Below are 72,089 nucleotides of genomic sequence, written 5' to 3'. Positions count from 1 at the left end.
AGACCGCGTGGTACAATTCATTTCCTGATTAGCTCCCCGGAAGAGTATTCTTCCAAATTTTCTCAACCATTTTCTTGCTCACCAGCATATTTATGTGAAAGTCTTAGATGCGGAAACTTGTGATCAATTTTTCAAATTTAAAAATTTACGGCAATTTTTAAAAAAACCTCCAGTCTTAGTTTATGCTGTTCCCGCTTCTTTGTTTATAAAATTTTCATATCTAGATTCTTCGCACAGAAATCAGCCACCTGACCGTTGCAAATGGTACTATAACGGATATTAGTCACACTCATGTATCAGTAAGCACATTCCTCCTAGATTTTCTTTAAACAGTTTGTGGAATTAGCTTAGTTTGTCTCAATGTTCTTACTCAGTCATGTCTAAAAGAGTCCTGGATATTCCTTTTGCTATGTCAATCCTAAGGTTTCTTTATCCAAGCGATTACGGCTTCCTTGGAACGAACCTTCTTCTGAGGTGTCTAATCTCTCTCATGCAGCTATGGCGAATTTACAAAGATGAATTCATGACATCATTTTCGGTTATGTAATTCTCTCATGATTTTGTAATTTTTTTATTGATTTATTAATCCTACCTACATGGACTGGCTGTCACGATATTGATTTGTGATCTTTATATTCGTCAAGGTTCAATCTCATGCAGCTTTTCATACAAAACGAACGTAGCATTAGAATCAGGAAAATGATTGTGGCTCTTGAGGTGATATGTCTGATTCACCTTTTTCAGTATTCCCCTTGACACGATAATGCTATTTGTTTCTTATATTCTTCTTCACATGCTTCGTTTTGTCTTCTTTCTTCCATGTCTCTGTAGTCTCCTAGATTTAACAATGGAACTATACTGAGCCAGATCCCGCAATATCGTATATTTGGTCAGAAAAGAGCCTTAATAATGATCACCCTCAAGCTATACTACAGGTCATTGCTTGATTATGTTCGATTCATCTTTTATGTAACATGCTATTCTTAAGGCATTTCTGAACGACAATATTTCTGTAGCAAAGCTCATAAAGGACTTGCTTTCTTGTTTTATTTTCAGATACTCACTGCAAAGGACTATGCGTTGATCTTAGGAATGCCTGGAACAGGAAAAACCTCCACAATGGTCCATGCTGTGAAAGCTTTGTTGATCAGAGGTTCATCTATTCTGCTTGCATCTTACACAAACTCTGCAGTTGCTAATCTACTCATCGAATTAAAACGCAGGTCCTTTATTCCTCTAGGCAACCTTATTATTTTTCTGGATTATGACTCTTTCATTCATCTCTAAAATATTTTATAATTATGTTGACATTCTATAGTTAGATTGTACATATAGAATGTTACTCTCTTTAGCGAGAAGGGAAAGAAGCTAGGTACAGTTATACAAGGAAATAAATGACAATTAGTTAAAGGAAGACAGTAAGAAGAGTATGTCAACTCTTTAAAATGAGTTTTTAGTTTACTGAACAAGATTGGAGAAGTCAACAAAGAAGTGGTGCTGGGTTGCACGTTGAAGTCATCTTGTCCTCATTCTTTTTCTTTTGGCTACCAATTTTATGTTATATGATTTTCTCAATATCTCTATATGAAATGTCATATTTTTCTTCTTTTTCTTTAAATTCATGATGCAGAAAAACCTGAAGGGTCAAAAGGTATTACTGTATTATTATTACATATGGACGTTAAGGAAGAATTTATGGGAATATCAGCTAATAAACTGCATGATTTTTTTTTCTTACGAGAGATGAAGAACGTTTTTCTTTGCGTAAGTGCCTACTTTTAGACATGTAGGACACTTTAATACGTCTGATATATTTTGAATCCACTTGCAGGGAATTGAGTTTTTACGTATTGGAAGAGACGAGGCTGTACACGAAGAAGTTCGAGAAAGTTGCTTTTCAGGTATTAATATATTTTTCCAACTATTATAGCTTCGGAGTCTTCTCAATGTAGTTGAGACTTATCTTTGTAGCAGCTATGGGTATGTGCAGTTGCTGGAACTAAATGTAGGAGATTGGATAAATTTGCATTACATATCAACAGTACCACTTTAACATGGACCAAAGATTGTCCCTCTGGACATGGTAAGGCCTTATGAGATTTGTTGTAATTCACTTTTAGCAACATTTGATTTACTTTGAGACTTATAAACTTCAAATTTTACTATCGTGATGGTAAGATTTGGATTTTTATTTTATAATTAGTATGTACACAGAGACACTTGAAGCTAAATTCTAAAATTGGATGTACTGATTCGAGTTTATATAAGATGACATACCAAAACACCAATCAATATTATTATGTAATATAAAACTTTAACAGAAGAAAAATCCGCGCGTGGGCGCGGGTATTCACCTAGTCTACCAAAAACATAAAGAAATCGACCACATTCAATAACAAATCTACCAAAAATGAAAGATAGTCTAGAAAACGTACCATGACTAGTACGATCATTTAAACCAAACCAACAAACATAAATAAATCTACCTAACCTAATATTTTCCAAACAAATCTACCATGATCCCAAACAAATCTACCATTTAACAAATTAAATCTACCATTTTACAACAACTCTATAAAAAGTCTACCATACACTTTTTTGAACTCAACCATTACGAAAAAAGATTACTCACCAGAAATCGTATGCTCCCACCAAAAATCGTTTCGGAATGACAGAAACCACCGAAACCAAAAATTTCCTGCAAAAATTAAGATTAGGGTTACAATTTCGGAGGAAACAAAAAGAAATTACGGATTTTTGCTTCCGCCGTCAGCCGCAATACAGCCGAAATCGCCTCACACATGGCGGTAGTCTTCTGGGCCAAAAATTACCTGGATTTGACCTGGAATCAATGAAAACCGATGAAAAAATGAGAAAACAATGTGAATCGATGAAAACCGATGAAAAAACGAGAAAATCGATGAGATCTGATTATTCCGATAGAGAGAAAAAAACGACTGATTCGAAACGGTGAGAGAGTCAAGATCTGGATGGTTCTGTGAAAAGAGAGAAGCTGCAAAGAGATAAAAGGAAGAAGGAGAAGCTGGGGCGCAAAATCGCCTCTCCAACAAAAAAATTAGGGTTTTGTTTTTTAATCTGCAAATTATATTTTTTTGTGCTTTAAAGATATATGTATATTTGTTTGATTTTAATTATATTCGAATTTTTTTTTTTAAACTAAAATGGGATTTTTGTAATAATATTCATCATCTGGACAAAATGGTATAAGACCAACTTTTTAAGGTTAGTTTAGTAAACTCTTCAATATGTTAGGTTAGATTTGTCATTTCATCAACCTTAAAGGCTAGTCTGAGGAATTTTCACTATTTTTTTCTATATGTGAAAGACGGTTGAAGAAGTCTTCTACTGACGTACCAACCACCAATTTATGATGTGTCTTGTGAAACCTATGGAGAGTCTCAGCCAATTTTGAGAAGTTTGGAACAACAAATCCTCAAATCCAAGATTATTCAGGCATGACATAGCCTCTAAGACAAGGTTGCAACTTTAGCCTTTGGACTAAATAAGTGGGTGAATGCTAACACTAGAAATTAACTCGCACACAGAATGGAGTAATTTTTTATTATGTTTTTAATTGATTTAAAATTTATTTTTTACTTAATTGTTTTAGTTTTAAGTTTTTAGTTAAGTTAAAATTGGTTAGCAATAGATTATAAAAGTTACACGACCAATATTATGTATATATATATATATATATTTATATATATATCTATTGAATAGGTATTTGAGTTAATTTTGTTGTGCAGTTAAAAATATAAATATTTTTTTTTAAAATATAAGAGTGATGTAATGGTAATATGTACATACTTATATACATACTAACATGGATTGTGAATATTTTTTATTTGAGATTAGATTATCACTTTTGGTTAATAATTTCTATAATATATTTTACAATAATCAAAGCGCACCAACTAGTCTACTTAATCTGTTTTGTAATGGACTAAAATGTTTTTTGACCAACCTCTAAAGAACTACAATTTTAAATATTGAAAACATATCTTAATTATTAAAAAAATGATTGAGTTGATTTTCAAATATAATATAAATTAATTAAAAAATACAAATGAAAATATTGCAAAATTTTAAATAGTTTTTTTGGACTATATATGGATTGATTATTACTTTAAATAATATAATATATTTTAATATCCTTATAAGATTAATAAGTAAAGACATTAAATACACTTTTGATTTATATACATATTCTTTTCAATAATTTCAAAAGACATTTATATGTTCTTATTTCATTTAATTATTTTTATTTGTAATAGCATTTCATGTAATATCTTATAAAATAAAGTTCATATCTTAAAAAAATTCCTTAAATAATAGTATAGAGCTGTCCTAATATTTTCTAGTTTTATAGGCCGCTCTCTAGCTCGTGTTGGATGCTCTGCGGTAGTGAAGATTCCTTAGTCATCTGGGCTTTCATCTTCTCCACTGAATCCTTGTGAAGATTCCTCTGGTACTCAACCCATTCAGCCCGGGAGTCCCTAAGCCTGGCCTTCTCGGATTTCAGCAAGTCCTCTACCTTGTTCTTTTCTAAAGCAGTGTGAGTAAGGGACACTTCTGCTTGAGCGATCTTGGCTGACAGCCTTTCAATCTCTAGGTTGCGCTCCACGACCGCCTTTTCCAAACTGGAGGATTTGGCTTGCTCAGCAGCGAGGTCTTGCTTCACTTTCTCGAATTTCCCGACGTCAAAGATATCAGTTTTAAGATGACGATCGTAGACCCAAATGATGTTATTAGTCCGGCCTTCAACCTAGAGAAACGATCAAAGTTAGCAACAGAGCCAAAAGGCAAAAGATTGCCAAAATCTAAATGCATTACCTGAAACTTGGCACGCACAATTTCCTTATACTTGTCGACTAGGATGAGATCCTTTATCTCTGAATTGCCAAAATAGAACGGCACAAGCCTCTGCATCGTTGCACAGCGGAGTATCTTTCTTGTAAGTGAAGCAGAATTCACCAGGATTCAACCTGCAACGCTTAGTCCAGTGTCCGGTTTTGGTACCTTGGACCACAACATGGAGGTCGTCTACAGCTGGAGGGACCTCCTCTCTTGAAGAAATCCCAACATTAGGGAACCGGGACGTTGGTCGCTTCAGGGACAAAGTTCTCATCTCAGCTTTGGGAACTGTCTGTGCTGTTTTTTTGCGGGAGAATTGATGTGATGTGAGTGCGAAAACAATTTTTACCCTAATAGAATCAACTAAAACCACAAGTGCACAGCTAATTGATTGTAAAAATTAGGGATCAAATCTACAGGGAAGGAGAATCTTTTCTGCAAAAACTTTTGAAAGAGATTAAAGCAAGAAACTCTAGAACTAATCGGTATTCAAAATAGATTTTGGGGGTCACTAAAATGCAAATCCTAAACTAAACTGGAAAGGAAGAAACGATTAAAATTAAAAATGACCTAATATAAAAACTCTAAGAAAATCGGCTGGAAAAATAAAGAAGACTTAATGTAAAAAGCTTGAATAAAAATAGATGTAAACTTATAAAAACGAGACACAGGGTTTTCAGTGAAATTATCTCCACTCATATGGCAGAATTGCTCTTCTCAAACTAGATTTGGACCCTAATAAAAACTTTCGCAACACTACAAACCTAAATCAGATTATAGTTCATAATGCTACTCTCATGCATTAAAAATAAGTTTAGAAGAAAAAATTCTAGGATTCGGTTTTAGTAGCTAATGGAATCCTCATCAAACATATATAATCCCCATCGAAAATTCTCGTAGACTCAACAAGTAAATTACTCAAACATGATTAAAGAAAGCAAAAAAAATTGTATTGAAATACTGAATAGAAACGATATTGAAAAGAAACAAAGAGGATTCAAGAGATATATCTCTATCATCCTAAACCTAAAAACAAGCTACAAGTATAAGAAACAACTAAAACATATGGCACACGGCCTAGGGTTCCTAAAAACAAGTATTTATAGTGCTTAAGTCATTTTTGGACGTCATTTAGGGTTTCTCCAAATGAAAATATCGAATGGGCTTGGAAATGGGCTTCTTCGATCTGAACGTTGATTCTGCGCAGTCAGGAAGTGGGCGACCGTGGGAAACCAAGTGTTGGCCGCAGTCCGGAAGGCTGGCCGGCTGATTAACTGGAAATATTTCTCTTTGCGTAACGTTTGATTGAACCGTTGGATTGTCCTGATGTCAAGTGTGCTGGAAAGCTAGCTTCTCCACTTCAAGATCTCCAAATTTGAGCTGGATCAGATGGTGAGAAGGTCTTCATTTGAGGGTAAACTTCTGATGGTTTGACTCTGAGCTAAAAATCTGGTTTTCTATCCATTTTGCAAAGTTTTTGCCTAAGTTTCCTGAAATGAGTCTTGAAACTACAAATAATAGAAAATCATAATAAAAACACTTAAAAGAAATAAAAAAACATTGAAAAAGTATTTACAATTGATCCATAAAAGTGGTCAAAATACGGTGTTATCAAGAATCTTCTACGAATTGCCTCTGTGGCGGCTCTCTTTGTCTCTTCCAACCCTGCGTTCACAGGTGCAAGGTCAGCCTCAGACAGCATGTTGCCGGTCTGAGAAGGAACTACTTCTGCCGAGATCTTGGCAGATACTTTCTCAGGAGGTAGCGATTCATTAGCTATAGGCTCCCCGACTTCACTGGCCGCATCAAGTACGCGAGCCGCTTTCTTCAGCTACCGCCGGCCTATTTTCGCTTGGCTCGGAGCCTTCCACCGGGTTGACCGGAACGATATTCTCATCCTGGAGGACGACCAAGTAGTCAGGGACCGCAAGATGATTTCTTCTGGCCATATTCCTCTTACTTGGTTTCAGATTGGCCTTCTTCTTTCTTTGGTTCGGATTGGACTCTTGGTCTGCAAGAACGAATTGTCAGCGACCTCTCAGACCTCAGTAATAATGACAAAGGAAAAGGATACATCTGTGTTTACAGAGCAACCGTTTGTTTATCCGGTCTTCCTGGACATCCAGCCAATGAGCTTTTTCTAGTGTCAAAAGCCTATCGGTGTTGTCCAACCACTCCTTCTTCAGATGCTAGTACAATGGATTCCGAACTGCTAAAAGAAACAACTTGAAATAAGGAAAATGCGAGCAGTGTGCAATCAGAACTATCAAAAAGCTACCAATATTCACATTCCATTCAGTCTGGTAAGACGCCGCCTCCGACCTCAATATTGAAAACGAGTTAACTTTGTAAAAGATGTACTTCGTCTCCCAGTTTCTCACTTTACTGGCCTTTGGACTAGTAATGATGTCGTAGCCGGGTTTCATGTTGGCCGAGAAGTACCATGGCCTCGCCTTCTCAACATTGACCGAGGTAAGCAACTCATAGTTGCAAACATGAATGGGGAACCCCAGTTCCTCACCCATGGAAGGTGAACAACCATATTCACTATAGTGGCCAACATCAGCTGTGAAATAGCAGCCCAACTCTTGTTGCAGAATCTAAAGAAAAGGTCTGGGATGGGAAATCGAAAAGCCATTGTGGCTGACCCAATATATATAAATACATAAGTATCCCTCTGGAGTAGTCTAGAGTACGATCTGCATACCGGCTTCAATACAGAAAAGTCATCTGGGGCGTCGAACTCATGGAGCAAGAGCACGATTTCTTCCTTAGAAAAAATGTTGGGCCCGACATAGGCAAATCAAATTGGCTGAAAAATAAGTGGAAGACGCAAAGGGCCCTCGATGTTACCATAATTAGAAGTCGTGGTTGGCACATTCTGACCAACCTCCTCGAGAACATCACCCCCTAGTAGCCAGATTCTCAGGGATCTCAGGGTTCCCATCTTCAGGAACTTAAATAGTGGTGGCGACATCAGCCATAGTGTCGATCTCCCCGTTAGCAGTGGCCATTTCCTCGCCGAAACAAGCTTGAGCGTGTATTTCACGATTGTCCCTAACTTGAAGAGTTGGGACCTCAATAACCACACAACGAGAACTAATACCAACTTCACTTGTCGAGAATTCTTGCAAGTAAGAGATTGGCAACCTATGGAAACACTTTTGGAAGTTTTGGCATCAGTATAAACTAATTCCCTTAGAATTATCCAACCTTCCGAGCCGACAGATCGATAGCTAACCGATTCAGTTGATGAACTCGATTCCATATAGGGTTTGGAGTTCTGGCAAAGAAAATAAGTGAAGAGCTGATGAAGAACATATGAAAATTCACAAAGAATAAGTTGAAGATCGCCCAAAAACTTCAAATTAGATTGGAATAATGTGGCGGATTGATCGGAAAAACTCAAAAGTATGCGGAAGAACTAATTTAAGTGAGAGAAAGAAGAGAGAAGTGAGATTGATACCTTTTTTGCAAAAATCACAAGTGGAAAAATGAAGGTGAAGGGGAGGATTTTATTGTGGAAAAGGTAACGATAACTTCCTCGATTTTTCGATAGGTCAAAAGCCGCATGTAAACACAACCAAAATGCACTTGGCGACCACATCAGCAGTCTGAGTGAAATTATCCAACCAACCACCGTCAACGCCGATCTGAGAGTGTTTCTTCTAGGAATACAAAACGACAAGCATAGAAACGATCTCAATTCATACCAAGTCAAAAATACTCAATAGGATACGCTGAACTCCTGCAAACAATCATTTGCTTAACATATTGTTGGTGGTGTGCCCCACACCTCCAGTTTAACTCGGTATGAACTGAGACTGGTCCAATTGATCTGGGTTAACGATGGTTCATATCGAGGTAAATGGGCCAAACTCGGCCTGTTTTTTGACCATTGAGCCCGGCTTGGATTAAGTCGGTATCACCCGCCAATGTTTAAAAAAATTCTCCTAAAAATCTCGGAGGTAAGTTTCCTTTTTCCAAGTCCGGAAAGAAAAAAAAAATTACATTAAATCAACAGGGAATCATTATAAATAGAGGGCGACTCTTCATAAATCATTCATTCGAATTCCAGAGACAGACAACCCAAGAATTAAGAGCTCCCAAGAAATACCCTTACTCTCTTGTTTTCTCTACTTATTTAGCTGACTTCATTTTAATTCAACACTTACATTAATAAACACTTTTCGAACTAAAGATCAATCTTTTCCCTTGTGTGATTTCATACAATTCAACAATAACCTAGCTCTTTATGAAAAATGTTATTTTTATATCTCTTTCTGTTGGAGGTGAAAACCGCACCTCCGGTTTTCTCCGGTACAAACCGAGAACGGCACGACGTAAGCCCGGTTTACGAAGGAAATGTACCGAGAATATTGGGCCGAATGAGTTCTTGGGCCGGACGTAGCCCAACAAGCCGAAGTCGGTCAGAAACTTCTCAAAGGAACCGAGAAGTTCTCTGAGTTCGGAGGAAAATAGAAAGTTTCCGAGTAGGAAAAGGAAACTGACGAGAAGAAAGGAAATTACCATGAGAAAAAGAAAAGGACCGAGAGAAAAGGAAAGTCTTATTGGTCCCATATTGCAGAGAAGACTCACGAAAACCGACTTAGAAGACATATATAAAGGAAGAGGAATCGACACCAGAAGACACAAGAAATTCCCGAAGAGACTTAGAGATTGAGAGCTCAAGGCATTTATTAGCTTCTTAATTTCCTAAGTCTTAATTCGTTTATCATTTACATAGACGAACTCAGTTGTATTCTCGACCGATTTAATAAAATCCAAATTTTCGATCTAAGTTACTATTTTGTCTCTTGTCGATATACACATATCAACACTTTCTATGAATATATAACACAAAATCATATATGCATGTTTATTGTTAATTTGCAATGAAAAATGAGAGTTATATTGGTAATAGCAATGTTCATAGTTTGCATGTAACCTATCGGCAGCCACAACTGTGAAAATAAAGATATTGAACATCCAACACTTCGTTGTAGTGTTGTAAGATGTCGTGAGAGCCAATAATTAATCCCAAAGAATCCATATAGACGAGAATGTGATAGAGCGTAAAATGTCATCATGGTGTTGTCCAATCTTTGATGAAGTGACTATACCGTAGTTTTATTTAAAAATATTGCAAGACATTTTCTTTAAATTTTTATCATAATTTTTTTTCATTTATCATATTATGTGGATGAATGACATTATATCTATCCTGTCACTCTCTTTTGGATTTATGTTTTTGTTTTTATAAGAATTAATTTTAATTTATACAATTTGAACAAAAAAAAATCAAAGCACAAATTTTTGTTTATATATTTAATTGTTCTGAAACAAATATAAATATATTATATACATATATATATATATATATTGTTCTTCTTATCAATATGTGGTTTAGTATCTTCATTTGAAAAACTTAGACATTGAATCCTTCTAGGGTTTAACCAACATGGCTTATCTTCTCCCAAAAATTGAACATTTGATCTAGAGTTTCCACTCGCGGATTGTCTTTCCACTTAGCTTTCAGGTGCATTTCTCTTGTTCAGGATTGTGGATTGTACAATGTTCACACAGCTAAAATTCCACTTTTTATCAATATATATATATATATATATATTCCATTTTCTTCAGTTTCTTTTCTTGGTGAGTTTGGGATCTTTTTTGTTAGATTTGGAATCAAAGGCAGGTGTTTGCCATCTTTGTTGAATATGAAGTTCGACTTCTTCGTGATATGGTTCAATACTATCTGAAAACTACATAGAGGCAGCCAATCTTGAAGAAATTTGGCATATTTAGTAATTTTTTGAAGTTGTTGATGATAATAGCCAACTTGATTGCTTGTTCAAGGTTTACTAGGATGATGATTCTACAAAAACAGAAGTCTCTGTGTTTCTTTTAGAGTATTCTCAAGCTGAACTCACTTTCACTTATTCAACGTATGTTCCACCAAATATCGACATCTCAACCAAATAAAAATCAGGTTGTCTTGTGAGGTTTATAGAAAACAATGGAATTTGTTGGGGATATCCAAAACTTTAGGATAATCACCAAAGAGATCCAAAAGCTATGCATCTTCGGCATTTTTGAATAGATTTGTGTGGATGAATGACTTTGTATGGATTTATATCAATATTGTTTAGGATACATACTTTGTATTAATAAAACTTAATTTTTATATAATAAATTATGTAAAAAAATCAAATCCCAAAATATTTTTATTTACGTTTAACTATTTTCCAACAAATTTATAATATTCCTCTAGTTTTTGGTCAATTATACAATTACGTTTCTATATTTCTAAATCTGTGTATTGTTTAAAGGCTAACTTTAAAAAAAAAAAAAAAACCCAAAACTCAAAACTTAAGGTTTAACTTTTATTCCCAGTTTTAAAAGTCTTGTTATATGTCGCACGTAGACTAATGAAATTCTAAATATATGCGAAATCAACAAATATTCTATCAATTTATACTTAGATATTTATAGTAAAAATAATCATCATCTGTCATTTATAAACCATCGTTAATATAATGAACCACTACCAAAATTTACAACCTGGCCTTGATAAAAAGTAGTGCTTTATCTCTCTCTCTATAAATATATCAACACAAGATACTTAAAAACATGAATTTTCGTGACTAATTTGCAAACAAAAATGAGAGTTATGTTGGTAATAACAATTTTTATAGTTTGCATGTTTTTTATTAGCAACAACAATGTGAAAGAAAAATATTGGACATCCAACACTTTGTCGTGGTGTTGCTAGAGGTTTTAATACTGCATAGCCTTTGACGTGCAACCCAAATATCCTGAAGAATCAGTTTAGATAAGGATATGGTAAAAGTACAAAATGTTATGGTGGTGTTCTTCAGTCTCGGGTGAAAGTTAAAATCCATAATTTTATTTTAAAAACATTTTTGGGTGTATTTCATTAGAATTTTTTTAGTAGATTTTTCTTTAAATCAAAACAATTTCAGATCAGCTTTGATGTTTGTGTTGTTTTAAATTCATCAAAATAATACCATAGTTTTGTCTAAAGAAAGTTATGATTCTCAAATTTACAAGAAAATATTAAGAGATTATAATGGATTCTAATACAAAACAAGTATCTCTTCATACTTCATCTTAATTAATCACAATGCCTTAGGGATTCTACATAAGTTTAAAAATTAAAATACCATAACTATTATTATTATTATTATTTTTGTTAAAACGTCTTTGGATTTTTTGATTTTTTTTTAAAAAAATTAAAATTAAAAATATACTTAAAATTAAATCTAAATGCCCAGAAGGAGAAACTAAAAAACCTGGAAAAAATCCCAAACCGCAAATCCTCATAAAGCCCAGTTAAGAATTAAACCAAAAACCAAAGATTGCCAAATCGGTTAAACCGGGAGACACAAAGAACCCTAATCGCAAAAACCATGCGACCATCAGAGTCGCCGCCACCGCTTCCGCAAACGAAAATCCGAACCTCCACACCGTAACCTCCTAGAATGGCTGTCTCCAAGTTTTGGACATCATCAAATGCATCAGAATCTTCCTCATCGTTTTGACTAGTGTCTTCGTGATCGTTAGGATCAGTCGAGGTTTCATTGTCTTCTTTAGCATCAGAATCTTTAGAGGAGTCTTGGGAATTTGCGTCACTCTGGGTCTAGCTGTCTTCATGACCTGTTACTGCTTCTGTGTCCCTTTCCTGATTTATCTTGATCAATGTCCATATCTGTTTTACCATTGTCAGGTTCTTCTCCGGATTGTGGAGTAGCTTCTGTTCTCTTAGGAAGTTTGAGATTTTCAAGGAGATATCGCAGGTTGGAAGCAAGATCAGAGTGAGAGGTAGTCAAGTCCTTCAGCATGTCCCAGTCATTTTCTTCATAGAAGCCTTTGTCTTCATCAAATTTGACATATCGAGACACAAAGGTTATAGCACTTGTAACCTTTCTGAGTTGTGGAGTACCCAATGAATATGCACTCTACAATATTAGGCTGAAACTTGTTCCTTTGGTCATCTGGAACATGGACATAGAAAACACACTCAAATACTTTTAGAAAATCTAAAGGTGGTTTAGTTTTGTTGAGTACCTCATAAGGTAATATGTTCTTACGACATTTGGTTGGAAGTTGGTTGATTAGATAGCAGGCGACTGAAACAGCATCACCCCAGAAGTGTTTTGGAACATTTTTGTGGAACACAATAGTTCTTGCAACTTCCATAAGGTGACGGTTCTTGTGCTTAGCTACACTATTTTGTTGGGGAGTGTAAGGACAAGATATCTGGTGTACAATCCCATGCATAGATGTGAAGGCTTTAAACTCATTGCTGGTGTATTCACTTCCATTGTCAGTCTGCAAGCTCTTGATTTTAGCATTGTATTGAGTTGAGATGAAGCTGTAAAAATTTGAGAAAGACTCAAAAACACGGCCTTTGGAAGGTAAAAGTGTTAGCCAGGTGTATTTGGACTTTTCATCAATAAAGGTGACAAAATACTTGAATTGATTTCTTGTAGCACAAGGAGCAGTCCACACATCAGAATGAATAAAATCAAAGCAATTCTCATAAGAGTTTAGAAAAACAGTTTTACAATGCTTTCATAGGATACAAGCTTCACACTTATCATTCTCAAAAGAAATACTAGGAAGTAGAATCTTAAGAGCTTTAATGTGAGGATGTCCAAGTCTAGCATGCCAAACTGAATTATTAGCAAAACCAGAAACAGAGGCAAAGTTAAGATCTTCAAGAACATATAGACCATTCTATGTAGTTCCTTCTCCAATATTTTTTCCTGACTTAATATCTTAAAACCAAATATCAATAGGACTGAAAATAGCTAAACAATCAAGATTTTTAGTTGCCTTTTGAACAGTTAATAAATTTGAATTAAATTCAGGCATATAGAACGCTTTAGAATCTTTGCTAAACAGTTTCAAATTTTCTTACTCCCTTTACAGGAACACGGTGACCATTAGCAACAACAACATCTCCAATTGCAAGTTTAATATTGTTAATTAGATTTTTATCACTAATATTGTTAATTAGATTTTTATCACAAATCATATGATGAGATGCGCCAGAATCAACAGTAATAGTTTTAGGAGTTTAAGTGAAAGTAATGCAATACCAGATTTCTTGAGGGATGCAATGCTTTTGAGAAAGGATTCGTGATCAGACTTTCTCACTACGTCATCTTCAGCAGCTGATGCAGACAAAGCCTTGCCTGAGTTCTGCATCTTTGAAGGCTTCAGATGTGGATTGAGAATCCAACATTTATCTTTCGTATGTCCCTTTCTTTTGCAATGTTCACACAGAATCTTGCTACGATCATTCTTTTGATAGATACCTTTGTTGACACTGACTAAATCATTCGTTTGGCCAAACAAACCCACTGATCCTTCCTCCTTTTGGATCTGAATACACACGTCATTTAGGCTTGGGAGTTTGTTAGATCTGAGAATATCACAAATGAGACCATTGAATGAGCTGTTGAGAGTGAAGGGAAGCCCAAACACTTGTTCTTGCTCACGCCGTTCATTGAGAGTTACTGGATCTGTTGTAGGAGGACGAAGGGTTTCAAGTTTTGACCAGAGAGCCCTGTCTTCACCGAAGTGTTGCTTGAAAGGCTTCTCATCTCGTTGGAGAGAATTCAGAGCCTTCTTAACTTCAAATATATTACTGAGATTTATAATGTGTCCATAGACACCTTTAAGGGTGTCCCATAATTCCTTTGCTGTTTCAGAGAATGAGTAAGCAGCAAGGATTGACTCCTCAAAAAAGCTCTGCAGAATAGAAAGCACCATATTGAAACCATTTCGATTCTTCTGGGTTTGTAGCTTCGATGATGACAGAATCTGACCCTTCATCTTCTACCACATTTTTTTCCTTGTCTTGGCTCTTTGAAGATTCAGTTTGGTTGCCAGTGATGTGATTCCATAGACCACGACTGCAGAGAATTGTTTTAGTGACTCTAGACCACAACAGGTAGTTATCACATTTGAGAATAACAGGGTGAGTGATTTGTTTTGAGTTTTCCATCTGAGATCTGTATATAATGAAAAAAGATGAACAAAATAAGAGAATTAGAAACACAGATCTAAAGCTCTGATACCATGTAGAAATCTATGCAGAAAAATATAAGTGAGAAGAGAGTTGTAGAACTCAGAGAATAGAGAGAAACTGTATATTTTTTCTCTTAATCTGATTTGTACAAGAAGATATAAATATATAGAAAATAAACTAGCTGTTACAATAATAAATGATAAGTGTTGCATGATGAGAGAATAAGACTTTGAATTTTGTTCTTATGCAATGTAGGAGAACAATGATAAGTGTTGAGTGATTTTTGTTGAGTTTTCCATCTGAGATCTGTATATAATGAAAAGAGATGAACAAAATAAGAGAATTAGAAACACAGATCTAAAGCTCTGATACCATGTAGAAATCTATGCAGAAGAATATAAGTGAGAAGAGAGTTGTAGAACACAGAGAATAGAGAGAAACTGTATATTTTTTTCTCTTAATCTGATTTGTACAAGAAGATATAAATATATAGAAAATAAACTAGCTGTTACAATAATAAATGATAAGTGTTGCATGATGAGAGAATAAGACTTTGAATTTTGTTCTTATGCATGTAGGAGAGAGAGGAGCCTATTCAATTTAATTCTGGACGGCAGAATAAATGCAGAGTTGAATGGATATAAGATGTTGCCTCATTAAAAACTTTACCAGAAAATCCGAATGAAAAAAACCATGGTTAAAGGAAAAAGAGTGCAACAGTCACATTCCAACAAGAACTATTAGATCCTTATTTTTCTTTCCCCTTGTTTTTATTTCCGGTTTCAGGTGTTTCAACATCCTCGTCTGTTTCAAATACATCATCATCTTCATCCATTGGATCCTTACATCGCAAGTAGCCATCTATCAATGAATAAAGAAAATCAAAGACACTATACAATAAAGGAAAATGGAAATTGAAAGTGAATAATAGATTACAGAAAAATAGATGAACTGATCAAAAGAATTGAACAGATGAAGAATTAAATTATTGGATCCCAAATAAGATCAGTTAGAGATTCGACAACCGACACATACCTCTGACCTAATTCTCGGCGAGGCTGATGACGGCGATGGCAAAACGGATTCGGAACAGTTGTTCTTGTTAGTGGATTCCAGTTTTGTATTTGGGGATTTAGAAATTGTAAAGGAGAAGAAGAGAAATGAAATTGAAATCTGTCGGGGAATGGAATCGACAATTCCTAAATCGGAGAATATAACCCTATGTTATTAACTATATACTATATAAGTATATACTATATACTATATAAGTATTAACTATTAAGTATATAGAGAATTCAATATTCGGATAATTTGATCGGTTTTCGGTTCTTACCCGGAACCAGATTATATCCACAGTTCTGAAAAAAATTTATCCATTGGGTAAAATGGCCTGATTCGAATCCCGATCCGAACCAGTTATTTCGAGTCAGTTTTGGTTCAGTTTTTTTGATCCAGGTTTATGCCCAGCCCTAGTTTTTAAGTTGCCAAATTCAAACTCTTAATTTACAATTGTAGTCAGTTTTATTGAAGAGAAAAGTTTTTTTTTTTGAACGAATAAATTTGGTAATGTGCCAAGAAAGTAAATATTTAGGTTCTACAGCGCCTTCTCAAGGATAACCACTTCAAATCCTTAAGACTATCGCACTCCTTTATAAGGACTTTAGCAAGGTGTGCCATAGACAAATATTTGTGTCTATACGGCATTCTAGATAGACACCATCATGGTAATCTTATAATATTAAAGGAAAAGTACATTTAGGAAATTGATTTCGGTGTTACGTGGTATATTACAATGAATGTCATTGTATAAAAATGTATCCCGCAAACAAAAAAAAAACTCAAACCAAAGAGGATCCGCGTTTTTTAAAAATGACCCGTTTAAAAGACGCGGATCCTAAAAGTTGACCCGGTTTTAAAACACGCGAATCCCTTTTAAAAATCTGTGCATGACCCGTTTTCAAAAACACACGCGGATCCCTTAAAATCTGTGATCCTTTTTTAATATCCATTTATGAGATACTGCCTTAAATAAACGATTTTATTTAAACATGATAGCAACTATGGAAACAATCTTTCGAAATATATGAACTACCATAACAACTAAAAATAATTTAAACAAAAATTTAAGTAATTAATAATAAATTCCTTGATTATCTCCGAGATCTTTTCTTTTTCCTTTTTATTAGATAAACAATTGACAGGATTTCTTTAAATGCATTTGATAGTTATTAATATTCCCAAAAATTTCGTAAGAAGTGAAAATATCTAAACAACATCTAAACAATTGTTTCCAAATCGTCACTGTGTAAATGCTTTTTTAATGCTTTCTATTTGTAACTAACTCTATATTTAAATTTGAAAGATACAAAAAGATATTGTTATTAATTTTAGATTTTTTAAAAGAAAAAAGTCATTCACGTCGGCTCATATAAAGTCTTATATATACCTTCTCATAAACCAAATCCAACTACTGAAATCTTTAGATAATTTTTTCCGTTTTTATTCTTTTGCTCTCCAGACTAATCACGTTCAAGTGACTTCATAAACACATAAACACATTGTAGAAGACGAAATATAAAATTCTGTTTTTTACATGTTGTTGTCATTGTTGTTAGGCTATATATACTGATCATTCGGGGTTTGTAATTATACCGATGGTCTGTTTACTGATTTTGCTTCTCTGGTAATTTGTCTATCTAGAGTTGGACTGGAAAACTTTGGTGGAGCTGATATGGAAGCTCAGGAGATTGAGTTCGAGATCGCTAGGCTTCGAGGAAAGTACGTGAATAAATTGTTGAATCGTATTTTCCGATTTGTGTGCATACCACCTGTTCGATGACCTGTGAAGATGCTTTTTCTGGCTACCTTTGTTGGATAAGCTTCAATAGCTTAAGGCCCAAGATATTCTAATTAAGTTAGAATTAGGAATAAGATAGGCCAATTAGGATTAGGAATAGAAAAGGAAATCTATACCTATATATATGTTTGTTGAGCTTGTGACAAACATAAGAGAACCCTAGAGATTGTTTAGGTTTTGAGGAATTTTCCTAAGCAATAATAAAGAGAGCTAATTCTTTAATCTTGTGTTCTAAGTTTCTAATTTCTTAAGGAACTACATTGTGGTATCAGAGCTTTAGATATCGGTGAAGAAGAGGAAGCTAACCTGCAACGATGGCCGGCGACGACGATTCCAAAGGAGAGGAATCAAAGGCGATAACCGCCGCAGCCACACGAAAGGAGACGCCTCCTTCATCTTCTGCGATCCAATGTCCCATGCTTACTCAAACGAACTACACGGTATGGTCTATGAGAATGAAGGTGACCCTATGAGTTCATAAAGTCTGGAACACAATCGAACCTGGATCGGAAGTAGCAGAGAAGAATGATATTGCAACGGCACTGCTATTTCAGTCGATTCCGGAAAGTCTTGTGCTACTAGTCGGCGATCATGATACACCAAAAGTGTTATGGGAAGCAATCAAGTCGCGGAATCTAGGAGCAGAAAGGGTAAAAGAGGCAGGCCTCCAAACCCTAATGGCTGAATTCGAGAGGCTGAAGATGACAGACGCAGACACTGTCGACACCTTCTCTAGCAAGATTTCGGAGCTAGCCTCAAAGTCTTCAGCTCTAGGGAAAAAGATCGAAGAGAAGAAGATGGTAAAGAAGTTTCTTCAAAGTTTGCCAAGAAACAGATACATTCAAATAGTCGCGTCTTTAAAGCAGGTCCTTGACCTAAACACGACGAGATTTGAGGACATAGTTGGACGGCTCAAGGCGTACGAGGAACATATCAAAGAAGAGGTTCAAGTTGAACCTCAAGGAAATCTGTTGTTCACAAACACTACGACACAAGGGAACCAAGCAAATCACGAGGTTCGCAAGGTCGTGGAAGAGGTCGAGGCCGAGGAAGAGGCTCTCGAGGAAGAGGCCGCGGAAGAGGCAATGACAAGAAGGATAGATCAGAGATTGTATGTTTTTGGTGCGACAAGCAGGGGCACTTCGCATCGGTTTGCCCTGAACGAAAGAAGAAGCGTCAAGAGTTGAACAAAGTTGAAACAGAGGAAGCAGATGAAGTGCTATACATGCATGAGATCATATTCCTCAATGAAGAAAGGGTAATTCCAAAGAAGTTTGAGTCCAGCGAAGGAGAAGAAGGAATATGGTATTTGGTTAACGGTGCAAGCAATCACATGACTGGTGTGCGATCCTACTTCTCGGAGCTGAATGAAAACATCAAAGGAAAGGGTCAAATTTGGAGACGGTTCATGTGTTGATATCAGTGGGAAAGGATCAATTCTGTTTGAAGGAAAAACAGGTGAACAGCAGCTACTAACATATATATACTTCATTCCATCACTAAAGAGCAATATACTTAGCTTAGGACAAGCTACAGAGTACGGTTGTGATGTTAGATTGAAGAGAGACTATCTGACATTACGAGATCCAAGTGGACAACTTCTAGTAAAGGTAACTAGAACCCCAAATAGACTCTACAAGATTAGCCTCAAGATAGGAAAACCGATCTGTCTACACTCAAAAATCGATGAAGATACATGGAGGTGGCATGCAAGACTTGGGCATATCAGCTTCAAAACGATCAAGACAATGTCAGCACTAGAGTTGGTTCAGGGTTTACCCAAAATCACTTGTGAAAAGGAGCTATGTGAGTCCTGCTTGGTTGGGAAGCAAGCACGTCGAGCCTTTCCAAAAGCAACTCAATATCGAGCAACCAGGGTATTAGAGCTCCTTCACGCCGATTTGTGTGGACCCATATCACCGGCCACTCTTGCTCGAAACAGGTATATCTTCGTGATCATTGATGATTACGCAAGATACATGTGGACGATCTTAATGAAGGAAAAGAGTGAGGCATTCAAGAAGTTCAAAGCGTTTAAGACTCTTGTTGAGAAGGACTTCAACAAAACGATCTTAACATTGAGAACAGACAGAGGTGGGGAGCTTACCTCGAAGGAATTTCATGATTTTTGCAATCAGAATGGAATTAAAAGACACTTGACAGCCCCTTACACACCACAGCAAAACGATGTGGTGGAAAGGAGAAATCGCACACTAATGGAGATGGCAAGGAGTATTCTCAAAGCAATGAGAGTTCCAAATGTCTTGTGGGGTGAAGCAATACGTCATGCAACATATCTTATAAACCGAGTCCCTACAAAAGCATTGAAGAACCAGACACCATATGAATGCTTGAGAAAAACGAAGCCAAGGATCGATCATCTTAGAGTATTCGGATGTGTTGCTTACGCAAAAAACGAATCTGTCAACTTAAGGAAGCTTGATGATCGATCAAAGACTCTTGTGCACCTTGGGATCGAGCCAGGATCTAAGGCGTACAGGCTCTATGACCCAACAACTTAGAAGATCATTGTAAGCAGAGACGTTGTTTTCGATGAAAAGAAAAGTTGGAATTGGAAGGGAGCCGATGAAAACAGCAATTCTGAACCGGGAATGTTTCATATGACGTGGGGGAATGAGGTAGACGAAGGACAAGGACCATATTCTTCCAGAAACAACCAAGAAAACTCAGAAAACGAAGCAGAACCAGTACAGGAAGCTGAAGAAGATAACACAGCCGATATTCAAGAGCAGGCAGAAGTCAGCGCACAACCTCAGCTGAGACGATCTACGCGAGAAGTAAGACGCCCTAAACATTTTGATGATCACGTTCTCTTCTCAGCTGATATCGAGTGTGAGATGCTTCTACTTGCACTAAATGATGAACCGAGAAACTTTGACGAAGCAAAAGGCTCGGTTCAGTGGAAAAAGGCGTGCGAAGAGGAGATAGAATCGATAAACAAAAACAAGACATGGAGTCTTGTAGATAGACCAGTCGGAGCAAAGATTATAGGGCTCAAGTGGGTATTCAAGGTAAAAAGGAATGCTGATGGGTCCATAAATAAGTTTAAGGCTAGACTAGTTGCAAAAGGGTATGTGCAACAAGAGGGAATTGATTTTGAAGAAGTCTTTGCCCCTGTAGCTAGAATAGAAACCATTCGGCTGCTTATTGGTCTAGCCGCATCTCATGGCTGGGAAATCCACCATCTCGACGTCAAGACGGCCTTCCTACATGGCGAACTATGCGAAGAAGTGTATGTCTCACAACCAGAAGGATTTGAAAAGAAGGGAGAAGAGCATAAAGTTTTCAAACTTGCTAAAGCTCTGTATGGTTTAAGACAAGCACCAAGAGCATGGAACACTAAGCTTGATCAGATTTTGAAAAGCATGAAGTTCAAAAAATGTTCAAGAGAGAGTTCTATGTATCGCAAGGAGGAAGGAGCTAATCTTCTAATAGTTGCCATATATGTTGATGATCTCTTTGTAACAGGAAATACATTTGAAATCATCAAGGATTTTAAACAGGGGATGTCGACGAAGTTCGAGATGTCAGATTTGGGTAGACTCACTTACTACCTCGGCATAGAAGTCAAGCAAAGTGACAAAGGGATTGAGATCAAGCAAGAGGCATATGCGCGCTAAATATTAAAGGAAGCTGGCCTAGACACGTGAAATCCTACTCATATACCAATGGAGTTTGGATTGAACATGTCTAAAGGTCAAGAAGAAGAACCTGAAATCGATGCTACTCTGTATCGAAGAAGGATCGGCTGCCTAAGGTATCTATTGCACACGAGACCTGATCTCTCTTTCGCTGTTGGGGTATTAAGTAGGTACATGCAAGTTCCTAAGGAGTCAAACGGTCAAGTACTAAAACAAGTGCTAAGGTACCTCCAAGGGACATTATCGTTCGGTCTGAAGTTCAAAAGAGGAGGATCTAAGAGGCTTAATGGCTACAGCGACAGCAGCCACAACGTAGATCCTGATGATGGAAAGAGTACGACCGGACACGTTTTTTACCTTGGTGATTCACCAATCAGTTGGTGTTCACAGAAGCAAGAAAGAGTTGCTCTGTTTTCCTGCGAAGCCGAGTTCATGGCTGCCACGGAAGCTGCCAAACAAGCCATTTGGCTCCAAGATTTGCTAAGTGAAATTACGGGTTGGAAGGTTCAAAAGATAGTCATTCGTATTGACAACAAGTCCGCCATTTCACTTACAAACAATCCAGTCTTCCATGGCCGGAGCAAGCACATCCACAAGCGATATCATATCATCCGTGAATGCGTCGAAGAAGATCAAATCGAAGTCGAGCATGTACCGAGTGAAGAGCAATGCGCAGACGTCCTAACAAAAGCCCTCGCAAGACTAAAGTTTAAGAAGATGAGAGACTTGATAGGAGTTCAAGATCTTTCTGAAAATAACTTGAAGCTTAGGGGGGTGAATGTTGGATAAGCTTCAATAGCTTAAGGCCCAAGATATCCTAATTAAATTAAAATTATGAATAAGATTGGCCAATTAGGATTAGGAATAGAAAAGGAAATCTATACCTATATATATGTTTGTTGAGCTTGTGACAAACATAAGAGAACCCTAGAGATTGTTTAGGTTTAGAGGAATTTTCCTAAACAATAATAAAGAGAGCTAATTCTTTAATCTTGTGTTCTAAGTTTCTAAGTTCTTAAGGAACTACAACCTTATCAAACAAATTCATTTTATCAAGGTAAATGTCTTAAAATAAAAAATAATTTATTTAATGATTTGGGTTTTACAGTGCGTATGATATGTTGCTATTCGTTACGGTTATACGGGAGCACGAAGAGTGTTTAATTGTTCACTTTTTGATTTTTGGTATTTAATCTGAAAACTGTATTTAAATTTGATGTATACTGATTTATTGTTGTCTTTGTTTTGATTTGAACCAATGAAAAGATAGCAATGGCTGACAAGATCGAAGCCAAAGACGACAGAGGAAACAAGGGTTGAATAACGTCTTCCTATCATGTCCTGACAAGTATTTTTGGGGGATAATTAGAAGAAGACTTTCCAACCATAGTTGAAATCAGGTTTGAGTGGCATTTTTATAATATTCTCTACATATTTGAGTAATAATCCAAGTTAATACATTATTATGTTCAAAACGTTTTGACAGCAATATCCTCTACAGAATTCACGGTCTACACGTTTTTATCAGAGTTTAATGGTTTACTTAACGATTATGTTTGTTTGAATTAAAAGTAAATGTGTAATGTTGCAGGGACCTAATCATATTGAAACTTGTGCAAGCTGATAAAATTTGATATTTATCAGGTTAGTTATCTTCACAATCTGTTTTCGTATTTTATGTTCATTATTTTCTAATGACCTTAATTTTATGCAGTCTGATAAGATTGTGAAGATTATCTAGACATTTTTTTTCGCCATTCACCAAATCCAAAACATATATTGAATACTTTATCAGAACTGCACAAAGTAAGTTTTTAGATATTAAATATGACTGTGTATTTTATTAATTTCTAGAAAACTTTTGGAATCTGATATTGGTAACTTTTATGATTTCTAATTCAGTAAATAATTTGCTAACTCCCTTATTTAGTTTCAATTGCATATCATATTTGCCAATGCAAAATCCATCAAACTCTGTTCTAATGTGAATCAAGTATTTACAGAATTTCATCTATTTAGTTGTTTTGTTTGATCGTTTTTCCTCTTATTTATATGTTCTGTTTAATCTTTGTTTCTTTTCCTTATAGTTGTTTGTCTAAATGTCTCCAAAAATTTTAACTACAGGTGAATATTTTAAAGCTTGATCTTAATATGAAACTCAACAGATTCATGTATTAAAAGTGTTACAAAAATCAAAAGCTCATTATCATATAAATATTTGTATGATTTTGCCGATAATTTGTTTTTACCTTATTAATAGCTTATTAACAGTTGTGTATCTTTCTGTTTTTAACTTCTGTTTTCTTTCTGTTTTGACTTAAGTTAAAAAAATATATATTTATTTGTTTTCATTTAATTTCTTCCAAACAGATTGAAAATGTGGAGAGAAAATTGCTGTAGGAGTAGTTTTTAAGTTTTCAATTTGAGAAATTGGTAGTTTTGAAATCAGACAAAGGATTAAGTAGTTTTTACTGTTTACTTTCCTTATTGGGCCCTAACCTTTTAATTTATTTACGAATATGCTATTATAATAGGTTTTTTCTTCTTCTTTCCTTTTATTTTCTCTCTCTTCCCACATACTTTTTTAACTTTCTTTATTATTATAACTTTTTTTCCCCACATACAAACAGTATTTCGTTTTTTATTATTATAACATTCTTTTATCTTCTCTCTCTTCCCACATACTTTTTTTCACACATACTTTTAAACCATAATTATTTTAAATTTTTTAAACAGTTTTTCGTTTTTGTTTTTTCATAAATATATATTAATTATCCAATTAAGATTTTTGAAAATAGATTTTCTAAAATTTAGGAAAACTGTATTTTGAAAGCAATGACCACTTTCTATACAAAATTCAAAATCCATGTTTTTGTGGTTTTTCTCCCAAAATTGCTGATAATTTTTTTTTCTTATTATTCTTTTTTATATTATAAATATTGCTACTTTTAGATAATAAAAACACAAAAATATACAATTATAAAAATAAACCACTCCAAATTATCAAAGAATGATAAAAAAAATTAAAAACCATCCAAAACTTAACTTAAAACTTTATGAAAAATAGAAATATTTCTAAAACTTATCAATAAATTAACTTAATATTTTAAGACTAAGGTATTCATCAAGGTTTAGTATTTTTTCTTATGGTTTAGGGTTTACGTTAGTCTATTTGGGTTCGTTATTACCCATTTAGAGTTTATATTTCTATAGCTAATTACTCTATATGGTAGTCATATTTTACATGATTCAATTTTTGTTTGCTAGTACTAATTTAGGGTTTAGATTTTATAGTTGATTATTCCTATATGGTAGCCCATTATTTTTCTAGGATTCAAATTTGGGTTTGTTATTACCCATTTACGATATAGATTTCTACATTTTAATGTTTTTACGGCTGTTGTACTTTATGTTTTTCTTTATAGGTTTAATATCGCGTTTGTGTGTTTAATATCGTCAAATGGTTGTATAGTATTCATCAAGGTTTAGTATCCTCAAATGGTTGTATAGTATACCCTAAGGTTTAATATTTTTTTCTTAGTGTTTACAGGTTATGTTATTCAATTTGTGTTCGCTATCAGCTACTTAGGATATAGATTTTTATAATTATATGTTATTTACGGTTTTCATATACTATAATTTTTTTATTTGGGTTCGCTAGTACCCATTTAGGGTTTAGATTTCTATAGTTGATTGTTCTATATAGTAGCCATATTTTACGTGATTCAATTAGGGTTTCCTATTACCCATTTAGGGTATAGATTTCTACATTTATATATTTTTATGGTTGTTGAATTTTATATTTTTTCTTAACGGTTTAATATCTATTTTCTGTGTTTTGTATCCTAAATTGGTTGTATAGTATCCATCAAGGTTTACTATTTATTTTTAAGGTTTAGGGTTTACGTTATTCAATTTGGGTTTAGGATTTGGGTTACGTTATGATTTATTTTTAGGGTTTAGGTTTAGGTTTAGGTTTATAATTTTTTTATGGTTTAGGGTTTATATTATTCAGTTTGGGTTCGCTAGTATCTATTTAGGGTTTAGATTTCTATAGTTGATTGTTCTATGTGGTAGCCATATTTTATGTTATTCAATTTAGGTTTGTTATTACCCATTTAGGGTATAGATTCTACATTTATATGTTTTTATGGTTGTTGTAATTTATGTTTTTCCTTAATGGTTTTATATCTCTTTTGTGTGTTTAGTATCCTAAATTATTTATATAGTATCTATCAAAGTTTATTATTTATTTTTAAGGTTTAGGGTTTACGTTGTTCGATTTGGGTTCGTTATTACCCATTTAGAGTTTTGATTTCTGTAGTGAATTGCTCTATATGGTAATCATATTTTACATAAGTCAATTTGGGTTCGTTAGTACCAATTTAGAGTTTAGAATTTTATGGTTGATTATTCTATATGGTGACCATATTTTTTATGATTCAATCTAGGTTTGCTATTACCCATTTAGGGTATAGACTTCTACATTTATATGTTTTTACGGTTGTTGTCCTTTATATTTTTCCTTAACGGTTTAATATCGCTTTTATGTGTTTAATATCCTCAAATGGTTGTATAGTATTCATCAAGGTTTAGTTTTTTTTCTAGGGTTTACAGTTTACGTTATTCATTTTGGGTTCACTATCAGCTATTTAGGATATAGATTTTAATAATTATATGTTATTTATGGTTTTCATACTTAAGATTTTTTTCTTTGGGTTCACTAATACCCGTTTAGGATTTAGTTTTTTATAGTTGATTATTCTATATGGTAGCCATATTTTAAGTGATTCAATTTGGGTTCGCTATTACCAATTTAGGGTATAGATTTCTACATTTATATATTGTTACGGTTGTTGTACTTTATGTTTTTTTAACGGTTTAATATCCCTCTTCTGTGTTTAGTATCCAAAATTGGTTGTATAGTATCCATCGAGGTTTATGGTTTATCTTATTCAATTTGGGTTTAGGTTTAGGGTTTATGTTATTATTTATTTTTAGGGTTTAGGTTTAGGTTTATTATTTATTTAAGGTTTAGAGTTTATGTTATTCAATTTGGGTTTAGGTATAGGGTTTACGTTATTATTTATTTTTAGGGTTTAGGTTTAGGTTTATTATTTATTTAAGGTTTAGAGTTTATGTTATTCAATTTGGGTTCGCTAATATCTATTTAGATTTTATATTTCTATAGTTGATTGTTCTATATGGTAGCCATAATTTACATGATACAATTTGGGTTCACTATTGCCCATTTAAGGTATAGATTTCTACATTTATTTTTTGGTACGATTGTTATAATTTATTTTTTTCTTTAACGGTTTAATATCTCTTTTTGTGTTTAGTATTGTAAATGATGTATACACTTTTTCACATGTAGTGTATACACCAATTAGTAATAGTCTTGTTGAAATATATTCCAATTGTAATGGTTTAAAATATGTATACACAACATTTATGAATACACAACATTTATGTATACCACACATACATATATACTGCATATATGTACACTGGATAAGTGTACACCGCATAGATGTCCACTGCATAGATGTACACCGCATAGGTGTACACTGCATAGGTATACATCGTATAGGTGTACACCATATAGGTGTACATCGTATAGATGTACATCGTATAGGTGTACACCATATAGGTGTACATCGTATAGATGTACACCACATAGGTGTACACTAATAGGTGTACACCGTATAGGTGTACACGGCATAGGTGTACACGTACAGGTGTACACTGCATAGGTGTACACGTATAGGTGTACACCGTATATATGTTAATAATATCCGTTTTAAAAAATTCAAATTTCTATGTGTAGAAAAAAACTATAACTTTTATATGTATATGTCATAATCTGATTCGTTGTTTAGAATTAAATATATGATCAAAGATTTGAGGGGGAAATTTTCTAAAAAAGTAGGAGAGAGAAAATAAATAATTTTTATTTTATTTTTTTATCATAAAAGTAGGAAAGGGAAAAAAATATATATATTTATTTCTAGGTGTATAAGCGCGTGTAGATATTTTTGTTGGGACCACGTAGTTTTCTGTATTCGTCTCTCTCTAAAAGTTATATTTCTGTATCTTTATCTCTCTCTAAGACACAAGGGTAACTTTGAGGTTTTAAAAATATGATCCCACCAAAACTACCCAAAAACTAATTAAAACTTAAAACTACCTATTCTTCAAATAAAAACTTAAAAAGTACCCTATTTCCAAACATATCCAAATGTGGAAGGAGTCTCTTATTCACTTGATTCCATCTTCTAAAGCTTGAACGAGAACAACACAATTGTAAAGGTTTGGAGAAAGATTAATACACGTGCCAAGCATGTGACAAGTTAATAATAGCCATTCCTTGTGTAAATTGTTTCTATAACGAACTATGTTGTTATTGTGAAATATGTATCAATTCCATTCATATCAATAATAATAATTGTTAGCCAAAACGTTACCTACAATTTTTATATTGTCCGGTTTCTTTTGAAAAAAATATCGTATTCTTTTTCTCTACAGAATAATTGTTTACAGCAATTTTTTATTTTTTATTAAAAATGTTTGCATCTTCTAAATTTACATGGATTGGAAATTTTTTGATATACAGATTTTTGCAGATATTTTGAATTCAAAGTGAATCTAAATTCAAAATAAATCGAAAGATAACGTTATTGTTTTTTTGTGGATGTACACTATTATGTATGACATTCTAAAAATCGAGAGAAGCAAAGGGTAAATTCACCTGATCTAGGGTGGAGATGCAGAAGACACGGCGGCAGAGACTTTGTTCCGATGGACTATGATGTGTCTCAACCCAATATTTCTCTAATTAAGCATATTATGTGAATAACGAAATGGGTCGATGGCTGTAATAATCAAAAACTAATACAAGAAACCATTGAATTCAGAAACAAGTTATTATTGATTTTATATATTTATTGATATTTTATGGTTTATTATAATACTAACTAAAGTGTATTTACATTAATATTTTAGGTATCTATTTGAGATAGATTTTCGATCAATTTTTTATAAGTAATAACATCTTCCAATGAATAAATTTTACTTTTATCAGTAAATGTTAAGGGTTTTTGTAATTTTTTTATGCTCTGTATCAGTATGAATTGACTTAATACTAAAAGTTTTCCATTTGTTAAGTAATCTCCATTTTTCTTAATCAATGTGTACAAAATAGATGTGTTTAGTATTTTTGGAATCTAATTTATTATAATTAGTATACAGTTTACTTCTATAACTCTGTTACTTATAAATTTATAAAATTATCAGTATTGGCTTCTTCTTGATAGATTTCAAACCAATTCCCCCTCAGACGTATTATATAGTAACAGATCTATATATATATATATATATATATTACTTTTATCAGTAAATATACAGATATATATATACGTAAAATTAATGGTAAGAACAAATCCTCGTTGTGCCCAGACCCTGTCGCACCACGAAGCGTTGTCTACGAGTCGGAATGAGCCAGCGTCAAAATTATTCTCATGACGCGTTGTATTACAATTTTTACATTTGAAACCAAGCAGTGTAAAAAAATCCACATGTCTTTTATACTAACGACCAAAATCACCAAACATACATTTATTCAACATCATTCAATTATAAAACTAAATAATTTTTTTAGTATCCCAAATATACATTTTCTTAAATCTCTTTAAAAGACACATTACCCTGTCCATCTATGGGTGTGTCAGATCAAATCCTTCGCGACCTTTGTAATGTAAATATTGTTTTATTTTAATTTTTAACCAACAAAATTATGCCCGCCCACCTATGGGAGGGTTAAAATCTAGTACTATTTACAACGTTTTACATAGATACATATAGAATATAGAATAGTAATGCTATCTCCTTTATATAAAAGGAGCTGAATTCCTGGCTTCTGAAGCCATCCACGTCAGCCAATTTAATCAAAAAAATAATCATCCAATCAGGTTAAGCCATATCAACATCTTTCCACGTCATCAAGAGAGGTAGAAATAGTTTACACGTAGAGAAGGCAAATTCATTACTCAAATATTTGTTACATTCTCGCTTTAGAATCTGATGGCCGTCTACCTCCTTCATAAATCAACGGTTAACATTGAAGAGATTCATACAAGCTTTTAGTATTTGGCACAACGATCATCTCCCGACAAAATCAAGTGGAACTATACCAAAAACGGAATCTACACAATCATGATTTTGTCGTTCAAGCTCTACCACCTCCAAGCGGGGATCGTTTTCTAAAATCAAGAGTTTGGAAGTTACCAATAATGCCAAAATTAAAAAATTATCTGTGGAGAATTTTAACAAAATCAATAGGTACAGCGACACGGTTAAATACGAGAGGAGTACGAATGGATCAGACTTGCCAAAGATGTTGCCTTGAGCCAGAAACCATTAATCACATGTTATTCACATGTCCACTATCGATGTCAACTTGGAGGCTTTCAAAATTACCATATCCTTGCCTGTTTTCTCCTTCACAAGATGTTGAAGAAAATATCAAATATATCATGGATCTCGAAGGTGCACACGGATTAACCAATCACCAGAAACTTCTTCCTTGGTGGATTATGTGGAGGATCTGGAAATCACGAAACAACTTGATTTTTAACAAACAAAGAGTTAACCCTAAGAGCGATGTGGAACAATCAAATGCAGATGTCACTGAATGGCTGAGTGCAACAGACAAAGATCAAACAACACATGGTCATCGATCATCTTCGGTGTCTACTTGGGGTCGTCCACATTCAGGTAAGCTTAAATATAATTATGATTCTGCCTTTGACCCTGTGTCAAGACAAGTTATTGGCGGATGGATAGTTCGTAATCACCAAGGAGTTGCTCAGTTATGGGGCTCTGCTAACTTGGGGAGAGCAACTTCAGTATTGGAGGCAGAGGGCAAAACTTTATTGTTTGCTTTACAAAGTGTGTGGGCAAAAAGTTTTGATTCAGTCGTTTTTGAAGGAGATAACGAGATGTTGGTTAAAATATCAAAAGGACAACAACAAGACATAAGGGCATCCGCAATGCAGAGACGGGCTGCGTTTTTAGGAGAAACAAAATAATTAAGTAGTTGGGCCGCGTCTCTATTTGGCCCGAGACGTCTCTTATTTCGGGACCTTTGAAGACGTCTCTCGGGACAGGTGGCATTCGTTAATTGGGTGACGAAATTGGGGGAAAAAAAATCCTAGTTGCTTCGATCTCATTTTTCCTCGACCCTTCTTTCTTCCATTTTCATTTCCTCTCCGACGATTACGAGAGATCGTTGGTGCTGCATCTCCGATCGATCGATTTTCCGACGACTAGCGACGTGTGTCCGCACCATCTCCGAGATCGGCGACAACTCGACAAGGAAAGGCTACAGATAAGTTGAACAAACCCTAAAACTCCTCTGTTATTTTTTCGTTTGGTCGATTCTATGGTTGTTTTTTCGTTTTATTTCAAAATCGAGGACTTTGCGATGTTTTAGGGTTTGATTCAGATATGCGATGATTTGATAGTTCCGATATGTGATGATTTGCGATGAAACCCTAATTTGAAAATTGGGGCTTTTCGTTATTCATAAAATTTTTATGTTTAGATCGTAATTTCGGGTACATTAGATTGCAGTATGACCTATTTGAACTGGAAATATACATTTGATGCACGGATTGGTTGATTCTCTCTTTGATCCATAAATTTTGAGCAAACCCTAGTTACTGAAAATTGGGGCTTTTGTATTCTGATGAAATATATTTGTTTTGGTTGCTTTTTCTTGTTAATTAGAGTGTCTGTGAAGAAGAAATCTATGGTTTATGGTCATTTTTATGTTGAGTGATTCATCGTTGCCATGTCCATTTCAGCTTAGACTTCGGTGTAGATATGTTTGACTTGTTTGTGGGATTCGATTTGTACTTTTGATGTGTTTGTTTGACCTTAGACTCTATGTGAAGAAGATATGTTTAGCTTGTTTGTGGGTTATATGTCCATTTGATGTTTGACTACGATGAAGCAATCTATAGGGTTTAGTGGGCTTCAAATGTGGTTTTGATCGGTGTGTTTATGGTTTTGGATTCTGTACTTTTATGTTTAGTTTTTGTGTTTGATGAAAACGTTTTATTTCATGTTATTTACATAAATGCCGATAAGCTATACCAACAGCTCATCGTCCAAAGCAAGCTTTGATAGCGGATGTGCAAAGGCTGATGGGGACTTCGGGATTCCTGAACGATGCTACTGTGGGCTTCGTTGTAGGCTTGAAGAGTCTACAGCTCCAGCAACATTTGGGAGGAAGTTTTATTGTTGTCCTGAAAGACTGGGCGAGGTAAGATGTTTTATGTTTTCATTTAATGTATACTTATATTCTAAGAAAGTCATTAAGGATGATGTCTTCAACTATCTAATCTGTAGGATAAGCCCGATCACATCTGCAAATGGTGGGATGAAGCCATTGAAGAGCAGCTGACCATTCTCCAAATTCGCATTGACAAGCAGAGTTCAAGGATGTTTAGTGACAACAGAACAACCCTGCTTCAGTCCTATGAGAATCGGCTCTACGCTTTGGAGGATCGCATGACCTTAGTCGAGAAGACTGTTGCCGAGATCGAGGAGTTCATCGGGTACATTCAGAGTGAGATTGCTGGTGTGAAAGAAACACTTGAGAATCGAGGTTCTGATTTGCTCCTTGCTGTATTTTTAGTTATCTTTGCTGTTATCACTTGTGTGTTCATGCGATGGGATTTAGCATATTGACATTCGAGTTGTTTAGGCTGATCACTGAATGAGTATTTTTAGTTATCTTTGCTATCTGACTTTGTTGACTATGATGGTTGGGTTTAATGAATTTTTGCTATCGGATTACTGTGTTGTTTGTATTGGTGTTTGGGAATCTTTGTTTCGCTTGTCTCTTATATCGAAGTGTAGGCTGTGAGTTCGAATGAGAGGATCGTAGCCATTTTTTTGGGATTACTGAAGCAGATAAGTTATTGTTCTCTTTATCTTCTGTTTATCTTCTCTATTTAGCTGTTCTATAATACTCGCTGACAGTTTTATTCTTTTATATGTTTGTTTTCTTCTCAGCTGACCGTGTGATGCTATTGGTTCGGGTCTAACTAGAAGCCGGTTAAACAAGAGTCTTTCTCCGACTTCATTTCTAACAGTAAGTTTAGCATTTAGTTTACTTTTTGGTTGTTGTCATTAGTGATTACAAAGAAATGGGTTTGGCTTTTAGGTTGTCATAAATGCTGATTAGATTTTGGAATTTAAGTGATATAATGGTGTTCATTGCCTTTTAGGTTTGTGTCATGTCGAACTTGTGTGATATTTTGGTAGGTTCTTTGCTTTAACTTCCTTTAATTTTGTCATTAAGTCTACCACTTCTAAACCCTATTTATCACGATTCTTCCTCTATCCATCCTTTTCCTTTTTACTTTGGCTCTCCCTTTCAGTCTTCCAAGTCTCTTTTTCTTATCTCTTTCACTTTTTTCTATACTCTTTCAGCCTCTTTTATCTCGCTTCCATATCTCTTTCATTCGGTTGTACACTTTTTCAAATGGATTCATATCCATATTCGCAACCGGCTAACTTTGTTGACCTACTAAATAGTCAACAAGAGCCATCTTTCAATGATGGCTTTCCCTCAGTGGAGCAACTCCCTGTATTTAGCACGCAACCCGCTTCCCTTCATGAAACTCTCAGTCAGCGCGGTGATAGAAGAACTTGGGCACCGAACGAGGACGTCCTCCTGATAAGCGCTTGGCTTAACACAAGCAAAGACCCAGTTGTGGGTAATGAGCAAAAGTCTTGCGCATTCTGGAAGAGGATCGCACTATATTATGCTGACAACATGAAAGAGGCGAAGCTGGATATACCACGCGAATCAGGGCAATGCAAGCAGAGATGGCACAAGATTAACGATATTGTGTGCAAGTTCTGCGGAGCCTTTGAAACAGCTACGCGCGAGAAGACCAGTGGTATGAACGACAATGATGTGCTCAAGCTGGCTCACCAAATATACTTCCAAGATCAGAAGAAGAAGTTCAACTTAGAACATGCGTGGAAGGAGTTGCGAAATGACCAGAAATGGTCGGAACTTTCTACTGCAAAAACCGATGGGATTTCCAAAAAAAGAAGATGTGATGCTGTTTCAAATGCACCGACTGCTGAAGTGGAGGAAATAAGGTTCGGTGACCAAGCACAACCTAGTACTCGGCCTATTGGAATCAAGGCGGCAAAGGCGAAGACCAAGAAAACTAACCCTGAAGGGAAGACGCTAAGTGAGTTTGAGGGAATGTGGGTCATCAGGGAAAAGGAGATGGCCATGCAAGAAAGGCTTAATAAAATGGCACTACTTGACACTCTAATGGCGAGGAAGGAGCCATTAGCTGATTATGAGGAAACTGTGAAGAAGAAGCTTGTTCAAGAACTATTCTCTGATTAGTTAGGTTTGTACTTGTGATTGTATGATTATGTCTTGCTTTGGTTGTTCTTATGATATTCGAGCATTATGTTGTTGTTTTCAAGTAAATATCTCGCATTATGTTGTTCTTATATTCGACCATTATGCTTTCTTTTCTTTTTCAGGGAATATTTGGGATGTGTATGCAAACAGCAATGCTGAGTCAGGGATGCGTTGGACACAACTATTTTCAGAGTCACCGAATCGTTTGAGTGGACAATATTTATCACCATTTTATGTCTTTTAGTACTCTTTTGTTGTAGACCACAAATGAATTGTTCTTTTTTTTCCAAACCTTTGAATGTAACCGAGACAATGTTATAAAACCATTGCTTTCCTCAAGTTAGAAAAACACATCTTCATAGTTTCAATGTATTACTCTATTTCTGCTTATATTATACTTCTTCCAAGTTTAGTTTTTTCAAACTCCTTCACCTAAACCCTTTCTTTACATATTTTTAATCCCTGCAACCAACCGGATGGCCTCATCATCAAATAATCCAAATGATAACCCAGAAGATAACCAAAACGATGGTTATGGTGAGCAAAATATGGAGACCTATATGGGCAACTATATGGGCAACAGATTCCAGCAATATTTTCAGCAAACTTTCCAAAATATGTTCAACAGTTATGGAGAGGACCAAGAGACAAGCAGACCTAAACAAAGAAGGGCTTACGTTGAAAGAGATCGTCAGGAAGGCCACAATCGTCTGTGGAACGATTATTTTAGTGATATTCCGACATATCCTGCAGCTTATTTCAGACGGAGGTTTAGGATGAACAAGTCTTTGTTTGTCCGTATTGTCGAAAAACTTTCCAATGAAGTTAGATTCTTTCGTCAGAAGAGAGATGCTTTGGGGAAACCAGGACTCTCTGCACTACAGAAGTGTACAGCTGCAATCCGTCTGTTGGCATATGGTGGTGCAGCTGATACGGTCGATGAGTATCTTAGGCTCGGTGAAACAACTGCTCGGTCATGCTTGGAAAATTTTGTTGAATCAATAATCCATTTGTACGGGGATGAGTATCTGCGGAGACCAACACAGGAGGATCTAAACCGTTTGCTATACGTTGGAGAAGAACGCGGATTCCCGGGAATGATAGGAAGCATAGACTGCATGCATTGGGAGTGGAAGAACTGTCCAACCGCTTGGAAAGGACAATATACTCGTGGGCAGGAAAACCAACTATCGTTTTAGAGGCCGTGGCTTCATATGACCTTTGGATTTGGCATGCCTTTTTTGGATCTCCAGGTACACTAAACGATATAAATGTTCTAGACCGTTCACCCGTATTTGATGATATCTTACAAGGTAGAGCCTCGGAAGTAAATTTTTCTGTCAACGGAAGAAATTACAATCTGGCATACTATCTCACCGATGGTATATATCCAAATTGGGCAGCGTTCATCAAATCAATTCCACTTCCACAAGGTGAGAAAGCTACTTTATTTGCTGAGCGTCAGGAATCCGTTCGAAAAGATGTCGAACGTGCTTTTGGAGTCTTGCAATCTCGGTTTGCAATTGTTAAAAACCCAGCTCTTTTCTAGGATAAAGCTAAAATAAGCAAAATTATTCGAGCTTGTATCATCCTCCATAACATGATAGTTGAAGACGAGAGAGATGCACGCACGCATTATATTTTTTTGGAATTTCAACAAAGAGAAGGAACTAGTAGTTCACAAGAAGCTCAGTCATACTCAACAACTATGGCAACAAATATCCGAAATCTGATGGATAATCGGTTAAGAGTTCGTGATAAAAAAATACATGATCGGTTACAGGCAGATTTGTTGGAGCATATCTGGCAGAAATTTGGATTCACTCAAAATATTGCTTAAGGTTTTCATAAAATTTGTATGTTATATGTTTATTTTTCCCATTTCAATGTATTATATTAGTTTTATTTAATAAAATGTACTTCTTTTTAAAACATATTTCTTTATTTTCTAAAAAAAAAACATTTCCTCCTAGAGACCCAAATGCGTCTCTCCCATTACACAAACCACAACTGAAGGTTTCTACATACAGTTTCTAAATCCATTTTATCATTAAATATTAATTAAAAAATTGATTTGGAGACCAAGGGAGGTCTCTACATTGAGGATGCCCTAACAATTCTTAATCTTCTCGAAGACATAACTTTTTGGAAAAGAAAGTTTATTCATCTTGAATTTTCACATGTTCGACGTAATGGCAATATGGCGGCACATATTTAGCTCGTAATGGACCTCCAAACAATGTATTTTTCTCAGATTGTATTTATCCGTCACATTGGCTAACACAAACATTGTATTCTGACTTTGTGTCTTCAATTTAATAAAATTATGTTTGCGAAAAAAAAAATTAAGATTTATTTACTACTTTGGTGCAGGAAAAGTTGTATCCAATAATTGAAATTTTTTTTTTTTAATCAAGTATCAGGCCCAAGGAACATCTTCATGAAGTGTACAGTTTGACCCTTTCAGTTTTAAATTGCTTGACGTTGCTGATATTTAAGTCTGCACTATGAGTTGTTTATAGGGTGTGTATTGATACAAGAAAAGAAGAACTGTGGCAATGGTTAATTACTCATGTGTGCTGGCGGGGAAAAGGTGTGTGCACAAAATTACATGTTTCAATTTACCATGTTTTAGTTGCCTATATTGCTTCACTATTTCGTGTGTCATTTCTCATAACTGCAAAAATTTATATTCATAATGAAGAGCTAAAAAAAATACATAAATATTTTATTTTGAAAGATTACTTCTAAATATTTTTAAAGAAGATTATAATATGTATTTTTAAATATAAAAGATTACCAAAATACTAATTATAACCTAAAACAAATATAAACGAATTTATGAAAAAACCCGGGCCAATACCTAGTTGTTCTTAAAAGTTATACACTAAAGCCGCCTAGCGGCATTACTTTATTTCCATGTCGGTAAATGGATGCGTGATATGGTTTATTTCGTCCCTTCGTTCTGAAATGGTTACTCACATCATTTCTCAAATTAAATTGTTATAAGTTCTATTTTTCAGCCAAAATGAATATTGGGCTAAATATCTTAAGTGTTTGCACCCTAGTCCAAACTATTATTACAATTTTTTAAAATATTTTTCGTATAAATAAACTCTAAAACATATATTAACGTATTCATTCAACGGAAGTTCAATATACGTACAACTACAGATTTACATTTCGACATTTAAATACGAACACAAATGCAGTAAGCTTTATTCGCATCCTGAAAATGTTTTCCGAAAGTGTTATACAATAAAACTATAACATAAAACAAATTAAAACATACATAAATAAATAAACTATAACGTAAAATAAGGTGACAATAGAATTAACAAATAGAACTATAGAGGATTTTAATTTAAACGTAGTTTGAATTAACTGTGGATGCTGTTACAACTAAGAGTTCTTAAAGATGATAGGAAAAGGAAGAGCAAGCGATGCAGGCGAGAAGGAAGATGGCTGAGGAAGCTCCGTCCTGGTCGTGATTACAAGTGCTTCTCTTGAATCTACAACTTTTCTCTTTGTTGCAATTTGTGATTGACTGCATCTTCTTCTTTTGGCGATCATGATCTTGTTTACACCTTTTTAAGTTCTCTCTCTGCTTCATTGCTTCTTCTGCTCTGCACACCATTCTTGTTTTAATGAAAGTGCTCAGAGAATTTAGTGTAGGGCAATGGTAGCACTTGCTGTCTCCATTTATATAGAGCCAAATTTCTTTAATAGTATAAATTATAATGTGGACTAGTTTGGAATGGCATTTTGAGTAATTTTAACGATGTTCGAAAACAACCAATACCGTCTTTTAACACATAAATGATGCATTTGTATTTTTTTATAATGTGGTCTCTTATTCCAATTTTTTTTGTTCAATACATATGTGTTTCCATTGATGCCCTTACTTCAAAATAACATCATTAACTTTCATATAGTTGCAAAATCCATGGTGGCCTTTTATGAAGACACAAAAAAAAAAAAAAAAAAAACAAAACCATGGTTCAAAATCCGGATTTGGAACACAGATTTTCAATTCTCTTTTTAAAAAACTTAAAAAAATTTGAAGCTACTCTACACATTACTTATTGTATTGGACACAATTCTTTCTTTTTTTCTTAAAAGCTTCCAAATAATTTGAAGCTACTCTAGACATTACTTATTTTATTGGACACATAGACGCCAGAGCTTTTTTTGTATAAGAGATTCAATGAATCTTTTTATTATTGTAAATCATTAGATGAGAACAAAAAAACAAAATCATTAAATGGCAATACTCAAATATTTAGGATAAAAGGACTCAGAGAATGTTTATCCAAACTGAAAAAAAAGACAATGAAGAAAAAATTAATATTTATTCCTGTTTTATTTATAACCTAGGGGTGATCGAAGCTTTTACCACCGATAAATCCTTTTATATGAATATAGTCGCTGAATAGTCCACTCACCGAAATTTCTAATAGGTTTGATTACATGACACTATTTTGACTGTTTAAATGGACGAGGTTAGATAATTTATGCTTGCAAAAAATCGATCCATAACCTAAACCAATAAAAACAACACCTATGGGAACTACTATACATCTTGGTTTATTAATTTTTGTTGTTGTTTTAAACTAGAGAGTTACCGGCAATCTATCTATCTTCATCGTTTAAAATTTCAACCAAATTATAATCTACCTATCAGTTTTTTGGGTAGTGGCCAATTGATAAACTTTTGCATATAACTGTAGAAATCTACTAAAAAAGGTAGCACATATACATTTATTCAGATGCTAAATTTAAATCATAAATCAAGAGCTAGAAAACAAAGTAGTTAGCAATGGTAATAATTGCCAATATTGTGTAGTTGCGACCGTTGTTCTAACAACAGCGCATTTGGTTCTATAAATAGGAAACCAAATTCGATATCTACTCAATAGGGAAGTGAATAAACTAATATACAACAAATAATTTAATAAGCTAAGAGCCTAATACTAATGATTTACATCATGATGTTGAAGAAGTTTCTGTAGATTATTAAATTAAATAGTAATACTACTATAGATAGTTGGAAATTTTTTGTCATTGTCATACCGAAATGTTGGAATTATTGGAAAGTAAAGAAGAAAGATCAAAATTGGGTTTTGGCGGGGAGTGAAAAATGGCATGTGGAGAGGACAATGTCACATGTCACATGTGAGAACGTTATGATGTTTGGTCTGAAACGGCGCCATTATGTATTATGCATTTCACTTCCCCTCACATTTACTCATCATTCATCAACCCAAATCCTATTTGTTTGGTTTTTTTCTTTTGTAGAATGTAAATATCAAAAATCCTGATGGATAAAGTTGTAGACCAAATTCAATGCTTCTCCATGTTGTATGATGGGAAGAAACCGAAACTCCAAAAAAACCGAGCCAAGCCAAGCCAAAATACATCAATTCAAAACAGCTGAAAATCTGTAGTTCAATTGGTTTCAGTAATTAAAAACCCAGAAATCCATTTTTTTGCCAATGCAAGCTTATTTTCGGCGTATAAATTATTACATAAGCCATATATGTAATAATATAATGAAGAAGATAGAACAAAAGAAGTGAATTTACTTGGTGATCTTCATAATAAAACTTGACTATCGGTTATTTTCTTTATGGTGCAGGCTAACATGTCCTGAATGAAACTCCAAATCGCACACCATCATACAAAACCAAATGCTTTTTGAGTTTTCTACAATCTGATATAAACATTTTGTACCAGTCATATTAAAAGACTTTGCCTTTAATTTTCTCCATATTCGATACCAAAAGAGCTTTATTCTCTCTAACGATTGGCACCGATTACAGTTTCAAAAGCAGATGATTTTATCGTATAAATGTAACCAAATTGAACTAAACAAAATCACATCAACTCGAAACGAACTAAAAATGATTTGATCTGGTTTTCAGTTTCTATAAAACTGCTAAACTAAAAAACCAGAAAAATCAAGCCGAACTAAATCCTAAACTAGATTGCCCACTCCAACTAGACAGCTAATGTTGATTCAAATGTTTAATCTCAATCATAATGTTTAATCTCATTATACCCTAAACACAGAATTGATTAAATCTTTCAGATTCTTGCATCCGACAATCTCAATCTCTTTCAAACCCAGCGTCTTCAGTGACTTCTCCACTGATTTGGGAACCACACATTTTGTGAATCCTAGCTTTGCCACAGTACTTACCCTTTTCTCCATTCTTGGCACCTGTACCATTATCATCCTTCAAATCATATACATAAAAATTTCCTAGCAACAATGAGCTAATATTTTCAAATGTCCTTGCTTACCGTGCGAACCTCGCCCCCTAGACCAATCTCGCCGATAAATGCTACTCCGTGAGGAATTGGAAACTCCAAGAAACTGGATTATGCAATAAAAACAACAATAGTGCTTCATTTGGAGCCAGTAATCAGATAACGCTTATTTTACAAGACACTGTTTAAGAGCACAAAGAAGTATACAACACTCACCTGCTACAAATTGCTGCTGCTATTGCAAGGTCACCAGCAGTCTCCGAAAGAGCCATCCCGTTAGCAACGTTCAGAAATATCCCCTTAAGGACAAACAAAAATTCACTCTATCACTAGGATACTCAATGAGCGTTTGACTTAGATACTAAAGAAACGAGTTTAACACGCTTCTAATCACTTGTTATTAGATAAAACAAGATTATTATTGTAGATTGACACAATACTAAGAAATCTCTAAACTTACAGATTCCTGAATTCTAAGACCAGCTTGCTTCATAAGAACCTATAATATGATAGGCCAAAACATAACAATAAGATATCGTTTATTCAAAAGGAAAAAGAAAGGAACAGATCAACAGAGAGCATGTACCAAACGTAAATTATCATGTCAATGTAAAAAGTAGAACTCACTGCAATAATCATGTCAGCTCTGCTTGCTTGAACACCATTGACATGCCTTGAAACTGTCGAGCCAGGTGCACACAGCGCCTACATAAAGAGCGAAACCAATGTTTAAACATGAACTACAATACTTAGCTTCAAGGTCGACTAAGCACATATGATAAGAGGTCAGCACTATCATCTATTCAGAGCATACATACTACGGCCAATGAAAGTCATTATTCTCATCATACTGACAATCGCAAAATGTATTTAAGGCTTTCAAATCGCAGTTTAATTTATCAAGCATGAGCCCTTTAATAATTATTTGGAATGATGAAGCAGAATGATCTGGTGAGCTACCTGAACTTCAATGAGGAAACTCCGAGATCCATCCATAACAACTGCGACAGCTAATCCAGCTAAAACATCTGAATCCGGGTTCTGTTGACTAAGATATATGCCACTAGGGTTTGAGACCACTTCAAGTCCTGATTGTGACATTTCAAAAACTCCAAGCTGACAAAAGAGATAGCCACATTTTATTCAATAACTCGAAAAAAAATAGGTGGACAGATGAGATGCTTGACATAATTAAGGGAACACAATCCACAGAAATGAGATGCTTGAACTAGCAAGTTCCCGAGAAAAGGAGAAAATCCAGCAAGGAAAAACAATATCATCATGATATTATCAGCAAAGGCATATTACTATTATGTAAAACATACTTCATCAGTCGACCCAAACCGATTCTTCACAGATCGAAGCAAGCGGTAAGTTGAACTTTCTTCACCCTGAGATATGACAGAAACTATATGTCAAGTAATAGTCTTCTGTTGTATCTCAATAACAAAAAGTTCATATACTTGCTATAGTCTAAAACTATAGTTAGAACTACAGAGCGCCATCTATTGAAGGGGATATCATGATTTCATAAATAAACACATCAAAACGTAAGAAGCTGAACACCTCCATGTACAAGACAACATCTACTATGTGCTCCAAAACGCGAGGTCCTGCAATATCACCTGCTTTCGTAACATGTCCAACCTAAAACAGAAAGTAGTTGGCATAAAAGAGCTGATCCAGATCAAACACCACAAATTTGGAAAAGGTAAGAATTGGCAGGAGGGTGCTTACTCACCAAGAAAACAGGGACATTAGATTTCTTAGCAAAACGCAACAGGGTTGATGTACACTCTTTAACCTGTCAAGATTAGAGAATATCAGAAAAGAGAAACCCCCTTTTCAGCAGACAGAAAAAAAAAACATTACGGAATCCCGCATTCTTTTTAGATATGTTTAAAAGGGAACTCTTATGTGGTAGACGAAGACAGATCTTCAGCTTTCACTTTTTTCATCACCTAATGGCTTAACTTCTTGCTCATAGTAATTAGAGTAGTGGGAGACTAAGCGAATAGAGGAGGAAAACTTTTAAACCTGTGTGAGACCACCAGCGCTTCCAGTCACCTGTTTAAGGTAAACCGTTTGAATTGAATCAATGATGAGAGCTCGGGGAGATAGTCGATGAGCTTTAGTTAGAATATCCTGAAAGAAATTAAAAAAAAATGATTCCTGAAAGAAACAGTTATGATACGGAAAGGCTTCAGAATTTCACAGAGTATAGAGTTGGTGTATGACATGTAAACATGTAGAAAATTAACTTGGACATTAACAACTAGGCATAAAAAAGGAACGAACAGATTTGTCGTGCTTAGACAATATAGAGAAGTGTATAAATATGACTTTTGTCTTTTTACAATTAAAAGAATACTAATCCATATAAACAAAAAAAGTATACCTGAAGATCAGAACTCGAAAACAGGTAGAGCTCGTCAGTTTCAATTTTCATCCTGTCAGCCCGACTTCCTATTTGATCAACACTCTGCAAAACACAAACGAAGGCCTTAAGAAGACGGTGTAATCAACTCAACCGAATGCATGGGATGAGATCCTTCCGAAAGAATAAATATATCCAAAGTAAAAGAGAAAAGAAGAAAAGAAAAACAGCCAACAAGTGCAGATGGACAGTATTAAGCTGCTGAAACTCGAGCTAATAATACTTTGCTGCATCTTAAAATTGTGAACGTAAGCTCACTCAGACTATCTATTACTTTGCTGCATCTTAAAATTGTGAACGTAAGCTCACTCAGACTATCTTAAGCAGCATAGTCAAAAAAAAAAAAAAAAGACACGGAGCAAATATACAATCCACGAGTTTTGAATCAGAAACCTGGTAACAGATTTGAGGAAAAAAAAAAAAAAAAAAAAACAGAACATGACTACTACTAAGTACTAACCTCTTCGCCGGAGACATACAAAACCGGTGCTGGTGGGGCCAAATCGTTCCCCTCAGCAATTATAGATGCAATCTTCCATATAAGAAAACGAAAGCTGGTTATGTCCATTCAAACACCCAATTCACAAACTGTTGTTGAATTACTAGAAACTGATGAATAGATTTTCCTAACCTGCAACAACAAAGTACTCTTGCCAATACCAGGGTCACCACCAATCAAAATCAGGGAACCTACAAAAAAGTACCATAATCCGTCCACGGTAAACAAGACACTATGAATATATTTAAAATGTTTGCGAAGCAACATGATGAACACAACCTTTGGATAAACTAAAATGTTGAACACAGAAAGAAAGAGGACAAAAGAATAGAATCACGAAGACAGCATACAAACCTGGGGCAAGGCCACCACCAAGCACTCTCCCAACTTCATTCCCAAAAAGTCCAGGCCTAGTACAAAACACATCATGTAAACAAAACACACAACAAAACAATCTCTTAGATAGTAACAAAACCAAAATCTTCACAAACCTATAAGAGCTAGAGACAGTAAGCCAAAGCAAAAGAAGAACATAAAGCGAAATTCTCCATTGCTACTAAGTAATCCCATCAATAACAGAATTCAATCTCAAAATCATCACAAACCTATGAAAGCTAGAGACAGAAAGCCAAAGGAAAAGAAGAACATAGAGTAAAATTCTCCATTGCCACTAGGTATCCCATCAATAACAGAACTTAATCGCAAAATCATCACAAACCTATGAAAGCTAAAGACAGAAAGCCAAAGGAAAAGGAAGAACATACAGTGAAATTCTCCGTTGCTAATGAGTAATCCCATCAATAACAGAACTCAATCCCTAAAATCATCACAAACCTATGAAAGCAAGAGACAGTAAGCCAAAGGAAAAGAAGAACATACAGTGAAATTCTCCATTGCTACTAAGTAATCACATAATAAGAAAACTCATTTTCAAAATCATCACAAACCTATGAAAGCTAGAGACAGTAAACCAAAGGAAATAGAAGAACATACAGTGAAATCCTCCATTGCTGCTGAGTAATCCCATCAATAACAGAACTCAATTTGAGTGGCTGCACCACCGCTTGCTCAGGTAACCAAGACAAACCAGTACCTTCCGAAACCCCTGAGCCGCCGCCACTAGCTATGCCGACACTCCCACGAGACTCAGAACCTTCAGAGAAACGTCGCATCGACCCAACCTTGTTGCAAGCGCGACAGCTTCCCCACCACTGCCCATCCGAATGCCCACAGCTCTCACAAACCCAAAAAGTTCTCGATTTCGCTTTACCTTTCTTCTTGTTCATAACTACTTCACCTGGATCCCATCCCCGAGCTAACCCGCCCGGCATCGAACCGGATTTTCTCGGTTTCTCCTCCGGTTTGTCTTCTCTGCTGAAACTCGCGTCATTTGCAATTTCTGAGATCGAATTGACGGATTGATCGGGGATAGAGTCGAAAACGGAGGAGAGGCGACGGCATCGAAGGCGGACGGGGGGAACAGGAATCGTGATCGGGGAGGAAGAAGATCGGAGAAAAATAAGAGAGTGGGCTCGAGTGTAAAAGCATCGGAAGCATCTCATGTTTGCGATCAACATCAACGAAAATCTCGAAAGTCCTTTCTACTGCTTGTTAGTAGGGTTTGAGCTTGGAGAGTGTAAACCCGCCAATTTCACAAACACGTATTTGCAGCTAAGTCTTCCCCTTCACACTTCCCTCTTTCTACTTACACTTGAAGACTAGCTGAGAATTTTTTCTTTTTTTACATTTTTTTTATATAACATCTGAGTATATTATTAAAATCTTGAAACAAAATAAGGACAATGCAAAACATCTATTCTATTAAAACATAAGCACATTTACTGCTTGCATCCAAACACTCTCAAAGGTTTTTTTATAATATTTAATTTAATTTTTATATTTAATTTTCGAAAATTAGTTATTAATTTAGATATTTTTAGATTTCAAAAAAATCTAGGTCATCTTTAATTCAAATTTCAAATTATTAGAAATTTAATTAAATTTAGTTACAAAAATTTTCATTCAATTTAATTTAAATTCAAAAAATCAAAAAATGATATTTAAATTTTATTACGAAAATTTAGATAATAATTTTAATACTTTAGAATTTCTTAAATACATGAAAGATTTAATTTAAAATTTTTAATTTAAATAATATTTTTATAAAAATGCATAGTTAATAAATATTTTATCGTATTTTATCATAAACAATCAGTCTAAAATATCATATATTTGAAATTAATAAATATTTATATTATACAATAATATGATCGAGCTGATTAGAGTTATATATATATATATATATATGATTTGATACAATTAAACTAACAGGTTAGTCCGTTTATATATATATATACACATTTTTTTAATAACACAAATAGTAAATAAATATTTTATTATATTTTTTCATAATCAATTGATCCAAATATTCCATATTAGTAAATATTTATAGGGTTATACAATTATAATTATAGTCTTATACGGGTTAGTTTGTCAAAACATGTAAGATAGTAAAAATGATTTAAGACAACTAAACGGATGAATTAGCAAATTCATAGATATAAAGATTGTTTATGTGTAAATTTAAATTCACATAATAACAAAGTTTATAATTAACTTTAGATTAATGTATACTTAATTAACGTATACTCTTATTCTACTAATATACAAATTTTACTGTTTAAAATTAAAATATGATAACAATTTTTTGATTTAACAAAATAAATAACAAAAACAAATTATATGTAAACAAAAAAGATAAATGCAACTTATATTAGAAATAAAAAATAAAACATTCTCGTGCGGACGCACGGGGTTAAAATCTAGTTTGTAATTACATGAGAAACAGAAAAATAATAAAATTGCAAAAAAAAAAATTATTCGACATTTCATGTTTTACAAGATATAGGCGGGACTGTTAAGAACATCTCCAATGGTTTCTTCATTTTTTCCTTCATTTTTGAAGAAACTTCATTTTTGAAGGAAAAAATGAAGAAACCATTGAAGCAAATTTTTCTTCATTTTTTTCTTCAAAAAGAATATTCTAAGTATATTCTATATCTATTTTATTATTAATTGCTAACAAGATCCTTTATTTTTATGTTTTATAAACTTTCACCTATTTATTTAATTTATAACAATTTTACAACAAAATTTAATAATTTTAATGGATCTGGAAGTGGTTTTCCAGATTATTAAGTTGTTAGTTTATGTTATGTTAAGTTTTATTATTTATAATTTACTATGAATTATGTATTTTTAATTTTGTTGTTGACTATATTATTGTATTTTTTTAATTAATATATGTTATTGTATTTTTTATTGTGTTTATTGTAGTTTTACTTTATAATTTGATTAGTTAAGTTTATTGTTCTAAAATTAATTGGGTTAAAAAAGCATAGAAATTGTATTTGGGTATAAATCAAAACATAGAAAAAGTTAAAGATACATTTTGTAAATAAAAAAATTCATCTTCAAAAAATGAAGAAATAAACAGTGTTCCTTCATATTTGAAGGAATACTGTTCATTTCTTCATTTTGAAGGTGAAATTGAAGCACCGTTGAAGAAGATTTCTTCATTTTTTATATTCAAAATGAAGGAAAAAGTGAAATTTAAAGGACCATTGGAGATGCTCTAAGTACATACAGCTAAGACCATCTCCAACAGGGTTCCTTGGCCCAGTTTTTTTAGGAGAAGTTGAGTTAAAAAAAAAAAAAATTGATGTTTTTTTTAATCAATCCCTTATAACAAGAACTTTTAGTGCGCTTCTAAAGTGTATGTCAGATGGGGATGGCTAATTTTAGAGACATTCTTCTCTTCTTCTTGTTCACCATTTTTTATTCTACTTTAATTTAAAATTTATTATTATATATGGTAAGAGATTTTTAATGAATCTTTCTACTGGAGATGCTCTAAAATCATGTTTATCGGTCGTTTTTTATTGGGTCTCTTAACGTTATTCAACCTAAAAATAAATCAAAAATAACTTAAAACAAGAGAAACGTCTTCTTATTTGACATACGAGAAAGACGTTTTTTAGAGGTTAAGCTTGGGTTGGGTTGAGCTTTTGCGACCCAAATTTTTTTTTTTCCTTTCTCTTTTCATTTTCTCGAAATCGCCTCACCATTGCATCTGCACCGATTCAAGCCGTTTCCGATCAAAGAGACGGCCGCCGGAGCTTTATTGGAGGTAAGCCATATCATCTATGGATTCTCTCTCGTCGATTTGTTCTTTTATCTCCCTCTAAATGGAATTTCAATGGATTCTATATGGATTCAGTTATCCTCCATACTTCACGTATCCAATCTCTTCTTCCAGTTTCTTTATTTGTCTCTCCTTTTCTGTGTCTTGAAGATTATGGATTATGGAAAAGTCTTTTTTTTCTTCAGTTTGCAGCCTGTGAGGGACACTCATGAGAAGCAAATACAGCTCTGGAAAGAGCTTATTTTGGATTACTGCAAAGCCCAAAAGGTTTTCTTGATTGGCGTTGTAGAAGATTTCCCACTCTTCTCAAACTCTGCTATTGATAGTATGATTCATTAATGCCTTTTCACCTGATTACATTCGATTACGTATGAATATAATTCTCCTTAATAGGCTGCAAAATTCATAGCTCTTGTAACTTTAGATTTGTTCTTTCGTCTTTAGGCATCAGCGTTAATCCTGCGGCTTTCTATGATTTCAAGTGCTTAAAAGCTTTAGTCTTATTTGATTCATAGGAACTCTAAGCCACGAAGCAAGGGAAACATTCCTCTCTGCCATTGTTGGAGAAGGTTAGATTGTGACATTCAAGCGGCTAGATTTTTCGTGTTTGGTTATGTGAAATCATGTTCTGGTGATAGAATGCTTCTCTATCTATTCACAGGCAGTGCGGAGTGGTTAGATAAAGGGCATAGGAAATGTCTGATTTTGTGGCACCGGATTCAAGATTGGGCAGACATTATTCTTCACTTTGTGAGTCACAAAGAAATTTTTTTTAAACATCGGTTTTGGTTTTACGCAACTCTCCTCTAATCGATTTCCTTGCATCATATTCTATCTATCAGGTGAAAGAGAATGGACTAGAAGACAGTCTTATGACTGTTGAAGAAATACGTTCAGGGACAGAATCACATGGAACAAGTAGAAAACCTTGATTCTATTTTTTTCTGTTTCAGAACTTAGTTTACGCATATGCACTCTTTTCTGTTTCAGAACTTCAAGGGATTGATCGGACGATTCTAATGAGGACATTGAAGCTGCTAGAAAACAAGGGCAAGCTTGCATTGTTTAAAAGAACATCAGCAGATGATGAAGGCGTCAAGTTCTCTGTCTGATGCTACTATGTAAAAACGTTTTGGAACTTGGAAGTATCTTATGAACCAAAGGGAGGAACAAATTTGGATAAAAAACTTTTCTTATATTAATAACATTCGTTCTCTAATCACACTTGAGTTCTATAGAATGGGAGTGATCTCATTACATAACTTAATTAATCACTAGACGATGTGTCCAAATACTTGAGCATAGTGCGACCATCTGCACTAAGCTTTGTTGAATGGAGGCTCTTCTTCCTGTTCGTCTTTTGCTTCTAAAACAGATAATTTATATTAAAAAATAAATAATTTATATAAAATTTGATTCTAAAACAGATTTTTTATATAATTTTTTTTTATTTTTAAGAAATCTATTAAGCTTTCTCTAATGTACCTCCAAATAAATCAATATTTCTTAATAAATCTCTTAACTAAACAATATAACTTAAATAATACTTAAGAGACCCATATGGGTTTCTCTAATAAACATAGTTTAAGTAAGAGACCAATTCGGTAAGAACTTTCATAAGAAATTTGTGAGAGAAGTATACCTCTCACAAAGAGGGAAGATGTTAGAACTAAGCTCTTCTCGAGAGGAGAAGAAAGTAGCAGAAGCTGTCCCATGAAGAAGACTTTGTTAAAACCGTTATCCCCAACTTTAAAGAATTCGTGAGATCGAAAGACCAAGGAAGCGAGCAACCAATTTGAGGAGTCATCATTGTTACATTTTATCCATCTATTAGGCGGTCTCGTCCAGATTAATTGTAAATAATGTCTTTGTGCACCACAAGTCCTTGAAACCCTTTGATTTGGATTGATGTAGTATTCTGCATTCAACCATGTTGGCGGGTGATTCTAATTTCATAATCAGACATTGGTTTGATGTTATAATCGAGATTGGAAGAGCTTGTTAAGTCGAATCTTCAGCTGGTATGATTTAAAATGAAGTGCTGCGTTTTGGAGATAGAAGGGAAGGAGGTAAAAACTCTGATCGCGACAGAGTATTATCTTTACGTGAGTATAAATACTCAGCTCATCTTTATCCTCTGTAACGTTGTATACACAGAAGAGAGATATGGTACTTGTAATCTCTTGTAGCTGTTTCAGCATTCATCTCCGATCTATAAAGCGCCAGGATTGAATCCGGCCCCAGAAATAGACTCTATCACACTGATATGTTGAACCGGGGCAACAAATTCTTGTGTTCTTTTCTTATTTGTTTCCTCTGCTTTCTTTCTCTGTTTCTCAAACTAAACAAACGAGTGACAAGATTGAGAGTTCGTGAAAGAAGTGAGTTCAAGGCGAGAGTAAAAGGAGGTTCATTTCGTAACAAGTGGTATCAGAGCTTCAGGTTCTTGAAGAAAGTTTAGAGCTTGGTGAAAAGTTCAAGCTTTGTTGAACAAAACACGAAAAGCTTCAACCTTTGGTCGAAAAATACTAGAAGGTTCAAGCTTTAGTGGAGATCCGGAGTAAAGCTTTAAGCTTTGTCGAGTTTTGCTGAAAAAGCATCGAACTTTATCAAAGTTCCTTGCTTTGGTGTAAACTTGAGGTTGTTTGCTGAGAAAGTTGTCATCTTTCAATCTTTAGAAGATAGCAAAGGAACTTCTGGCAAGTTCTAGGGTGGATGTCGACAGGTTCGATGGTTCTGGAGATTTCTCTATGATGAAGACAAGGATGATGTCCTATTTTTCGTATTCATGGCTTGAAGGATATCATCACAGACCACAAGCTGGAGATGGTGGTACCTCTCACGAGGAGTGAGCAGAAACAACCAGTTGTGGTGGAGGAGAAGGCAACGTCAGAGCCTCTTACAAAGGTCGTTCCTGATCCTACTAAAATAGAGAAGTCTGAAAAGGCCATGGGTATGATTATAGCAAGTGTAGATGATCAAGTGTTGAGGAAAATCGAACACTGCACCACAGCTGCAGAGATGTGGTCGCTGTGAACAGGTTGTACATGGAGAGCACTTTGCCAAACCGGATTCATCTGCACTTGAAGTTTTACACGTTTAAGATGAATGAGTGCAAGAGTGCGGATGAGAACGTTGATGACTTCCTCAAGATTGTTGCAGAGTTAGGCAGTCTTGAGGTGAGAGTCTCTGATGAAGTTCAAGCCATTTTGTTCTTCACATCTCTGTCTGCAAGCTATGATCAGTTAAAGCATACTCTCAAGAATGGGAGAAACTCTCTGACCCTAGAAGAAGTGGTGTCGGTCGTCAGATCAAGGGAAATAGAGATTCTTGAAGCTACTCAGGATTATAAAATTCCTGCATCAAGGCTGTATACAAAGAAAAGAGGGAGATCTACGACTAGAGGTTCCAAGGACTCAAATGAGAAAAATCGGAGTAGATCAAAATCAAAAATAAAGGCTACTTGTTGGTTTTGTAAGAAAGAGGATCACTTAAAGAAAGACTGTAATGCTAGAAAGAAGAAGTATGGGAATGATGGGCATGAAGAAGCAAGTGTTATAACCAAGCAGTTGGTTTATTCTGAAGCATTGAGTATGGATGATCATAAAGCAAAAGATGTGTGGGTTCTTGATTCAGGGTGCACCTTCCATATGACATCTCGTAGAGACTGGTTTGTTGATCTACATGATAGTGGAGGCACAACTATCTTGTTGGGTGACGATCATACAGTTCAGTTAGAGGAACAAGGGTCAATCAGGATAAACACACACGGTGGATCAATTAAGGTACTTCACAACATCAGATATGTACCTAACTTGAGGAGAAATCTCATCTCTACAGGAACTGTCGACAAACTTGAGTACAAACATGAAGGTAGAGATGGTAAAATAAGGTATTTCAAGAACAATGTGACTGCACTTCGAGGAATATAATCAATGGCCTATACTTACTTGATGGGGAGACTGTTTTATCTGAAACTTGCAATGTCGAGAAGAGGAGTGATAAAACGTCCCTGTGGCATAGCAGACTCAGGCACTTAAGCATAAATAATCTCAAAGTGTTGGCTGAAAAAGGGTTACTAGACAGAAGTGAGGTGAAGGAGATGGGATTTTGTTAACATTCCGTGATGGGAAAGATCAAGAATTTAAGTTTTAATGTGGGAAGACATAATACTGAAGACATTCTTGGATATATATATGCTGATATGTGGGGTTCCCCGAGTGCCACACTATCCTTTTCAGGAAAACAATAGTTCTTATCAATTATTGATGACAAAACAAGAAAGGTGTGACTGCTGTTCTTGAAGACTAAAGATGAAACCTTCAACAAGTTCAGAGAGTGAAAAGAGTTAGTTGAAAAACAAATGAACAAGAACGTGAAGGTACTAAGGACAGATAACGATTTGGAGTTCTGCAATGCAAGGTTTAATGAGTATTGCAGAGAACATGGTGTAGAGAGACATCGAACTTGTACTTACACATCGCAGCAAAACGGTGTTGCTGAGCGGATGAATCGAACTGTTATGGAGAAGGTCAGATGTATGTTGGTTGAATCAGAGCTTGGTGAGGAGTTTTGGGCTGAAGCAGCCTCAACGGAATCATATTTGATCAATAGGTCACCCTGCTCAGCTGTAGATCACAATGTTCCAGAAGAATTATGGCTTATTCGGAAACCTGGATTCAAACGCCTGAGGAGATTTAGTTCGGTTGCATATGTTCACCATGATCAAGGAAAATTGAAGCCAAGATCACTGAAAGGGGTTTTCTTGGGTTATCCTCAAGGAACTAAAGGGTACAAGGTCTGGTCATTCGATTCTGAAAAGAGTGTAATAAGCAGAAATGTGGTGTTTCATGAAGATCAAGTGTTGAAGGATTTAAAGTCCATGAATGAGCAAGAACCTAAACAGAATCAGGAGATTGGTCAGTCTAGTGGAACTCGGAGTATTGAGATTGTGGCTAAGGCAAGCTCAGAGGAACAACAACAACAACCTGAACAACTAGACACAAAGAATTTTATTCAAGGTGGAGCTTCTGAAGATGATTTAAGCGATTCTGAGGAGGAAATGATAGAACAGAATGCATAGGTTGAAGTTGATCTGGCTGGATATCAACTAGCTCGAGATCGATCATGGAGAACTATTGTTCCACCATCTAATTCTCAGACTCTTGCTTGATGGCATTTTCACTAATTACAACTGAAAGTCTCAACCTAGAAGAACCACAATGCTATCATGAAGCCAAGAACTGTGAAGTATGACTCATGTGGGATGGTTTGATGGAGGAAGAGACGACGTCTCTATCTAAGAATAAAACCTGGGATGTTTTGATAGACAAGTGGGGAAGAAAGTCACTGGTTGCAGGTGGCTCTACAAGAAGAAGCCAGGTATACCTGGAGTGGAACCCAAGAGGTACAAGGCCAGATTGGTAGCAAGAGGTTTTACACAGAGAGAAGGCGTCAATTATCAAGAGATATTTGCTCCTGTTGTAAAACATGTTTCTATAAGAATTCTGATGTCTGCAGTGTAAATCAAGATTTGGAGCTGGAACAGATGAATGTTAAAACAGCATTCCTTCATGGTAATTTGGAGCAAAAACTGTATATGGAACAGCCTGACGATTTCAAAGTTGATTATGATAAAGATCATGTCTGTTTACTGAGAAAGACTCTTTATGGTCTGAAGCAGTCGCCTAGAATGTGGAATAAGAGGTTTAATCAGTTCATAACAAGTTAGAAGTTCCATAGAAGTGGTCATGATTGTTGCGTTTATGTGAAGAAAGTTGAAGTTAGATTTGTGTATCTTCTACTGTATGTGGATGATATGCTATTAGCTGCTAAGAAAATGGCAGAAATTGATAGCTCAAGAAGATATTGGGTTCTGAATTTGAAATGAAGGATATGGTTGCGGCAAGTCGGATCTTGGGGATTGATATAAAGCAAGACAGAAAGGAAGGGGTGTTGTACTTGTCTCAATAAAGCTACTTGAAGAAGATGGTGCAGAAGTTCAAAATGAGTGAGGCAAAGACGGTTAATACATCGATTGGTGGACATTTTAAACTGTATGCAGTTCGTGAGGCTTCAGAGTGTCTTGATACATATCGGTTTCCTTATTCTAGTGCTGTGGGAAGCATCATGTATGCAATAGTTAGTATAAGACCAGATATGGCTTATACCATTGGATTGATGATAACACCTGATTTTGACCATTTTTCACCATTGATTTCAAATGATTTACTTTGTTTTAGGAACTTTTACTATGATTTTCATGTATTTGTACTCTCAAGACTCTTTTCAGAAAACTTAGGGAATATGATGGTAAAATGGAGGAAATCCACATTTTTAGCTCAGAGTCAGACAGTCAGAAGTTCAGCCTCAAATGAAGACTTTCTCACCGTCCGATCCAGTTCAAATTTGGAGACAATCAAGAGGAGACAATCAGCTTTCCATATCACTTTACATCACAAAGATCCAATGGTGCAATCAAAAGATATATGGAGAACAAGTTGACCCAGTTCACCAGTCCCGGAAGACTCTCACCCGCGGCAAAAGCATGTTTTACCTGCCCTGGAAGACTCTCACCCCCGGTGGACCTTAGGACGAGCCACAAGGCCCGACATCAAAGCCCACTTCGCCATTTCTCTTCAGAGAAGCCATAATTGAGACCTGGAAGACCTTATGACCTATAAATACATTGTGTAGTAGTCCTAAACGGGTGTGTGCTCCTGTAATAAGATTTTGAGCCACCAAACTTTGTTTTTCTAGGGTTAGGCGATGGAGATGGGGATTCTTCCCAAGATCCATTGTTCTTCCTCCTTTTTATCTTATTAACTTTTCTGTTTCATTCTTTTGCATTCTTCTATGTCTTTCATCATTCATTGCATCATGTAGATTAGTCCCAGAGATTCAAGTTGTTTGAAGATATCGACAAACATATATATCGATTAGGATTTCTATTGTTCTTAGCCATATTCTGGATCTCATCTCTTCTAAGTTATTCGTAAAGCATGAGAGTAGATTCATGACCTATTCTCTGAGCGTATGATTGATCAGAGCCACGAGAGTGCTGTATCAGATCATCCATACCTAGCTTTAGAAGAACATAGTCGCTATAGGAGTCGAAAGCTACCTATAGAGAAGATGTGAGCAGACGAATTCAATGTCCAATGCATGATCTTAAGTTTAGCATGAGAGCGAGAGTTAATTGCTAGATCTAAGAGATTAGTTGATTAAGCTGACGACAGTTGGTTAATCATACATGTGTCATTCTAGTTCAATGCAGATTCCCAGAAACAGATGAAGACAAATCGCCCGGAAGCTAATTGGAAATGCCACCATACATCGATTTAAGTAAACCGGAGAAGTCTAAATCGCCACCTATGAGTTTAAAAGTCTTTAGTTTGAGTCGATATGCTTTAGATGTTCTTTTAAAAATTCATCCTGCATTGCATTTCTTGTGAATATTAGATTAGGTTTAGTTTAAGATCTTAACCAAATACCCCAAAATTTTATTGGTTTATGAGTTTGCTTACTTCCCAGTTTGTTGTTTCTTGCAGATTAGACATCCTCCCTGTGGATCGACACCCTAAGTCCTACAACGTACATCTGTGCACTTGCAGACACTAGGGTTTTATAAATTTAAAACTTAAGGAGGACCAACAGGCTTGTTAAAAAACAACCCTAGGTCCGAAAGCCCATCAAGTTTTTGGCGCCGTTGCCGGGGAGGCATGAAGTCGCTGGAGGTCTAAACCTGGGAGGTTGAAGCCGCAGACGACTATATATATGTCGAGTTTCTGCCAAAGAAACATAGGAAGTAAACCAAATTCATAAACACCCTAACTTTTTCTTTTTCTGCTTATTCTTTATTCTGTTTGCCCTAGTTTCAGAAACCTTTGAAGCATGGATCATTAAAGGAGAAACCCTAACCCCGAGCGAAGGTCCTGCGACCTGTGTGAAGCTCCATGCGCATGTGAATCACCCTCCAGGCATGATTTTGATCATCATCTTCGGAACCCTAATCCGAATCACCACCATGGAGACTCGCGACCTCCACACCACCGAGATGAGCCCTACTCGCCACACCTGGTGAACCGTCGACCATCTCACCCTCTTCCTCATCAGATTCTGCACCAAAACGCTGAAGCTGATCGATTTAGGCTCCAACTGAATCGATTAGGAGCTATGCTGAATCAATACCTTGATTTTTAAGTTGTTACGGAAGCTACCCTGTACAAGAGGATCGATGACCTCACTCACCATGTGAAATCGCTAGAAGATCTGCACTCTCAAGACATTGCTGCCCTAAAAAGGAAGATAGATGCTTTTGAGGAAGAGCAGCCAAGACAAAAGTATGATATCCTTCAAGGATCCATTGATGCCAAGGCTGCTAAGCTAGAGATCAAGGAGTCCAATGAAATCGCTTCATGGTACAGAGGAAAGACGGATGGTGAACTTCAAGAGATTGAATTTCGCCTGAGCAAGCTTGAGCACAAGAGCATGGAAACTAGTTCTGACATCAAGCATCTCTCTAAGTGCCAAAGAGACGCCAACCTTGTTGTGAGGAAGATCTTTGAGAATCATGAGAAGGATTCTCTTATTCATGGTCATCAAAAAGAAGAAGAACCAACCAATCCTGATGCAGGAGATCCCACAATGAACACCCAGAATAACCCTGAAGACGTCCTGGAAGAGCAAGAAGAAGAAGCAGCTGAGCAACCTTCGGAGCTCCTTACTGCGGCCGCGAGGACTTCAGCCGCGGCCAAGCCAATCCTCACCGCAGCCGCGAGAGTTTCACCCGCGGCCGGATCCTTCTCAGCCGCGGATGCGACGTCTCAACCCGCGGGAAATCGCCATCTAACTCCAAGTCTGCATTATCAAGACCCTGAGGAACCAGAGGAGCATGAATCTTACATCCCATGCAAGAAGATCACAGAAGAAGAACCAGATGTCATAGATGTGGAGGATGAATCACCTAAGAGGATTGAAATGCCATACATAGATTCAATCATCGAGTTTGACGCTGCCAAGTTCAATTGTGATTCTTATTCTGTATTTGAGGCGCCAGATCATCCACAGGGAAGACCAGTTTGAAATCTGCACAAAGTTCAAGACAAAGGTCAATTTCTTATCTTTTCTGACATTAGAGGTGAAAAATTCCTCAATATTTTCTGTGATTCTGGAGCTTGCATTAACATGATGTCCAAAGCAACTGCTTTGAGACTTGGCATTAAGTACATCTCAAGTATCAGACAAAGATTAGCTTAGTAGATGATTCAAGTGCAACACCAAGAGGGATAGCCCGAGACATTCCTCTAAGGATTGGAGATTGCATTGTACCTGTCCATCTATACATAGTGAAGACCAAAGATGACTCTTATCCAATTATTCTTAGATGGCCTTTTTTAGCAAATGCTGGAGCCATCATGGATTGGCCCAACAGGCGAGTTTCTTTTGCCAATATCGACAAGAACATCTTCTATGAAGCTACACCACTTAAGAGCAAAAGAGGAGAGCAAATAGCCCAGGCAATTGAACCAGGAGAACTCTGGAGTGATGAAGAAACTTGATGTCGTGTCAACTGCGTGAGGGAACAAGTTTTACCCTTAACAAAACAAATGAAAGCCGCAAGTGCACAGCTAATCAGTTGTAGTATTTAGGGATCGAATCCACAGAGATTTGTGTGTCTGGTATTCTTCTACGGTTTTTAACTTTATGTCTAGACTAGATTGGTTTTAAAGGTTGGTTGTTTGTCACGAATTAAACTAAAATAAAAGAAAGCAAATAAATCTATCCTAAAAAGCAAGTAGAAAAATCAAATGGAAAGCAAGTAAAGCAAGTAAATATCAAACTAAGGCAATTGAAATGCAGATCTAAATAAGCAAATAAAAATCGATTGGTTTGTAAACTATGACTAAAAACGCTGAGCTTTTGGGAACTCTAAGGGATCATAATCGGTTTTGACACTAGGGTAGATAGATTGGGATTGACGGATATCGATATATAGGTGGTTCTAGAGCTAGAGTACAGCGGTATGACTACGTCACTGTCGTGATCATAACCAACTGTTTCTCGCAATCCTGACCAGTAGGTTTCCACTCTGGCCCTGGAAGGGAGAGAACGCAAGAGCTGCACAAGACTCGTCAATACTCACGATCTCGCCGCAGGTAGGTTTCCACTCCTACGGAAAAATCGCCTGTTTCATTCTAGGGCTGATACTTAATGAAAACTTTCGCAACACTAACTATCTAGATCAGATACTAGGTGATCAATCAAGCATACATGCAATAAGAACAAGAATAAACAGAGAACAGGTCGAAATCCCAGATCTATAAACCTAGATGTCTTAATCGATTATGAGAGCCCCTTTCAAGAACCCTAAGCCCAACTCGGGATCTACTCAGACATGGCTGAGGTCGACATCATCATTGGTTTTAATAAAAGTAATTAAAAACAGTAAAGAAGAGAGATGAAGAAAGCTTCTCTATTGAAGAACTCGGACTTGAATAATCTTCTACAAAAATTGCATAAAAACGGCTAAAGGAAAAGGGTTTCTGTAAAGTATGAATGGTTCTCTCTAAAAACGACTTAAATGACAAGTATTTATAGTCTTCAATACTCCATGGTCTCTAGGGTTCCGGAATTGAGGCTGAGAATGACTTTGGGCTTCAGAAATATGGGCTTTAATTCGGAACTTGATGGCCGCGGTCGGGAGTGACGTGACCGCGGGGATTTGGTGGTTGGCCGCGGTCGGGAGGCTTCTGACCGCGGGAAATAGGCTGTTGGCCGCGGTCGCGTGACTTGCTGGCCGTCTTCGATTGGCTCCGGGGCAAATGGAATATCTTGAGATCCAACCGTTGGAATGTCTCCAAACCAAGTGCATTTGAAAGCTGGTTGATTCTTCTATAAATTGTCCAATTTTGAGGGTGATCAGACGGTGAGAAAGTCTTCGTCTCTCCATGAGAGTTCTGACGGTCTGCATTTATCCAAAAGAGTTTTTTTGTTCCAATTTGTGCCTCTTTATCCCAAATTACCTGAAAAGTCTTTTAAAATCCGAAAACATAGAAATCCTTTGAAAACCTTTGAAAATGGAGTAAAAACACCTGTAAAATATATTAAAGTGATCCATAAAATGGTCAAAATCCGGTGTTATCAATTCCCCCAGACTTAGTCTTTTGTTTGTCCTCAAACAAAACAAAGGCTAAATCTCGGTGAGAGGTTTGAAAACGCAGGAACTAAACAAAATCTCAGAGACCAAACTTCTAGACCAATATCGATCAGTATGCATCAATCGGGAATAGCATAGAAAATTCTCACTAGCAATACAGGCCTAACTAGTCCGTTAATCCGTAATGCAGAAATCTATGCACTAAGATCTAACTTCCAGTCAACTAGCTCTTAACATTCATTAAAAATCTCTGTGGTTCTCATCAAAGAAAGTCTAGGCAAGGCAATCTAGGCTAGGTGTCAAAGGGGTATTCTAGGGGTAAGGCTTAAAGTGTTTACGGGTTACCTGAAGATCTGGAGGATGCAGGATATTATGCAAAACCGCAAGAGAGAGTGAAGCTGTTGGTATCCACAGTTTTCAGTCACTTTCTTCTTGCCATAGATTCCTGGTCTTCTTCCTCAGATTCTCTCCTAACTCCCCCAGACTTAGATTTTTGTAAATCTTTCAAAACCATAGCTCCTTAAACGAATAGTGGTTGCTTGTTGCTCCACAAATTTCGTCAATCGAAGACTCATTAGGCTTTTTGTTTCCCTCTCTCTTTTCATTCGTTTTTTTTTTGTTTTTTTGAAGAGAGGGAACACCTTTAGATGATATAGAGTCTTAGAGAGCACGAAATTACCAGTTAATATCTGTCTTGTAAAGCTTTATGAGGTTTCTGATACTCTTCCTTCCCAATTCCATTCAGTCTCCTCTGTGAGTGACTGAAAACTGCGTCGCTCCTCTTCTCTCCGACGTTTTTGCACATATCTGCTGATATAAACTAAAGAGAGAATGCATGAGGATTGAAAACAAGGATTTTGAGTTTAGGGTATGGTACCAGATAAAGATAAACTTGTCATCTAGGACGACAAAGAGTGGTAAAAGTGAGGGTAAAAGACGTCCTAGATGTGTATGTCGATGCCTGCCTAAAATCAATGATGAGAAAATTAGATGTCAATATTAAGGTCAAATAAAATGAGCTAGTATATCCTGTCAGAAAGAATCTCCATGAATAGAAGTCCTCTGATGGGAGTTCGTAGTGCAAGTACTCTAGCTACTGCCTAGTCTAGTGCTAACCACAAATGAGCTATCATGCATAGTGTAGAAGTGTGCAGGTCTAAATCATCATAGTTTTGCGTCAAACATTCCTGAAAAATACTTAATGTCGAATAGGTTACATATTAAATTTTAAAAAGTGCTTGAAATTTAAAGGCAAAAACAAGAAAATGATTAGTACGGATAGACATCCTCCCCCAGACTTAAATCACACTGTCCCCAGTGTGAAAAAGTTGGTGAGAAAATGGTGAATAAAAGCAAAATAAAATAAGATAAAAGAAAAAAGAAATTGATGATAGAACCGTGATGGTAGTGAAGTGCTGATCAATCACTCATCCTCCGATGTGTCGTCTGCGAACTGGTGCTGCTCCTGTAGGAAGGTGACAACGCGCTCAAAGCGTCGTCCCTGTCTCTCAACTCTGCGCTCCAGATCAGAATGTGTGTGCGATGATGTAGATGATGAGGTGTGGCCGGTCGAAACAGATGGCTGAAAGTGAGCACGGGCCGCAGCTGCATCACGCCTCGCCTTGGCCACTATGTATTGGCCAATGGTGAATGGTAGTCCATCGCGGACGTCCTCCATTACACAATCTCGGAACTGATGGTGAAGGCAAGCTGACTCGGTGCTCCTCAGTGCCAGTGCAATACTTGTAACCAAACCTGTCTGGATCGAAAGCGGCACGAGAGATAGTTTGATCGCGAGAGAGATAAAGTAGGTCATACCAGACATCGGAAAGTGGATCATCAGATGAGAAATCGAATCCTACAGCCTGTAGTATCGCTGTAATAGCACTTCCGTAAGCTGGAGTAACGTCCTTGCAACCATGTAAATCATGCTTCACCTTGACCATGTTCTGTGTTATGATCCATGCAAAGCAAGCAAGTCGTGGGTCGTCCATAAACGGAATCTGAAGTGTAATGAGCTCAGTCTTCAAAACACATCCCATGTTGGCTCTAGAGAAAATTGTGTGTGCTAAGAGTTTGTGCACAACTCTCACTGCTGGATGAGTAAGAAGGGCTGACTTGGATCTCCCGCTATCATAGACTCCATGACCCATCTCTCTCCACAATTTAAGATCGGGTTCATCTTCAAGGTAAATGCCATCGGTGTATGGAAGCTTAAGAGCTTCGCAAAGCTCAGAAATGGTGAGCGAGTAAGGCTGTCCACGGATAGAGAATGACAGGATGCCATCTGATGCTATGGGGTTCCTCCTCTTCGTGTGGTGGAGTGTAATAGTTGCTAAGAACTCGTGGACTAGCTCAGGATAAGTCGGAAGGTTCAGCTCCATGTAGGGTCTCAGCTTAAGTGCATCGATGTACCAGATCACATCCTCTCTGATTCCAAGCATCTCAAGTGTATGATAATCAATGCAAGGTGTGGGTTTGATGTTCAGCTTCTTGAAACGTCTTGCATAGTCCACTCTCGGCTTTGTCTCCCTGCCAATGTATCGAATCTGTGGTGGCTCGGGAGCTGCTCGTGTTTCTCTTGAGTGCTGGAGCAATCTCATCACATAGTTTCTTCTCCTTGGTCTGGCTTGGTTCAGCATGTACTCTCCTAGAGTAGCATCATCGGGAATGTCCTCAGAGCTGTCACCAGTGCTTCGGCTTCTTCGGGATCTGGTTTGTTCCATTTTTTCTGCAAAACGAATTGATTCTTGGAAAAAGAGTGAATATGGATGTTGATTTTAACACATTAAGATCAGTTATACTAATACTAGTATAAAGAGATTAATTAAAACCATGAGCAAGCAGAATTGACATTAAATCAAAGAAATCAAGTAGTTCATGACTAGATTCGGATTTTTGATGTTCTTAACATAGAAATCTTCTAAAAATTGGTTTTTATGAGCAATTTCCATGTAAAATCTAAAGATTACCCAATACTAATCACTAATCACACAAGACTTAATCAGATTCATCAATTTTGCTGTTCCAAATTCGATTTTTATAAAGCATGTAGAATCCAAGTTTTAAAAATCTCAATTCCTCTTAAGCTAGTTGTTAAAAACGATTTTAGATTACCTAAAAGGATAATCTATTGTTCTTAAGCTATTTCCACCATCAATAAACAGAGATTTGAGCTTTTTAAGAAAACCCTAAGTTCTGAAACCAATCAAAAATGGCGAGTTTGAGGTTCATACCTTGCTGGAAAGAGAGATTTGATGGCAGAATTGAAATCAGCTTTGAAAAAGAGTGAGGTTTGAGCCAAGAACCTCATAAAAAGCTTAAGAATTGAAAAGTGTGTTCTATCTCCTAAATCTCCAAGTCTTTTGGAAGAGAAGAGAAAAAGGAGTTTTGATCCAAAAAGTGTGTTTCTTTTCTTTAAAAAGTGTTTTTGTAGCAAAAACGGAAAATTTCCGGGAATTTTTAAGTTTACGGGAACTTACCTTTCTTGTCTTGCACATAAGGAAAGTTTAAAACTTACGGAGAATCTTTACAGGCTTTACTGGAAATGCTCTGGAAATCACCGGGAATCACCGGGATTCACCGGGAAACACCAGGTAACACCGGGAAACACCGGGTAACACCGGGAAACACCAGGTAACACCGGAAAACACCAGGAAACTTTGAAAAGCGGCAGAAATCCGCGTTGTCACCTCAACGACCAACGGCCGCGGTCAGGAGACACGCGACCGCGGCGATTGAGGGCTCGGCTGCGGTCACGTTCACAGTGCCGCGGTCGATGCTTCCTTGGCCGCGGGTCGGTTGGTCGCGACCGCGGCTCTTCCTCCTGCGGCCTTCGTCCAACTTTCAGATCTTTGCCGGGCCGAGCAGCTAAAAACCTACCTTTTTCTTCTTAGTTTTTCTAATTTTCTGATTTTTTTTTTTTATAAAATACCTGAAACTTAAAAGAAAAAAAAAGCATAAATTGTAAAAAGGAAAAGGAAACTAAAAGAAAGAGTACCTAAATGGGTTGCCACCCATTAAGCGCTTTTGTTTTAAGTCGTTTAGCTCGACGTAGGCAAGAAGAATCAGGCTGATTTGAATGGCACTCCACTTGATGTGCCCTTATCACTTCCGGTAGCTGGAGGTTTTACTTCTTCTCCTTGAGGAGCCGTCTTCTTCCTTTTATTCTTCTTCCGGACTTTAACATTGTTTAAAACCCTTTTTGTGTTTTCGATCAGCTCCTGGATTTGGTCCTCACTAGTTTCTGTTGCATCTGGTGGAATGATGATCTTGATCTTCGCAAAAGCTTTCGGCTTCTCCTTTTCTTTCTCTTTTGGTCGGTTTCTTGGAGGAACCTCATCCTCCTCTCCATCTTGTCGAGCATGATCACCTCCTCTGTGATCATTCTCTTCATTTTCTCCATGTTCGGACCCGTCTTGGTCCATATTCAAAGTTCGATTAATAGGATCTCCAGGCTGGTCGTCGTTGGCCATTCCTTGCGTTCGTCTAAGTCTTTGAAGTTCTCTTTCGTGTCTGTCTATCTCATCTAGAATTGGAATGTTTTCTACAGGGCTGCGCCTGGTATTCATGCAATTCAGAGAAAAACAAAAGAAGGGAAAGATAATTCAGCAAAACTTTAAGAAAGAACTAGAGATCAGGTGTCTAGAACAGAAGTTAAAAACAAGAAAAATAGCAAAAGGCAATGAAACAAATCCCCGGCAACGGCGCCAAAAACTTGATGTCGTGTCAACTGCGTGAGGGAACAAGTTTTACCCTTACCAAAACAAATGAAAGCCGCAAGTGCACAGCTAATCAGTTGTAGTATTTAGGGATCGAATCCACAGAGATTTGGTTTTAATAAAAGTAATGAAAAACAGTAAAGAAGAGAGATGAAGAAAGCTTCTCTATTGAAGAACTCGGACTTGAATAATCTTCTACAAAAATTGCATAAAAACGGCTAAAGGAAAAGGGTTTCTGTAAAGTATGAATGGTTCTCTCTAAAAACGACCTAAATGACAAGTATTTATAGTCTTCAATACTCCATGGTCTCTAGGGTTCCAGAATTGAGGCAGAGAATGACTTTGGGCTTCAGAAATATGGGCTTTAATTCGGAACTTGATGGCCGTGGTCGGGAGTGACGTGACCGCGGGGATTTGGTGGTTGGCCGCGGTCGGGAGGCTTCTGACCGCGGGAAATAGGCTGTTGGCCGCGGTCGCGTGACTTGCTGGCCGTCTTCGAGTGGCTCCGGGGAAAATGGAATATTTTGAGATCCAACCGTTGGAATGTCTCCGCACCAAGTGCATTTGAAAGCTGGTTGATTCTTTTATAAGTTGTCCAATTTTTAGGGTGATCAGACGGTGAGAAGGTCTTCGTCTCTCCATGAGAGTTCTGACGGTCTGCATTTATCCAAAATAGACTTTTTGTTCCAATTTGTGCCTCTTTATCCCAAATTACCTGAAAAGTCTTTTAAAATCCGGAAACATAGAAATCCTTTGAAAACCTTTGAAAATGGAGTAAAAACACCTGTAAAAGATATTAAAGTGATCCATAAAAATGGTCAAAATCCGGTGTTATCAAAACTGCAAGACAGAACAGGAGGATTTCGAAAAGGACTTGTCTTAGGACAATATCCTATTTGAACTAAGTCTTTTTCTTTGCAAAGTCTAGCTAAGGACTATAAACCAAAGCGCTTGATGGGAGGCAACCCATTTTAGGTACTTATTTGTTTTTGATTAGCTTTCTTTTTCTATTAAAATTTTGTTTTTCTTATTTTAGACAGGCCTTAGTATGCCATAAAAAAAAAGAAGAAAAGGAGCTGACCGCGGCCAAAAGAGGTTCGGCTGCGGCCAGCAGGTGTTTTACCGCGCCCAATAAGATCTGGCCCGCATCCAGCACGCGTCCCACCGCGGCCGCGAAGCTCCGACCCGCGGCCAGCACAGCCGGCCACCTTGGCCACCTCAAACCCACCTTGGCCACTTCCATCCACCCTTGGCCACCTCCATTTCATCTTTGGCCACTTTCACCACCATCAGGTAAGTTTTCTTTTCCTTAAACTTTTAAAATCTTTCACATACTCTATTTCTCATCCTTGCCTAATTTTTTTCACACTGGGGGCAGTGTGATTTAAGTCTGGGAGAGGATTTCATCCCTTTCGAACCACATTTTCTTTGCATGAGCCATTGCATTCCGCATTTTCTTTAAAATTTTTCAATTTTTTCGGTTTCTATCAAACCCTTTTCAAAGTATTTTGAGTTTAAAAATGTGTTTTTAAAGGCCAAAAACATTTTGAGGGAATAATGACAAAATCGATGATGATAACCAACCTGTTTGCTTCTACACCAATCACTCATAAAAGCTTTTTCAAGGTTAAGTACTAGACTAGGCGGTAGCTAGAGTACTTACACTACTAAATCCCACCAGAGGACTTCTATTCATGAAGATCTTTTCTTGACAGGATATACTAGCTCATTTTACTTGGACTTAATCTTGACATCTAATTTTCTCATCAATGGTTTTAAAAAAAGGCATCATGATATACATCTAGGACATCTTTTCCTTATTGTTACCACTCTTTGTTGTCCTAGATGGCCAGTTCATCTTTAGCTGGTACCACACCCTTAGCCCAAACTTTCATGTTCAAACCTCATGCATTCTCTTTTAGGCTTATTGACAGATATGTGCAAAAACACCGGAGAGGGAGGGACAACATAGTTTTTCAGTCACTCAAGAGAAAGACTGAAAGAGACCAGAAGGGAGTGTGCCAGAAATCGTATGATGCCTCAGAAAAGGTCAATCTTAAAGGAAAATTTTGTGCTCCCTAAGACTCCAAGTCAAAAGGCAGTTTCCCCTTTCTACGAAAAAAACAAAAAAAAGAGAAAAAGAAAGAAAAGAAAGGAAACTAAAAGCCTAAAGAGTCTTAGAAGCCAAAATCACTTGAGCCAAGGCAATAGGTATTCACTTAAAGAGTTATGGATTCACAACCTGGACAAAAATCTAAGTCTGGGGGAAATATAAGGAGAACCTGAAGAAAGGAGATCAGAAATCTTGAAGCAAGAAGAATGTGACTGAAACTGTGGGGGCATTTACAGTTCCATCCTCTCTTGCTTTTTTGCATAATGTCCTGTCTCTCTAGAAAAAAGTAACCCTAAACACATCAGCCTTACCAATAAAAATCATTTTCGATACCTAACCTTGAATGCCTTGTTTAATACCCTTTTGATGAGAACCACTGAAACCTTTAATGAATTTTAAGAGCTAGTTGACTGGAAGTTATTTCTAAGTGTGTGGATTTTCGCATGACGGATTAACGGACTAGTTATGTTTCTATTTTGGTGAGAATTTTCTAGACTTGATCTGATTGATGCATTGTCCATAATTAAGGTCTAGAAGTATGGTTGCTGATATTTTTGAGTTCCCTCTCATTTTTGTTGAATGATATTTTTCCAGATTAGATCTTGTTTTGTTTGAGGACAAACAAAGTCTTAAGTCTGGGGGAGTTGATAACACCTGATTTTGACCACTTTTCACCATTGATTTCAAATTCTTTTTCAAAGATTTTACTTTTTTTTAGGAACTTTTATTATGATTTCCATGTATTTGTAGTTTCAAGGCTCTTTTCAGGAAACTTAGGGAATATGATGGCAAAATGGAGAAAATCCACATTTTTAGCTCAAAGTCAGACCGTCAGAAGTTCAAACTCAAATGAAGACTTTTTTCACCGTCCGATCCAACTCAAATTTGGAGACAATCAAGAGGAGCAACCAGCTTTCCATAGCACTTTACATCACAAAGATCCAATGGTGCAATCAAAAGATATATGGAGAACAAGTTGACCCAGTTCACCAGTCCCGGAAGACTCTCACCCGTGGCAAAAGCATGTTTTACCTGCCCTGGAAGACTCTCACCCCCGGTGGACCTTAGGACGAGCCACAAGGCCCGACATCAAAGCCCACTTCGCCATTTCTCTTCAGAAAAGCCTTAAATGAGACCTGGAAGACCTTATGACCTATAAATACATTGTTTAGTAGTCCTAAACGGGTGTGTGCTCCTGTAATGAGATTTTGAGCCACCAAACTTTGTTTTTCTAGGGTTAGGCGATGGAGATGGGGATTCTTCCCCAGATCCATTGTTCTTCCTCCTTTTTATCTTAATAACTTTTGTGTTTCATTCTTTTGCATTCTTCTATGTCTTTCATCATTCATTGCAACATGTAGATTAGTCCCAGAGAGTCAAGTTGTTTGAAGATATCGACAAGCATATATATCAATTAGGATTTCTATTGTTCTTAGCCATATTCTGGATCTCATCTCTTCTAAGTTATTCGTAAAGCATGAGAGTAGATTCATGACCTATTCTCTGAGCGTATGATTGATCAGAGCCACGAGAGTGCTGTATCAGATCATCCATACCTAGCTTTAGAAGAACATAGTCGCTATAGGAGTCGAAAGCTACCTATAGAGAAGATGTGAGCAGACGAATTCAATGTCCAATGCATGATCTTAAGTTTAGCATGAGAGCGAGAGTTAATTGCTAGATCTAAGAGATTAGTTGATTAAGCTGACGACAGTTGGTTAATCATACATGTGTCATTCTAGTTCAATGCAGATTCCCAGAAACAGATGAAGATAAATCGCCCGGAAGCTAATTGGAAATGCCACCATACATCGATTAGAGTAAACCGGAGAAGTCTAAATCGCCACCTATGAGTTTAAAAGTCTTTAGTTTGAGTCGATATGCTTTAGATGTTCTTTTAAAAATTCATCCTGCATTGCATTTCTTGTGAATATTAGATTAGGTTTTTAGTTTAAGATCTTAACCAAATACCCCAAACTTTTATTGGTTTATGAGTTTGCTTACTTCCCAGTTTGTTGTTTCTTGCAGATTAGACATCCTCCCTGTGGATCGACACCCTAAGTCCTACAACGTACATCTGTGCACTTGCAGACACTAGGGTTTTATAAATTTAAAACTTAAGGAGGACCAACGGGCTTGTTAAAAAACAACCCTAGGCCCGCAAGCCCATCAATTGATCAGCAGGTTTATAAGCAAGCTGGGAAGTATACACTGGGAAGCAGTTAAATGGTTACTACGGTATATAAGAGGATCATCAGAGTTAAACTTGGTTTTCACAAGTAATGATGAGTTCAGTGTTCAGGCCTATTATGACTCAGACTTCGGTGCAGATCTTGATAAAAGGAGGTCTATTAGCGGCTATGTGTTCACAGTAAGAGGGTATATTATCAGCTGGCCGTCTTGCCTGCAACCAGTTGTGGCATTGTCAACTCGGAGGCTGGATACATCGCATTTTCAGAAGCGGTCAAGGAAGCTCTATGGATCAAAGGTCTGATTGGTGATATGGGTCTTAATGAAGAGAAGACTTTGATCTGGTGTGATTCACAGTCAGCAATATGCTTGTCTAAGAAAAACACATTTCATGAAAGGACAAAGCATGTTGTACAGAAAATATCATTTCATTCGAGATATTATTGAAAATGGAGAGGTAGAAGTTTACAAGATTCACACCTCGAGAAACCCTGCAGATATTCTAACCAAGAGTATTTTTGTGAAGAAGTTTGAATCTGCCTTAGAGCATCTGAGGCTGGTTTGTTGTGGATGAAAAACTCATCTGTTGCCAGAGGTTAAATCTGAAGTAAGTGTGGTTTATAGAAAGGAGGTGAAATTGGAATCAAGGTTGAGAATGTTGGCGGGTGATTCTAATTTCATAATCAAACATTGGTTTGATGTTTGAACCGAGATTGGAAGAACTGGTTAAGTCGAATCTTCAGCTGGTATGATTTAAAATAAAGTGCTGCGTTTTGGAGATAGAAAGGAAGGAGGCAAAGACTCTGATCGCGACAAAGTATTAGCTTTATGTGAGTATAAATACTCAGTTCATCTCTATCCTCTGTAACGTTGTAAACACAGAAGAGAGATATGGTACTTGTAATCTCTTGTAGCTCTTTAAACATTCATCTCCGATCTATAAAGGACCAGTATGTAATTCAGCCCTGGACGTAGACTCTATCACACCGATAGGTTAAATCGGGTTAACAAACTCTTGTGTTATTTTCTTGTTTGCTCTGCTTTCTTTCTCTGTTTCTCAAACTAAACAAACGAGTGACAAGACTGAGAGTTCCGTGAGTGAAGTGAGTTCAAGGCGAGAATAAAAGGAGGTTCATTTTGTAACAAACCATTTCTTAGCATACTAGGAATGAAGAGCAAACTTCCCATGTGAGATATATTCTCTAATAGTTAAGGCATCATAAACTATTTTCCACAAAAAAATGTTCATTTCTGCAACAGTGAACTCTACTTCTATATTTTCAAAGTTAATGATTCTATTGCTAATTTCACATATTCAAAATCTGCTGAGTTATGAGAGCTAACAATAGACCATAGTTTTTGATGTGGAACTATTCGGAGAATTGTCTCTAAAAAGGTAAAAGAATAAGTTTTCGATCCAAAAACTAACGTAACACAAAATCTTGGGTACATTAAACCCAAGACCCAATTATCTCACAATAGGTAGAATGATTATTTGAAAGTAAAGATTGATTACATTCAATAAAAATTACATGTCGAGTAAATTAATGTGTCCTATGAATAAAAAACCATAAAGACAAAAAAATAATAATGGATAAGCATTTGTATAATTAAATGCCTATCAATATTTGTTTTGTCTTTTTGTTTTGTTTTTTCATAGGATACATTAATTGAAGGAAACAAATCTAAAAGCTTTTATGAGATTATTCATATTTCTGTTTACTATAGTCATGCCTTACCAAATAAAACAACAAACTATTTCTTTGAGAGAAGAACTATTGCAATGTCATCATCACCACATTTTGGAGAAAATTGCTGTATGGGTAGTTTTTAAGTTTTAAATTTGAGAAATAGGTAGTTTTGAAATCAAACAAAATCAAACAAAGGATTGAGTAGTTTTTACTGTTTACTTTCCTTATTGGGCTCTAACCTTTTAATTTATTTACGAATATACCATTATAATATGTTTTTTCTTTTTTTCTTTCCTTATATCTTCTCTCTCTTCCCACATACTTTTTAACCTTCTTTAATAACCTTTTTCTTTCCCACATATTTTAAACCGTAATTATTTTAAATTCTTTAAACAGTTTTTCGTTTTTGTTTTTTCATAAATATATATTTCTTATTCAATTAAAATTTTTGAAAATATATTTTCTAAAATTTAGGAAAACTGTATTTTGAAAACAATGACCACTTTCTAAACAAAATTCAAAATCCATGTTTTTGTGGTTTTTCTCCCAAAATTGCTGATGATTTTTTTTCTTATTATTCTTTTTTTTATTATAAATATTGCTACTTTTAGATAATAAAAACATAAATGAAAAATATACAATCATAAAAATAGACCACTCCAACTTATCAAAAAAATGATTAAAAATAATTAAAAAACCATCCAAAACTTAACTTAAAAGTTTATGAAAAATAAAAATATTTCTAAAACTTATCAATAAATTAACTTAATATTTTAAGACTAAGGTATTATCAAGGTTTAGTATTTTTTCTTATGGTTTAGGGTTTACGTTAGTCAATTTGGGTCTGTTATCACCCATTTAGAGTTAAGATTTCTATAGTTAATTACTCTATATGGTAGTTATATTTTACATGATTCAATTTGGGTTCGCTAGTACTAATTTAGGGTTTAGATTTTTATAGTTGATTATTCTATATAGTAGCCATATTTTTCTATAATTCAATTTGGGTTTGTTATTACCCATTTAGGATATAGATTTCTACATTTTAATGTTTTTACGGTTGTTGTACTTTATGTTTTTCTTTATAGGTTTAATATCGTGTTTGTGTGTTTAGTATCCTCAAATGGTTGTATAGTATTGATCAAGGTTTCTTATTTTTTTTCTTAGTGTTTACAGGTTACGTTATTCAATTTGTGTTCGCTATCAGCTACTTAGGGTATAGATTTTAATAATTATATGTTATTTACGGTTTTCATATATTAGAATTTTTTTATTTGGGTTCGCTAGTACCCAATTAGGGTTTAGAGTACTATATTTGATTGTTCTATATAGTAGTCATATTCTATGTGGTTCAATTTGGGTTCCTATTACCCATTTAGGGTATAGATTTCTACATTCATATATTTTTATGGTTGTTGTATTTTATATTTTTCCTTAACGGTTTAGTATCCATTTTCTGTGTTTTGTATCCTAAATTGGTTGTATAGTATCCATCAAGGTTTACTATTTATTTTTAAGGTTTAGGATTTACGTTATTGAATTTGGGTTTAGATTAGGGTTTAGGTTTTGGGTTACATTATTATTTATTTTTAGGGTTTAGGTTTAGGTTTAGGTTTAGAATTTTTTTAAGGTTTAGGGTTTACATTATTCAATTTGGGTTTGCTAGTATCTATTTAGGGTTTAGATTTGTATAGTTGATTGTTCTATGTGGTAGCCATATTTTATGTTATTCAATTTGGATTCGCTATTACCCATTTAGAGTATAGATTTCTACATTTATATGTTTTAATGGTTGTTGTAATTTATGTTTTTCCTTAACGGTTTTATATCTCTTTTGTGTGTTTAGTATCTTAAATTATTTGTATAGTATCTATCAAAGGTTATTATTTATTTTTAAGGTTTAGGGTTTACGTTGTTCGATTTGGGTTCGCTATTACCCATTTAGAGTTTTGATTTCTATAGTGAATTGCTCTATATGGTAGTCATATTTTACTTGAGTCAATTTGGGTTCGCTAGTACCCATTTAGGGTTTAGATTTTTTTAGTTGATTATTCTATATGGTGACCATATTTTTTATGATTCAATCTAGGTTTGCTATTACCCATTTAGGGTATAAACTTCTACATTTATATGTTTTTACGGTTGTTGTCTTTTATATTTTTCCTTAACGGTTTAATATCATTTTTATGTGTTTAATATCCTCAAATGGTTGTATAGTATTCATCAAGGTTTAGTTTATTTTTTTCTTAGGGTTTACAGTTTACGTTATTCATTTTGGGTTCACTAGCAGCTATTTAGGATATAGATTTTAATAATTATATGTTATTTACGGTTTTAATACTTTAGATTTTTTTTATTTGGGTTCACTAGTACCCGTTTAGGATTTAGATTTCTATAGTTGATTGTTCAATATGGTAGCTATATTTTAAGTGATTCAATATGGGTTCGCTATTACCAATTTAGGGTATAGATTTCTACATTTATATATTGTTATGGTTGTTGTACTTTATTTTTTATTAACGGTTTAATATCCATCTTGTGTGTTTAGTATCCAAAAGTGGTTGTATAGTATCCATCGAGGTTTATAGTTTATGTTATTCAATTTGGGTTTAGATTGGGGTTTAGGTTTAGGGTTTACATTATTATTTATTTTTAGGGTTCAGGTTTAGGTTTAGGTTTATTATTTATTTAAGGTATAGAGATTATGTTATTCAATTTGGGTTCGCTAGTATCTATTTAGGGTTTATATTTCTATAGTTACTTGTTCTATATGGTAGCCATAATTTATGTGATACAATTTGGGTTCACTATTACTCATTTAGGGTATAAATTTCTACATTTGTTTATTGGTATGATTGTTATAGTTTATGTTTTTCTTTAACG

At 35.7% G+C, this 72,089-nt stretch overlaps 5 protein-coding genes and 1 pseudogene across 14 annotated transcripts in view; 4 read left to right on the top strand and 2 right to left on the bottom strand.

The window, feature by feature from the left end:
* The window catches only part of LOC18018945, a 5,779-nt gene extending 427 nt beyond the window's left edge, over nt 1–5,352 (top strand). For 2 of the 10 annotated variants that reach the window (XR_002899673.1, XR_002899671.1), the window contains 8 exons: nt 1–10; nt 238–299; nt 424–543; nt 645–717; nt 832–935; nt 1,057–1,223; nt 1,832–1,901; nt 1,975–2,253. The exon at nt 1–10 is cut by the window's left edge. Coding sequence is in view for 1 of the 10 variants with exons in the window: in XM_024156817.1 (XP_024012585.1) it covers nt 1,093–1,223; nt 1,832–1,901; nt 1,975–2,083; nt 4,391–4,440 (360 nt within the window). In the remaining 9 variants the exon portion in view is untranslated. Of the gene's footprint in view, nt 11–237; nt 300–423; nt 544–593; nt 718–831; nt 936–1,056; nt 1,224–1,831; nt 1,902–1,974; nt 2,254–4,390 lie in introns of those variants that run through there. The other 8 variants (XR_002899679.1, XR_002899675.1, XR_002899676.1 and 5 more) reach the window with 7 other exon arrangements.
* Nucleotides 5,353–33,011: 27,659 nt separating this feature from the next.
* Nucleotides 33,012–33,899, top strand: LOC112086584 (glutathione S-transferase T3-like). Its single transcript, XM_024155552.1, has one exon. The coding sequence runs from the start codon at nt 33,012–33,014 to the stop codon at nt 33,897–33,899; it is 888 nt and encodes a 295-aa protein (XP_024011320.1).
* A 497-nt stretch (nt 33,900–34,396) lies between these two features.
* Nucleotides 34,397–35,760, top strand: LOC112086583 (annotated as a pseudogene).
* Nucleotides 35,761–37,145: 1,385 nt separating this feature from the next.
* LOC18018944 lies at nt 37,146–37,590 on the bottom strand. The gene has a single exon (XM_006402067.2). It carries the CDS (start codon nt 37,555–37,557, stop codon nt 37,333–37,335), a length of 225 nt encoding a protein of 74 aa, XP_006402130.1. The 5' UTR covers nt 37,558–37,590; the 3' UTR covers nt 37,146–37,332.
* A 2,147-nt stretch (nt 37,591–39,737) lies between these two features.
* Nucleotides 39,738–44,825, bottom strand: LOC18018943 (DNA repair protein RadA). The gene is made up of 15 exons (XM_006402066.2): nt 44,123–44,825; nt 43,484–43,539; nt 43,262–43,320; nt 43,091–43,162; nt 42,592–42,675; nt 42,231–42,338; nt 41,935–41,997; nt 41,760–41,840; nt 41,519–41,584; nt 41,154–41,309; nt 40,821–40,898; nt 40,654–40,692; nt 40,410–40,492; nt 40,227–40,299; nt 39,738–40,143 (listed from the first exon to the last, which is right to left on the bottom strand). The coding sequence occupies exons 1-15, from the start codon at nt 44,704–44,706 to the stop codon at nt 39,976–39,978; spliced, it is 1,770 nt and encodes a 589-aa protein (XP_006402129.1). The 5' UTR covers nt 44,707–44,825; the 3' UTR covers nt 39,738–39,975.
* Nucleotides 44,826–46,722: 1,897 nt separating this feature from the next.
* Nucleotides 46,723–48,546, top strand: LOC18018942 (vacuolar protein sorting-associated protein 25). The gene is made up of 7 exons (XM_006402065.2): nt 46,723–46,734; nt 47,170–47,318; nt 47,519–47,658; nt 47,849–47,902; nt 47,995–48,083; nt 48,176–48,251; nt 48,324–48,546. Exons 1-7 carry the CDS (start codon nt 46,723–46,725, stop codon nt 48,443–48,445), a joined length of 642 nt encoding a protein of 213 aa, XP_006402128.2. The 3' UTR covers nt 48,446–48,546.
* Nucleotides 48,547–72,089: the final 23,543 nt, after the last annotated feature.

This window comes from Eutrema salsugineum, unplaced genomic scaffold, assembly GCF_000478725.1.
Source record: "Eutrema salsugineum unplaced genomic scaffold, Eutsalg1_0 scaffold_2, whole genome shotgun sequence".
NCBI lineage: Eukaryota > Viridiplantae > Streptophyta > Magnoliopsida > Brassicales > Brassicaceae > Eutrema > Eutrema salsugineum.
This window is presented reverse-complemented; position numbering and strand designations above follow the sequence as displayed.

Bases quoted from the DNA above. Each gene is read 5' to 3' on its own strand.
- LOC112086584 (XM_024155552.1), top strand. From the start codon at position 33,012: ATGGATTCATATCCATATTCGCAACCGGCTAACTTTGTTGACCTACTA.
- LOC18018942 (XM_006402065.2), top strand. The intron at 47,659-47,848 runs GTATGATTCATT...TTTGATTCATAG, and splicing joins CTCAAACTCTGCTATTGATA to GAACTCTAAGCCACGAAGCA. The intron at 48,084-48,175 runs GTGAGTCACAAA...TCTATCTATCAG, and splicing joins CAGACATTATTCTTCACTTT to GTGAAAGAGAATGGACTAGA.
- LOC18018943 (XM_006402066.2), bottom strand. From the start codon at position 44,706: ATGTTGATCGCAAACATGAGATGCTTCCGATGCTTTTACACTCGAGCC. The intron at 41,998-42,230 runs GTTTAAAAGTTT...TAATCTTGACAG, and splicing joins GCGCTGGTGGTCTCACACAG to GTTAAAGAGTGTACATCAAC. The intron at 40,899-41,153 runs GTAGCTCACCAG...CTCTTTATGTAG, and splicing joins GTTTCCTCATTGAAGTTCAG to GCGCTGTGTGCACCTGGCTC.
- LOC18018944 (XM_006402067.2), bottom strand. From the start codon at position 37,557: ATGGTGTGCAGAGCAGAAGAAGCAATGAAGCAGAGAGAGAACTTAAAA.